The following is a 55,037-nucleotide window of genomic DNA, read 5'->3' on the forward strand; positions in this document are numbered from 1 at the left end:
CCCTGCTAAAGCTTTGATCAGCCAGAACAGAGGAGACCCTCGAGGATAACAGACTGTATGTTCTGTGAAAAGCTGCTTCTTTCTGACATTCTTTGCCATTTTGCATACATCATCTGCTCTTTTTACTGAGTGGGAGAGTAACATTTCAAAGTCTGATATGGGACAAATACAAAGTCTGGATTATCAATTTTAGCTCTCCTAATTTGCTGTCTTGGGTTGGCATATATTATCAGAAATGCCATCTGTTGTTTTATTTAATTGTTTTCGCTGTGTAGCTACTAAACAATCAGTTGTGTTTGCTACTAGCATCACCATTGCTCATAATTGGCATTAAAGGAATAGTTCACCCAAAAAATGAAAATGTGCTGAAAATTTACACACCCTTTGGCCATCCAAGATGTAGATGAGTTTGTTTCTTCATCAGAGCAGATTTGGAGAAATTTAGCACCACATCACTTGCTCACCAAAGGATCCTCTGTAGTGAATGGGTGCCGCCAGAATGAGAGTCCAAACAGCTGATAAAAACATCACAATAATCCACAAGTAATCCACACAACTCCAGTCCATCAATTAACATCTAAGTTGCATGTTTATAAGAAACAAATCCATTATTAATACCTTTTTTTATTATTATTATTTTAAACAGTTGCTTCCAGGTAAAATATGAGTCCATAATCCATGATATTGCCTTTCTTCATTGAAAAAGTAGCCTCGTCTGAATCAGGAGAGAAATGCGCACAGATCAAGAACCATTCACATGAAAACAGTCCAAAACAGTTCTAAACAAATACACTACCAGTCAAAAGTTTGTTTGTTCTTTCATCAAAGAAAATCAAACTCAACTGTTTTCAACATAAAAATAATAAATGTTTTTTTTTTTTTTGCGCAGCAAATCAGAATATCAGAATGATTTCTGAAGGATCATGTGACTGGAGTATGCTAAAAATTTAGCTTTGATCACTATTTACTTTTTTTTTTTCTTTCTTACAAAAATGCAGCTTTTCACTTCACAAAACAACTGATGGACCATGTGGATTACCTGTGGATTATTGAGATGTTTTGCATTTATATTTTCTTAAGATGAAAAAAAAAAAAAGTATTCTACATTCATAGTGAATATTTGCTTCTGTCCATGGGGGTGTGAGAAAACGCCCAATCAGATGACCACAGCATCAGCTGACCGCTGCAGGACAATGACATTATCTTCTAGACAGACATGTGATGGATAGACCACAATTCCTGGCACATTATTTTTTTCTTTTCAGCAATGGAAATAACATTTTTTTACAACTGAAAAACTGAAAACTTCAAACTAAAATAAATAATTATATTTTATTGTTCAAATAAACAGTCATATGATATTTATTATTAAAATAAATGAATTTGATGCTGGCCATACAGTAAATCTTTTCTCTATAGGAATTGTTTAAAACAAATCATCCAGCTCTTGTGCACAAAGGCCATTTCACTGAAGGCTGATGCCTTAGCAACCTGTAGGTCCTCTTTTCATTCATTATGGCCTGGTGGGTCAAAGATATATGGGGCTTACAATGTGCTCAAGTGGGAGGGCCTGGTAAGGGGTGGTGAAGTAGAGAGGTTTTTTTTTATTTTTAGAAAAAATCACTTGTCCCTGAGCAGTTGTATAGTAGCTTCAAAAAAGTTCTCCTTCAAGTGCCAGAACTTGAACACTTCAACTGATTTTCCTGATTAACTTAATGGCTTTGTACTAAATAAATGCCAATGCTGCATTATTCACCAATGTATTTTCACAATCATAGCTGAGGCATATTGGCTGAGGCATAATAGCATATTTCTTTATATTAAATTATTTAATTATTATCATATTTCAATACACACCTTATCTTTTTTTTAGATTTTGTATTATTTTAAAATGTTTTTTAAATCTTTTGATTGGTTGATTCAATTATGGACATGTTAACTTTTTACTTAATCTCTTATTTTCTATTTATTTATAGTTTTTACGGTAACACTTTACAATAAGTTTCATTAGTTAACATTAGTTAACAACATTAGTAAACATGAACTAAGAATGAACAATACTTCTACAACATTTATTAATCTTAGTTAATGTTAATTTAAGCATTTACTGATGCATTATTAAAATCACAAGTTGTGTTTGTTAACATTAGATAATGCACTGAGAAGTAACATGAACTAACAATGAACAACTGTATTTTCATTAACTAACATTAACAAAGATGAATAAATAGTGTAATAAATGCATTGTTTATCGTTTGTTCATGTTAGTTAATACATTAACTAATGTTAACAAATGACACCTTATTGTAAAGTGTTACCGTTCTTTAACGTTTTTTTCATTTTCATTTTATTTTATTTTATTACTCCTCCTAGCACCTCCTTTTAGCCACCTGTGGTTCCCCTAGATCCCACTGTGGGTGTGTTATATCACACAAATATGCTCTAATGTGTATATTGTGTCACATGTGACTGCTCAGATCTGTCATGTAACAGAAATAAGAACAAAAACACATGTCTCACACTCATCCTAGTGCCTTTACTGCAGAGACAAGCACACACATGCACAAATGCACACACACAAAGGGCCCCTGAAAATAATCACTGTGGAGAACCTTATAAAGCGAGCGAAGCACACACACACACACACACACACACATACGAGCTCGCACATAGGGCTGTTGTTCAGGCTGGGGTCCTGAGAGCGGGGTTCAGAGCAGCCAGTGTCCCGTCTGGCAGGAAGCACTCTGCATTCTCAGCGACGTGCCTTGAGTGGACAAATCATGCTGATTGTGTGGGAGAGAAACCCAGTGCTGCTCGCAAGATGAAGGCAGAGAGGGAGGCATCATGCAAAGAGACAGCCATTCCTTCACCGTTTCTTCTCCTGTGGCTTTTTATCTTTTCTTTGGCAGGTAAGACAACATCATGACTTTTGTGTACTGTGCATGTTGAGGGAAAACTTTCTAAAGAAGAGGAAGAAGAAAAAGTGTGTCGTTGTCAGTTTCACTTTTCAGTGTGTGTTTTGTTTGTGGGTGGCTGGATGACACATATCACAAATAGAGCGATCACTCAAGTGAATTAATTAGGGCACTTGATGAAACTGTACTTTTGAAATGCTTTTTATTAGAAATACTGTCTTTTTAATATGAATGCAATAGTAAGGAAGTTAGAAGGCAAATGGAATGATTATGACACAAACTTTAAAAAAAAATATGCACACTGAAAATTGTAATTTAAAAAAAAATTATAATAAATAATCACACCACAGACCAGTTTTTGCATTTTGGCAACAAAAAAAAAATCATGTTGTCTTTAATCTCCATCCATGCATTAGATTTATTTTAAAGGCTGGATTTGTGCAAAAAGTCTGAACAACAAGTTCAGAACAATCGCTACGGCATGAGTGAGTTGGCATGAGCTTGATGACTTCACATTTTCTTAAAACCATGTGTCAAGGAAGGGGACGAATGCAAGAACATGTCCTAACTAAAGCCTAGTCTTCCTTGGAGAGCTTTGATTAGCAGAATCACTGGGCCCCACTGTCTACATCCCCCCATCCACAAAAGAACATGTCTCTTGCACCCTGCCCCTGATTGGAGGAGAGCGAGCCTACAATCTAGACCTTTGTTAGCTCATCCTGGCAAGACCTCAACACTGAGAATTGTTGCCACAGCGATTGAGCCATGCCACACTGACTCGCACTGCCCTGGCAAAGCGGGCAAGGAAGGACATGTTGGCTCACTCAGGAGCAATAAACACAAAGCTGTTTACCAGCAGGTGTCTCACTGGAGAGTTCAAGCAATGTGTATTTGCAGTTTATACTGCAATAACCGGCTGAAAAAATAAAAATAAAAATCAGTTTAGTTAGGATATAAAAAGTGTAGATATATATATTCAACAGTTCTTTCTGGTCCTCGAATCTGATTGGCTGAGAGGAGTGCAATATTTTAGTGATATCTGAACTACAATCGTTTCACGGCAGTGCCTATACAGCCATATCGCATTGCTATTTGCGTGATATTGCTCATATATATATATATATATATATATATATATATATATATATATATAATTTTTGTAATATAGAAATTATTGTATAGAATTACTCATATATACATACATTTAGTAGTTCTATAAAACAATTCCTGTATATATTTATTTATTTATTCAACCGTTCTTTCTGGTCCTCGAATCTGATTGGCTGAGAGGAGTGCAATATTGTAGTGATATCAGAACTCTAACTGTTTCACAGCCGTGCCTATATATGCCCATATACTCATGTGATATTGCGCATATATATGTTACAATGTTTTATAATATAGAAATTATTGTATAGAATTACTCATATATACATATATTGAGTACTTCTATAAAACAATTCCTGTATTATATATAAATTGGACTTAATTTATTTGATCATTTATATTGAATAGTTATATATTGTTGAATAATATAACTGAATATTAATATATTTTTTACATTTAGTCATTTAGCAGACGCTTTTATCCAAAGCAACTTACAAATGAGGACAATCAAAATCAACAAAAGAGCAATGATATGCAAGTGCTATAACAAGTCTCAGTTAGCTTAACGCAGTACACGTAGCAAGGTTTTGTTTTTGTTTTTTTTAATTATATAATAAATAAAAAGAAAACAGAATAGAAAAAGAATAGAGCAAGCTAGTGTTAGAGGCCTTTTTTGCTTTTGTTAATTGTATAATAAATAAAAAGAAAACAAATAGAATACAAAAAGATTAGAAAAGCTAGTGTTATTATTTTTTTAAAGAATAGAATAGAGAGTGTTAGAGTTAGATTTTTTATATTTATATATATTTTTATAGAAATATTAGTGAAAAGCGAAAAGCGTATGATGCTAATTGCAGACTGAATCTTTTCCCCTTTTTTGAACTCTTACACATTCCAAAATAATAGATTTGAAAACAATCTTTCAAATTTAGTTGGAAAATGCATTTTGAATATAGTAATTTTGAGTAGTTTTAAGACAAATCAAATTTATATTTATTCATGTGTTAGAAATGTTTACAGTGCGTAGGATGTAGTGTAAACTGGGGCAAGTTGTCACATGTTTTACTCCAGTCAGCGAATACTGATTTGTACAGTATTGTGAAAAGCTATACAAATAAACCTGTATTGAAAAATGTAACTACATTTTGCTTTGGGGTTTATTATATCTTTTTTTCCTTACTGCTCAGGGTCATTTAACAAATATTGACTTTTTGTGACAACATGCCCCAATTGCTGGAGTGCCACTTTAATGTGTCTGCTTGGGAATGTATTTTCTGTATGTATTTAGGTGTATGTGGGGTGAACATCAGCTGTCCGTCTCCTCTAGTGCGAGGTACACTAGGAGGCTCAGCTCTTCTCTCTGTGACCTACACCAGCACCAGCTCTGACCAGCCCGTTATTAAGTGGCAGCTGAAGAGGGACAAACCTGTCACTGTGGTCCAGTCCATTGGTACGGACATCATCGGGAACCTGAGGCCTGAGTACCGCGGACGAATCCTCCTGTACGAGAACGGCTCGCTGCTCCTGCATCACCTGCAGCTGTCAGACGAGGGCGCCTATGAGGTGGAGATCTCCATCACTGATGATACCTTCACTGGGGAGCGATACATCAGCCTTACTGTGGATGGTAAGACAGACATAGACATTCCTTTTAAGTCAAGAGCAACTTTACTTATACATGTTGTCCTGTTCTCTATCACAGTTCCAGTGTCCAGGCCTTTTGTTCACATGGTGGCCTCGTCCGTCCTAGAGCTGACTGAGTTCTTCATATTGAACTGCACTCACGATAGTGGCACCAAACCCACCTATAGCTGGCAGAAGGGCGGGAAATCTTTGACCAATGACTCACGTCTGCTCCTGTCACATGACCAGAAGATCCTGACCATCTCCCGTGTTGTGATATCAGATGATGACGTCTACAGCTGTAGGGTGGAGAACCCCATCAGCAGTATGAAGAGCCTGCCTGTCAAACTCACTGTCTACAGTAGGTGTTGAGACTCCAGTGTCACCTTCATCCGTGAACTATGACCTGAAATGTTACATCAAATCTTACTATGTTACATAATAGATAGGAATGCAAACAGATAACCAAAAGATGCATGACATTTAAATTCTTGCATCTGGCAAGACATGTTTATCCAAAGTAACAAAACTTCATTCAGTGTACACATTTACATTTGTTTAGTTTTTGCTTTCACTGGGAATCGAACCCATGACCTTGGCATTGCTAGCCTAGCGCCATGTGTTTGAGCTGCATGAAAGCCTTGATACATTTACCCCTATATGGGTGTGTATTAGTACCATAGGTAACCTATAGGTATTAGTATCTAAATGGTACATTTTAGTGCCTTGTAAAAGGGTACTGCCCATTTATAGCTTTTCTACCTTTTTATAGGTGGATTTTCAAAATGACATAAACAAATATATAAAGGCGTTTGCGTGCAGGATGGTATAAAATAATGTGAATATTGTACATTACATTTTGAATACAAATTATACTTCAAAAACATATCAGTGTTTCCCCTACCATTATTTTGTGAGGGTCAAGTTAATTTAATTTTATTTTCTCTATAGCGCCAGACCACAAAAGAAGTCATTCAACATTACCTTCCCTATAGAACAGGTCTATACCTTGTTCTTTTATTAAACAAACTAAATAGCCTTATGTTATTTATCTTATTTACACGACGGCATGTCATTTCTGTCTCTACGGGGCCGGGTCTAAGGAGGGCAGTGCCCCCCAGATTGTCCTTGTGCCCCTCCAGATTCTTCTTGTGCCCCTCGATCATCCACTGGATACTTAAAAAAAAAAAAATCTAAACATTAAATTAGTTACATATTAAAATGACCAGAGATATAGTGTGCGTTCTACAGCTCCCCCACACGGACAGAATTTCATGTGAAATGTTCAAGCCATATTACCGTAATTTTAATTTCTAGCGCCATGAAGATGCTATGTCATCCTAGTAGTTAAATGTTTACAAATCATGTTATAAACATTCATAAGAGCACTAGACAAATCAGCTATAGCAATGGTTATTAATAAAAACTATAACAGCAATACATTGTTGCATGAATAATAAACAACTGATAAAATTATCCACCCCAAACTATAGTACAGTAGGCCTATTAACAAATTTTGATGCAATAGGGTGTGATTTAAAAGCGATCACCCCTCCAAAACAGAGAAAACATCTTCCACAAACATCTACATGTCTGTCTCTTTTAAAGTGTTTATAGTGTATATAATGAGTTTTATTTGTTTGTTATTATAGCACAATTCTTTAAAAAATGATTATTTGGCTAAATTGTTGCATGAACCAGTAGGTTATTGTTGTTGTTGTTGTTAATATTATTATTATTACATGTAAATAAATAACACAAGTTCAGTGCACTGACAATAGGCCTATTTACATTAAACTAGAAGTTGCAAGCATGTTGTTTTAGAATTTATTTATTGGTTGTAATTGTTTCAGTTTACAAAGCAAGCAACGAAAAAACAAAAAAGTCAAGTAAATGTAACTAAACTGTCTCATAAGTTGACTGTGTCGAGGGAACACCTCTAGGCACTACACATAACATGGGATAGTGAATGCAAAATATGTAAAATGATTTAAAGCATGAGTAATTACTTGCCTCTCAGAGTAATGAAGGAGTGAGTGTAATTGCAAACCTTATTCTCATTAATAATAATTGCCGGACTGCAGTCCACATAACCACTCTGTACACGAGATTCTAATATAATTTCATGAGAATCAGAGAAATCAAACTCATCAAACCTTAAAAAATTATTTACCTCATTTACATTCAATCCAGACCAGCAAATACTGATATTTTTAGTTTCATAACCAGCAAGAGATTTCAAACCATTCCAAAGGCCCAATTAGACATTTGTTCTTCAAATATTTCCTTATAAATTTACTCTGTTTAATAACCCTTTTTCCTATTAATAGCTGCTTTAACCTCCCTGGTCATCCACGGTTTATTATTAGGAAAAATTTTAATTTGTTTAAGTGGAATGACTGACTCAACACAGTAATATATAACCAGTGACTTTGTCGGAAATACTATCCAAATCATCATCATCAAAAAACACTGACCACTCTGTACAATCAAATCATCCTTTTAACATTTCACAGGCGTCCTTTGACCACACACAGAGCCAATTGGCTGGTTTCGAATTACAGGAGAGTATCTAGATGAGGGAGACATCACAAACACGCACTGTTGTTGTGCCTCCAGGAACAGGGTTAGGAAACACTGGACTACATGTCTAAGTGATGATCAGAAATCATTTTGTGACAAGACCAAGAAAAAATTTCTTCTATGTTTTTAGAAGAGGTGAAAAATGATACATTCACAGTAGGCCTACATTCAAATGCAGTGTTGTACATTGCCCTGCATATTTATTCTAGGCTATATATTCTTGGTGGGCTGATGGATTATAGAACAGGGATTCCCAACCCTGACTCCTGGAGGCCCCCCAGCACCACACATTTCTTTTGTATGAAACGGCCAGTAAAAGTCTTTAAGTCCCTATTAATGAGCTGATCTGAATCAGATGTTTTTGATTGAGGAGACATGCAGAACATACAGAACAGACAAAGAAACCCATAAAACACAAAATTTTACAGGTAAGTTAAAATCAGTCTATGACCAGTTAATAAATAAATAGCCTAAATAAATTGGCCAGACATATACACGTTAATTCTCCTCTCAGTTTCCGTAGCAATCAGTAAAAAGTGCATAAATCACACCTCATACTGTCACATAACACTCACCATATGTAACCGCGTAATATTAATGAGCCCGGCCGAACGCCATACGCGTGACGCTTGCGGTGATATTAACGTCTGCCGCCTCACTAAATGAGGACATAAATACATGAACAAGGTCTCCAGAACTGCTCTGAGAGTCACTTCATGAGCATTTGACCGATTAATTTGAGTAAAACTATCCTCATATCATATACACACAGAAATGTAAAGGTATTCTAGGCAACCCGTCAAAATAAAAGTTCGGTTTCACTTGAAGGCATTGGGCAGAAATATATTACTATTGTTCAGTAGAACGTACTTAATAGGCTACTACTACTAAAACTATTAAAACCTTATCTTTAAGGAATAATCATACAATGTCTTCAATGTTATTATCAATATTAAATCCCCTTTATTTTCCAAAAAATAAGACTTGTTTAATATTTATTCATTAAAATATAAATGAAAGGAATGGTTTTTATGCCGGAAAAAAACCTGAAACTAAAATAAAGCTGAAATAAATCAAAGAATAAATATTACACGAAAAACCTAACCTTAAAAAACTAAAAAAAAAATTTGAAAACTTAATTAAAAAATAAATTAAAAAAACATTAAAGTAATAAAATTGCTAAAACCAAAAAAACAAAAAGTAAATATACAAATGTTTATAAAATGTATTAAATATTTATCTAAATATTTGAAACAAAAACAAAAAAAGCAAATAACAAAATTGCTAAAACAAACTAAAATTAAAATGGAAACTGAAAAGATAAAAATAAGATAATTAAAAGATATAAATACTATAATAGTGTATAAATAACACAAAAATAACACTGCTCCGAAGTCATATTGAGCACTTTTATAGTGTTTTTGAAGACTGATAGTCATAGTCACTGTGAAAAAGAGCTGCAGATTCTTCAAAAACCGAAGAAAAATAAATAAATAACAGCATACGGCTTTGGAACAACATAAATGTGAGTACAAAATGAAAGAATGTTCATTTGGGTAGTTGGGGTGTTTATGAAAAGGGCTGATGAAGGAGATTGTTTATGAACAAGTGTTTTGCTCCACTGGAGCTCAGCTGATCCTCTCATCCATCTACCTCTTCACTTGCACACATTTCTGTCAGAACACTGAGCCCAGCAGGGTCCTGCATTCCCTCTGCACAGTCTACCCTTTAAAAAAGCCCCAAGTTGCCCCATTCATTCTTGCACTTGGTATTCCTGGCAACCCGTGCAATCAATCTTCCATTTGAGGTCTCCTTGGACCTAATTTGGTCTACAGAGTAGTTTGGTCCTTTAGAGCGCTGTTGGTTTTCTGGAGAGGAATGATGTACTATGTCACCCTGTATTCTCCTTTAAATTTTGCAGGACGGAGTTCTCTCTATATCATCCTCTCCACGGGAGGCATTTTCTTACTCATCACCTTGGTGACTGTGTGCGCCTGTTGGAAACCCTCCAAAAAGTACCAGCTCTATTGTCCTTATCCATTCTCTTTGATAGGTCTAAAGCAAGCCAAATAAATCTCACCAGCTCGCACTGTTGTTGTAAGAAAAGTCTTTGTGCTTGAAATGTTAGGAGGTCAAAGTTCCACAGATGAAAAACAAAGACCAAAGCAACTGATTAAACTGGAAAGAAGTCATCTTTTACACATTTAGGCTTCTGTTTGTACACCAAATGAATATGGTATTGCATTTGATATTTCAATCACAGTTAGGTATGTTGCTAACCAAAATACATCATTGTTCAATCTACAGAAAAAGGCAAGAGCTTGCCAGACAGAGCAGACAAAATGTAGCAGAGCAGAGCAACGGCAATCATGAGGGTAACGACAATTCACTGTTGTAGAATTACTCTCAAAACATTTTAAAAATGCACTCAGTAATTTTTTCCTCATTAAAAATATTACTTATAGAAAAAATATGTTAAAATTGTTTGCAGTAAAAGGGGAATATTATAATATTATATTTTGAATTAGCTTATGCTTATATTTTTAGTTTTCATTTTATTTATTTTACCTTTTAAATGTTGTAATTGTGTTGCTGTTTAAACCTGTTTATTTCAGTTAGTTACCAAGGAAAATTTAATTAATTAATTTTTTAATTTAATTAATTAATTTTAATTTATATATGGGGGTAATTTTTATCTAATGTTTATAATTTATTTTATTTCAGCTTTATTTCAATTGGCATTTTTGTTTGTTTTTGTTTTAGTAATAATAATAACAGTGATGTAAACTCACATAAAAGACTGAGTACACTTTTGCTTTTCTTTTTTTTTTAAATCTTGAACATTCTCTTTACTGTAGTTGATATTGTGCCTGCTAGAAATTACCAGAACCGTCGGCACCCAGGTGGACTATATGTCCTCAAAGAAACAGTAAGAAATGATTATTACTATTATTATTATTATTAATATATTGAATTGTTGTTGTTTTATTATTATTATTGTTATTATTTCTAGGATTTCCCTGATGGAACAGACGAGTCTTCCTGTAATTATATCAATCCCATTGATCCCCTCAGCCCACCTTGTTATCCCAGCATGGCTCCACCTTCTGCACACTCTCCAGATGCTTATATGCATTCAGGAAGAAGATACCCCCGTACCCCCGTCCCCTCTCCTCCATCAACCCCTCATCCGACTCTCACTCCACCACACATGGGCAGCTTAACACGCAAACCCCACCCTCAGAGACTAAGCCCCCCACCTCCACATGCAGAAGAACTTCCGATTGAACCAGAAAACAATATGCACCACCACAGCCTCCCGCGATGAGCAACACGATAGAGAGTTTTGAATGTAAAATGTCAAGCATAATGTCAGATTGTGAGACTATGAGGACATGGTAATTTTATTTAGTCATTTTTTATTAGTTATCTTATGTAAATTTTAGTATTTTATGCTTTTCAAAAGTGGATGAATGGTGTACAGGACCAAAACTTGTAGTTGTAAAGTAAAAAACTAATTTACCAGAGAAGTACACGGATGTACTGGTTGGTTTAATTGTTTTTGTATACTAATAGAAACATTTGAGTTTTATCAGATTCAGCTGTGGTTTATACCTTAAACTAAACCAATATAATATTTTAAAAAGAAAGAAATACTGTTATTCTGTTTAATTTCATCTATATTGAGCATTATTGGGATCTCTTAGGATTTACTGTAAATATTACTTTATGTCAGTATTAAAATGATTTTATTCTTTTTGTTTGTTTATTTGTTTTGACAGAAAACAAAAGTAAATGTCACTTAATATCACTTGCTTTCTGAATATTCAAAAAGACTAAACGACACAAACCTTTAGGTACACAACTGACAATTTACAGGTTTTAACCACCAGAGGCTCCCACATCACTATCAATCAATAAAACATCTGCGTCATTTCCAAAGCCTGGACCATGAATAGCCAGACAGTGTTAGCAACTCTTCAGCTTCTCTCTCCTTCCCTTTTTCTGTAGAACAATAGAAATAGTTTTTAACTGAGTCACGTTAACTTGATTTACGAGTAAATAAATCATAGCATTTCTCCCTCATTATAAAAAGTTTTACCAGTTTTGGTTTTGTTATCCAAATACTTAAAAGAGCATGTTGAAAATGTCTATATTGTGTAAAAATCTTAACATTTAATCTAAATATTTTGATTAAATATGATGCCGTCATCAGATAAATGGCGCTCTACATGAGTAAAGCTTGTTCTAGTCCTGTCAATCACAACACAATTTTTTTTTTTTTAAATCTCTTTTTAAGTAGCTCATGGCGGAATATGGAGTATGACAGTCAAACAGAAAGTGTTGCTCCTTTACTTGTCATGTCCACCTTAGCGGTCCAACAGATGGACAGGAGAACTCGTGAATTGGGATAGGCCTATTTCATGTAAGCTACATGCTAAGATTTAGATAACAATTAGATTTGTAATAGTTTTTTATTTGTACATTTAATATTTTTCTTTATTGTTTTTACACGTTTTATTGGGATGGAAGGCCATGAAACTGTCGCTTATAAACAAAATATTACAGACTATATTTATTGTGCAATAATTCCTAGATTTATTTTTATAATTTTCTGGACTCCTGAACACATGAAGTCACCAGAACAGCAGGAAAGCTTGGAATATGGAAAAGCTTCAACGGATGGAAATATTGTCATTACATTGATTTTGTGAGAAAAGATGATCTGAACACCAGTGTTCACGCCATATCGTAATAACCATAATTACTAGATACCAACTTGTAAAAAGCGTTCACGTCTTCGTAGAACTCATAATTACGATTTGTGAACTGGGAGTTTTCCCGGCTAATAGGCAGCTATTGCAGGATCCTTCAGGTGGCGCATCGTTTATAGCCTTTTCTCACAGCAGCTGGAATAATTAAATGTCAAAAAATCATTTTGATGGCGGATTGTAAACCAGAAAGGATTATATGAAACTGACATTAAATTATATTCAAATTTTAAATGTGCTTCTGATTACATAGCCTGGGATTACACAAGATTTGTATTTTAAAGACAACCAGTTCGAAGGGAGCATAGTTTGCTTTTTGCTTAATATGAAATTCGAATGGTTAGAGTTGACTGTACATAAATTGAAATCTACACGCTAATACACACTATACTCATATTCACGCAATGCTGATGTTGTTAACATTAATAATTTGAGAATAAAGTATAACAATAATAATAATTTGCACGGTTTGATGTGATATGAGCTAACCAATCGTTAGATTAAATCACCATTCGTAGCGCTATTTATTGCTTTTTTCCTCAGTTGGTCAGAACAAACATGGCAGACTTGTTACTTACTTGTTCAGATGACAATATACGGTGAAAATCGTTATTTGGGTCATATATTCCAAGACGTAGGTTAGAATCTGTGATTACTAAATACAGGATTCACACCGGCGCGGTGACTGACAGCCACACATTCACCTCAAAACATTAGATTCATCCATGCTGAAGCCGTGCCACAGCACAACCCATGCAATAAAAATAATTCCGCAAGGAACTGCAATTCCAAGTTTTCAAACAGAGATGACGACAAAGAGGCAAAACTTACGGACTGCAGCTTTAAATATGTGCAGTTTCACATGGTTAGTGCAAATTGTCACATGACCACTGATCAGAGCAGTTTATTTCCTGTTTGCACCTTGAGAATATGATGGCTTCATCAAAGCTCCAAAACGAAAGGCTAGTAAAGTATGTTAACATAAAGATAAGACAAAGATTTCTGGTACACATTATCTTTAAGGGGTCTAGTATTAATATATGAATTCACATATATTCAGTTTTGTTGAGTGTGGTCATAGAATGAGTAAACATCTTGATGGTCACAATAGTGACCGGTGGGATAACAGTGAACTTAATATAAATCCAATTGTAGTTGTTGGTGAAAATTGCAATAAAATGTTGCAATAGCAAAATACTACATTAAATTAAAAATTCAAATGTTACAAAAAATTTACAATTTTGATTTTGTAATACTGGTAGCACTAATATAAAAATTTTATGTTATGTTTTACAAAAAAGTTACAATTTTGAAATGCGTTGATGGTTGAATGTTTTTGTATTTTATCTCAGTGTTCCTATCCATGTTACATAAGGTTTTTTTATGCAAAATAGTAACCCTAGAATGTGATCAGAGAGTTCAAAATAGCTGGGCTATAACAATTTTTATGATTGCAGAAACATGTTAATTCAGTACACACATTATCCCACCGGTCACAATTGTGACCGACCATAAAACACAATTTTTCACACACTTTTCTAAAAAATAAAATAAAATAAATAATAATAATTATTGATTATTTCAAAGGGTTACTAATGACACATCATTTAGCTATTTTCATGTCTGGGAAAAATTTGGGATTAAACGGGTTAATAATAACAAACAAACAAACGGTTTGTAATTAGTTTTTGAACGTCACGTGTTGTCATCTCGGAATTACAGTAATTTCGATGTGGCGTGAACGCACCTTTACTTTACTCTGTCATTACATGGTGTGCCCACCCACATCCCTCTGATCCTGATATAAATTGTATTACTATAATTAAAAAATCTTTTTAGAAAACGAAAAATTTTCTTACGAACTTATGCTATTTATTTTGATAAAATAAATCATGAAATATAATCGTATATTGGTAACAGAGAAATTAAAGCTACAATTAGGTTCAAACTACACATGACAAAATTTCCATGTCCAATTTCCGACTAGGAAGCTGGTATTTACAATAATTCCGATAGCACGTGAATGCAGCATTACACAAGTTAAGTCGTGACGTATTGTCAAGTATGGTGACCCATACTCGAAATTGGTGTTCTGCATTTAACTCATCCAAGTGCACACACGCAGCAGTGAGTAGTGAACAAATGCACACACACACAGTGAACACACACCCGGAGTAGTGGGCAGCCATTGCTACAGTGCCCGGGGAGCAATTAGGGGTTCGGTGCCTTGCTCAAGGGCACCTTAGTCATGGTATTGAAGGCGGAGAGAGTGCTGTTCATTCACAATCCCCACCGGCGCAAGAATCGAACCAGCAACCTTCAGGTTACAAGCCTGACTCCCTAACCATTAGTCCACGACTACCCTCAACACTTAAAAATCACCACTGAGTGTTTGTAATAACTTCTGACTGCGATCCAATGTGGATTTTGGTCAAATGAGCAGAATTATAATGGGCCTCATTCATGAAACTCGAGCAGAATGAATAAAAACGCAGCACTTGCCACTGTCACTTTTTACCCAGCTGTCCAATCAAAGGAGGAGGGCGGGACAAATACTACACAGACCAATCATCCTATTTGTATAACAACTGAACAACAATAGAGAAATTAATATTGCTGGTTACTGCATTTTTATATTCAGTAATATTCTTCAAAATGAGATACTAGTAATACGTTACTGCCGTGGATATTCCTAATCAAAGCAACCAAAGCGTCTCAGCTGGAAAAACACTGTGCCACCAAAGCATAAAGCGCCACCAGCTAGCCGTTTTCAGAAGAGCTTCTGGCATTTTTCAGCTGGCTAAAAATGCTTTGATGGACAAGTTAATTCAATATGTATTGTTAGGCATATGGCCTATTAGTCTTTTTTGCGTTTATGCAATATACTGGAGCAAAACCTGAAAAAGTAGACCGGAATATTCCACTGCGTTCCTGGACACGCAATTTGCACAGCTGTAATTCATAGGCGGGGATTATGCTAATTATGAATGAGCGCGCGAGCGCCCTATTTACTAATGATTGGAATGATTGCCTATGGCGGTGAAGCCCACCAGAGCCCGCCAGAATGGGCAAGGCCATCTGGCTATATAAGCAGACATTTCGCCATAGGATATCAGATCAATTCTCGCCCAATGCAGATACCACTCTGAACGAGATGGATTGTTCAAATTGTGTGAACATGAGTCTCGCCACTCTGCGCGCTCGGATTGATTTCATTTTAGAGAGCGAATCCGCCCCTAGCGTGCTCCCGTTTTCTTCCTCCCAGGGACCTGTGAGGAAAAAACAGCGGGGCAAAGGGACAAAGCACTCGGCCACAAGCAAGCGAGCACCGGCTCAGACCCCGCGCCTCGCCCCCGCCAAGCAGAGAGGATTCTCCCGTTCTCTTTGAGCACGTGGACCAGCGTTCCTCTGCTGATGCGAGCGACATGGTCTCGTTCGGTGCCGTCAAGAATGAGCTATTAGATGACAGCATGTCTCTAATAGTCAAGTCACCTTTATTTATATAGCGCTTTTAACAGTACAGATTGTGTCAAAGCAACTTTCCAATATCAGAATAGGAAAATAGTGTCAATAATGTAAAATGACAAGATTAAACACTCAATTTTCAGTTAAAGGCATTTTATTATTGAATTCAGTGATGTCATTGTCCAGCTCAGTTCAGTTTAAATTGTATCTGTGCAATCAGGTAGACGATATGGCAGGAAAATAAGTGTCCCCAAATAAGCAAGCCAGATGCGATAGCGGCAAGGAACCAAAACTCCATCGGTGACAGAATGGAGGAAAAAACCTTGGGGGAAACCAGGCTCAGTCGGAGGGCCAGTTCTCCTCTGGCCAGACGAAACAGCAGTTCAATTCCAACTGCAGCAAAGATTTTGTAAAGGACTCATTTAGTTCCCGTGGTCTTGTCCCGATGGCTGTCTAGGTGACGAGGTCCTCACTGGGGATCTGTCTCTGGGGTTCATCTAGGTGTCCTGATCTCCGCTGATGTTCAGGGCTGTAGAGGCCATCTCTAGGTGCTGATCCACCATCTGATCTGGATACGGACTGGATCCAGGTGACTGCAGTGACCATCTGATCTGGATACGGACTGAATCGGGTGGCAACGGTGATCTCGGAATAAGAAAGAAACAGACTAATATTAGCGTAGATGCCATTCTTCTTACGATGTGACAAGTGCATCGGGTGTTATGGGAAGTGTTCCTGGTTCTGGTTGACCTAATTAATGCAGCCTAACAATCCTTTAACGGATTTGAATATTAGAAGCGTTTTAATGTGTTATGTGTACGCCAGGTTAAAGAGATGGGTCTTTAATCTAGATTTAAACTGTCAGAGTGTGTCTGTTTCCCAAACAGTGTTAGGTAGAATGTTCCAGAGTTTTGGCGCTAAATAGGAAAAGGTTCTGCCGCCCGCAGTTGATTTTGATATTCTAGGTATTATCAAATGGCCAGAGTTTTGAGAACATAGTGGATGTGGAGGACTGTAATGCGATAAGAGCTCGCTCAAGTATAGATTTTAAAATCTATACGATGTTTAGTAGGGAGCCGGTGCAGTGTTGACAGAACTGGGCTAATGTGGTCATACTTCCTGGTTCTAGTAAGAACTCTAGCTGCTGCATTTTGGACCATCTGTAGTTTGTTTATTAAGCGTGCAGAACAACCACCCAATAAAGCATTACAATAATCTAACCTTGAGGTCACAAATGCATGAATTAACATTTCTGCATTTAACTTTGAGAGCTTAGGTCTCAATTTAGATATATTTTTAAGATGAAAAAAAGCAATTTTACAAATGCTAGAAACGTGGCTGTCAAAGGAAAGATTTCTATCAAATAGCACACAGGTTCCTAACTGATGACGAAGAATTTACAGAGCAGCCATCAAGTGTTAGACAGTGTTCTAAGTTATTACATGTGGGGGTTTTAGGTCCGATAATTAACACCTGTTTTTTCAGAATTTAGCAGTAAGAAATTACTCGTCATCCAGTTTTTTATATTGACTATGCATTCCATTAGTTTCTCGATTTGGTGTGTTTCACTGGGGCGCAAAGAAATATAGAGATGAGTATCATCAGCATAACAGTGAAAACTAACACCATGTTTCCTGATGATATTTCCTAAGGGTAACATGTAAAGCGTGAAAAGTAACGGCTCTAGTACTGAGATTTGAGGTACTCCATACTGCACTTGTGATCGATATGATACCTCTTCATTCACTGCTACAAATTGATGGCGGTCAGATAAGTACGATCTGAACCATGCTAATGCACTTCCACTAATGCCAACAAAGTTTTCTAGTCTATTCAAAAGAATGTTGTGGTCGATAGTGTCGAACGTAGCGCTAAGATCCAGTAGTACTAATAGAGAGATACAACCACGATCAGATGATAGAAGCAGGTCATTTGTAACTCTAATGAGAGCAGTCTCAGTACTATGAAACGGTCTAAATCCTGACTGGAAATCCTCACAGATACCATTTTTCTCTAAGAAGGAATATAATTGTGAGGATATTACCTTTTCTAGTATCTTTGACAGAAAAGGGAGATTCGAGATCGGTCTGTAATTAACTAGATCTTTGGGGTCAAGTTGTGGTTTTTTAATAACAGCCAATTTGAAGGTTTTGGGAACATATCCTAATGACAATGACGAATTAATAATAGCCAAAAGAGGATCTTTGACTTCTGGAAGCACCTCTTTTAGTAGTTTAGATGGCATAGGGTCTAACATACATGTTGTTGGTTTAGATGATTTAACAAGTTTATACAATTCTTCCTCTCCTATAGTAGAGAATGAGTGGAATTGTTCCTCAGCGGATCTATAGTGCACTATCTGATGCAATACTGTAGCTGACGCTGTATAGTTACAATTTTATCTCTGATAGTATCGATCTTGGAAGTAAAATAGTTCATAAAGTCATTACTGCTGTGCTGTTGGGAAATGTCAACACCTGCTGATACTTTATTTTTTGTTAATTTAGCCACTGTATTGAATAAATACCTGGGGTTATGTTTTTTTTCTTCTAAAAGAGACGAAAAGTAATCAGATCTAGCAGTTTTTAATGCTTTTCTGTAGGATAGGGTACTTTTCTGCCAAGCAATACGAAATACCTCTAGTTTACTTTTCCTCCAGCTGCGCTCCATTTTCCGGGCTGCTCTCTTTAGGGCGCGAGTGTGCTCATTATACCAAGGCGTTGGAGTTTTTTCTTTAATCTTCCTTAAGCGTAAAGGAGCAACCGTATCTAAAGTGCTAGAAAAGAGAGAGTCCATAGTTTCTGTTACATCATCATGTTTTTCTGTGCTGTTGGATATGCTGAGGAATTGAGATAAATCAGGAAGATTATTTACAAAGCAGTCTTTTGTGGTAGAAGTGATGGTTCTACCATACTTGTTGCAAGGAGTAGAATTTACAGTTTTAGCTACACTATATTGCCAAAAGTATTGGGTCACCCCCTTCTAATGAACAGGTTTGACTAATTTAGTAATTTCCATGAGCACAAATCTTAATGTTTAAGCATATAATGATATTCTAAGGAATTGTGTGCTTCTAATTTTAAAGCAACAGTTTGGACAGGACCCTTTTCTATTCTAACATGACAGTGCCTCTGTGTATAAGGCAAGGTTCAAAAAGAAATGATTGATTTAGTCAGTGTGGAAGAACTTGACTGGTCTGCAGAAAGCCAAGTCCTAATCCAAGCTGAACACCTCTGGTGTGACTTTAAATGCAGATCTTGAGCCAAAAACTCTTTACCAAACACCAATGACTTGTACATATGGGTACAGTCATTTTAGACACTTCCAAAACTGTTGCAACAGAGATGGAAATACAATTTTTAAATACATGAATTGTGTTTCCATCTTTGTTGCCACAGTTTTGAAAGTGCCTTTTTCTGTTCTAAAGAAGGGGGTGTCCCAATATGTTTGTCCATATAGTGTATGTACAAGTCATTGGTGTTTGGTAAAGAGTTTTTGGCTCAAGATCTGCATTTAAAGTCACACCAGAGGTGTTCTTGGCTTTCTGCAGACCAGTCAAGTTCTTCCACACTGACTAAATCAATCATTTCTTTTTGAACCTTGCCTTATACACAGAGGCATTGTCATGTTAGAAAAGAAAAGAGTCAAACTGTTGCTTTAAAATTAGAAGCACACAATTCCCTAGAATATCATTATATGCTTAAACATTAAGATTTGTACTCATGGAAAAAACTAAAGTAGTCAAACCTGTTCATTAGAAGGGGGTGACCCAATACTTTTGGCAATATAGTGTATATGGAGTTTACACAAGACTAGATAATGATCTGAGATATCATCACTTTGCTGCAGAATTTCAATAGCATCAAACCCAGAGGAGATCGGGCTCTATTGCTAACCCCGCCCCTCCATCGTCTGCTGAGCCCAGCGAGTCTAAGCCGAGGATGGATGCCGAACTTTTCCACATCCTCTCTAAGGCAGTTGAGGACTGAGGTCTACGCGGAGGAGCCCACTCGTAGCCATCTGGGCGAATGGTTCCTGCCAGGGCGCCACCAGGACCCTTGTCAGCGAGCCTCTCCGTTTTTCCCGGAGGTCCACGACGAGCTCACGAAGTCGTGGCATGCTCCATATTCGGCCCGCCAACTCTTCTTCTGCTCTCTCCTCAGTGGATGGAGCTGAAGAAAGGGGTTACGAGAGGATGACCCCTCTCGATGAAGCAGTAGCTGCGCACCTTTGCCCACTTACTGCCATTGGATGGAAAGCAAAGGTCGCTCACCCCTCCAAACCCTGCAGGATGACTTCTGCCCTCGCTGGACGAGCATACTCCTCCGCCGGGCAGGCCGCCTCAGCCTTGCCCTCCATGGCCGTGCTCCAGGTCTTCCAGGCTAAACTCCTCCAAACCATGGATGAGTCAGGACCTGATGACGCAGCCTTCAGGGAGCTGCACAGCGCCACAGACCTGGCCTTAAGGGCTACCAAGGCCACAGCACAGGCCATAGGGAGGTCAGTGGCCAATCTAGTGGTGCTGGAGTGCCACTTCTGGCTAAACCTCATGGAAATTAAGGAGGCTGACAGGTTCCCTTCCTCGACTCCCCGGTCTCCCCTATGGGGCTGTTTGGACCTGCCGTCGAGGGATTTGCAGAGCAATTTACCACGGCTCAGAAGTCGTCCCAGGCAAAGCAACACTTCCTGCCGAAATGTTCCAGCTCTGCAACAGCCACCAGTCGCCCCAAGCCTGCTCCAGCACAGCAGCCAGCGAAAGCTACGCCGTCACTCGCTCAGCCTGCTCAAAAGCCTGAGCCCCTTTCCAAAGCGCCAAGGACCCTGGCCCAAGATGAGCTTGGACCCCGTGCCCCCGGCATCGTCTTGATCTGCTGGAAAGGAAGAGGAGGGGGCAAAGTTTTGCAAATGCCGGACCAGCCCCAAAATGCTCTGTCGTGCCCTCAAGCACTCCGTTCAGTTCTGGATTCCAGCGGCAGTATGTTTGTTCTAAAAAATTTTGTGAATCACGGGCCCGTTCTAAAAACACCCTCATACAGAGGATAACGGGAAAAATAAAAAACAAACATTTTCAAAAAGAGAGCAAATTTCCCCTTCCAGTTATGATGAGTGTCGAGTCCCCGCACGGCGACTCACCATCTGAACTAATCCAACCCCTTGCCACACGGCCAAGGCCTGGAGTGCCATCCCCAGAGTGTCTCAGTGGGTTCTAGGGACTATAGAACGAGGATACTCATTTCAATATGCTCGAAGACCCCCGCGTTTCAGCGGCGTGGTCTCTACCTCAGTGCAAAGCGAGAACGCTCACGTTCTGTGAGCCGAGGTAAAGAATTTGCTGGCGAAAGGGCGTTAGAAATGGTTCCACCAGCTCAGAGCGAATCAGGCTTCTACAGCTGTTACTTCCTCGTCCCCAAAAAGGATGGAGGCTCTGCGGCCCATCCTCGATCTCAGATGCCTGAACCGCGCCCTCATGAGATGGACGTTGAGACTGATTACACCAGACCTGGGTATTGTACGGCCCCCGGGCCACATCCGGCCCTCTGGCTATCCTTGACCGGCCCGCATGAGGTGATTCGTGAATCGTGAATTTAAAGTCAATCGCAAATAGGTCTAGGTGTAATTATGCAATACAACCGCACTGCTTTTATTTTCAAGGCAACAGCTTTGTTTCCTGATAATGAAACAACTTAAAATCAGTTCGAAACTTATTTCTGTAAACTCATAAAAAAAAAAACTTTGCTTTTGGAAAATAATGAAAGCAGGACGCGCTTTCTGCCATCTCTGAAGCTTGAGCACGCGAGAAAAAAGAACTGATCGAAACTCAGCGTACGGCTGCCTCACAGACATGTGAAATAGGCTATATCTATAGAAATACTTTTAAACGAACCAATTCAAAAAAAAATATTTCCTGATTATTGTAATCTGTATGAAGGTTGCATTTCTCTCTAAAGGCATGTCCAGTACTCTGGAGATGAGAGAGAATTAATAAATAATTAAAATATCTCCTTTTTTCCAACACATTCATAATCATTAGGCGACTTTTGCCTGTGCTTGGTGGCAACCTTTATACGTGTGCTTGAGCGCAGAATTGAAGCTCATTGGATTATTCGTTTTAATATAAACATGCGATTAATGACTTAAATGAACGACTAGTTAAGTTGTTGGGGGCAGCCCTATTAAATAGGCAGCTAGACGTCTCTGTTAAAGTTTTTAAAGCATTTTAGCTACGCGTTTCCATTGTCGGATAAATTCCGTTTTCAGAACTGTCACGTCCGTAACGGAGAGATGTCCGTCCGTAATATTGATTTTTCAATTTTTTAAATAAATAAAAAATAGCCTATGTAGGCTATATTTTATGTTGTGAATAGCCAACCCTTTCCATTCGGCAGATATTGTTGCTTCTGGGCTGTGCATTGTAAATCACAGAAAGTCTACAAATGGCCTACGTTGTCTCCCAAAAACTCTGGTCTTTTTTTGTCAAGTATGTGTTGCCTATCCTATTTTCCTCATCGTTTATAGACTGATACTTTACTGATGTCCCATGGACTCTATTTTCAGCGGTTTAGAAAAATATAAAGTTGTGGTCCGATATAGCTATTGGTAATGAATACATCTATGAGAATGTGTGTTTCAGGTTTTGACTACGTACATAATCTTTGAAATACTTGATTTTTTTGTTCAAAATTGTGATGGTAGTTTTTGAAACACTGCAAAAAAATGCATATTTTCAAGTTTTTGTGAATGTTCAGCTACTGGTATAATTGTTTGCTCCACATTTTCATTGTATGATTGTAATGTTCCATTTATAGAGAGATATAAAATACACTGGGCAGAATTGAGTTAAGTGTATTGGTCTGGCCCTCTGCAACCGCCCAAATTTCTCATGTGGCCCCTTGGGAAAATTAATTGCCCACCCCTGGATTACACTGAAGCAGATCCTCTCGCAAATTTGCCCAGGGGACTGGTTATTTTCATTGAATCTGAAAGATGCTTACTTTCACATCCAGATAGCCCCCCATCACAGACGATTCTTGAGATTCGCCTTCGAGGGAGTGGCTTACCAATACCCAGTCCTGCCCTTCGGGCTGTCTCTGGCTCCCCACACTTTTACGACAGATGGGAATCCGTATCCTGAATTATCTCGACAACTGGCTCGTGTTAGCACAGTCGGAGACCGAGCTGATAGCCCACAGATTCCTCCTCCTCAGTCATAGAGCGCTTGGGACTCAGGATCAATTTTGCCAAGTGCTCTCTGTTCCCCAGGCAACTAATTCCGTTCCTGGGGGCAGTTTTTGACTCAGTCCACATGTGGGCGACAGTCGCGCCAGATCGTGCACTGGCTATACAGCAGCTCGCGGCTTCCTTCAGAAATGGAGCCTCCTACCCTCTCAAGAGGTTTCAGAGGATGCTGACCCTCATGGCCTCCGCAGCACCAGTATTTCAGTTGGGCCTACTCAGAATGAGACCCCTTCAGTACTGGCTGAAACCTTGAATTTCTGCCCCATGCGTGGTGTCATGGACGCATCCACATCAGGGTGGACCAGGCCTGCGTGACGGCCCTGGCCCCCTGGAAGGACCTACAGTGGTTCGAGTGAGGCGTGACTATGGGATTGGTTTACAGAAGGAAAGTTGTCTTGACAGATGCACCCAACACAGGTTGGGGTGCTCTGTGCGACGGCAGACTGACCTTCGGCTCCTGGACAAATGCGGAAGGCCAGATACAAATCAACTGCCTCGAACTGACGGCAGTATGTCGAGCTTTTCAGACCTTCTTGCCAGTCCTAATGGGACATCACGTGCTTGTCCGGTCAGACAGCATGATGGTGGTGTCATACATAAATCACCAAGGCGGGCTCACCTCGAAACGCCTTTTCGAGATGGTAAAACGCCTCTTGGAGTGGGCACATCTCAACCTGCGTTCATTGAGGAAAGCACATGTGCCCAGCGTACTGAACTAAGGAGCAGACATGCTATCTCGGAGCAATGTCTCCTCAGAAGAGTGGATGCTCCACCCACAGACGGTTCAGAAAATCTTGGAGATCTTTGGCAAGGCAGACGTTGACCTCTTCGCCTCAAAAGACAACTCTCACTGCCAAACTTAATTTTCAAAGACCGAGGACACGTTGGCCCACGAATGGCCCAACCTCCTCCTGTATGCTTTCCCCCTGATCGTCCCGATCCCCCAGGTAGTCAGAGTGCTTCTGGTGGCCCCGCTCTGCAAGAACCATCTCTGGATCTCAGAGCTGTCTCAGCTCCTGACAGCAGCTCCGTGGCCCATTCCCCTGAGGCGGGACCTCCTCTCTCAGGCGAACAGAACAATTTGGCACCCCCAGCCCGAGCTGTGGGCACTGCACCTATGGGCTCTCAGCGGGAATCAGTAGATCTCCCAGAGAGCATTCTGAACACTATCTCACAGGCTAGAGCCCTGTCTACGAGATGCCTCTACGCCCTAAAGTGGTCGATTTTCGCCGCCTGGTGCAAAACCCGTGGCGAGGACCCAATAACATGTGACATATCAGTGATATTATCCTACTTACAAGAGCTGTTGGACAAGGGCCGTTCCCCTTCCACGCTCAAAGTCTATGTGGCAGCTATAGCAGCTTCTCACGCTCCTATAGCCGGACAGTCAGTGGGCTGGAACAACCTAGTTGTCCGTTTTCTGAAGGGATCCACGAGGCTCCATCTGCCCAGGCCCCTCGTGCTCCCTACATGGGATCTGCCCATGGTCCTGAGAGCCCTCAAACGCTCCCACTTTGAGCCACTTCAGTCTGCGAGCTTAAAGGCTCTGTCGCTGAAAACCGCTCTGCTACTGGCGCTAGCATCAGTTAAGCGAGTAGGTTATTTGCAGGTTGTCTCAATGAGCCCTGTCTGTCTTGAGTTTGGGCCTAACGACTCCAAAGTTGTCCTAAAGCCAAGACATGCGTATGTCCCTAAAGTGCTCTACACTCCGTTTAGAGCCCAGGTTATTACACTCTCTGCGCTTCCTCCTTCTGAGGAGGACCAGGAGTTTAAACTTCTTTGCCTGGGCAGGGCACTGAGAATTTACATCGAGTGTTCAGCTTCTTTCAGGCAGTCGGAACAACTCTTCGTATGCTTTGGCGGTCGCACTAAAGGGTCTCCGGCCACAAAGCGGAGGATCTCTCGATGGCTGGTTGATGCTATCACATTAGCTTACTCCTCCCTGGGCCTTCAGAGTCCCATAGGAGTGAGATCCCATTCTACTCGAGGCGTGGCCTCTTCCTGGGCGTGGTCTAGAGGTGTGTCCATAGCAGACATCTGTGCAGCGGCTCAGATACTTCGAGTGAAGTATCGGCAGGGAATGTACTCGATTACTTTCGTAACCTCGGTTCCCTTTAGATACAGGAACAAGTATTGTGATCTGTGCCGTGCTGTGCCATGACGCTGCACAACTCTGTGTCATCGCTTCAGTCGAATTTGACCTGATATCCTATGGCAAAATGCCTGCTTATATAGCCAGATGGCCCCGCCCATTCTGGCGGGCTTCACCGCCATAGGCTCGTGCAGCACCACTGACAAGCCATTGGTTCATTCTTATATCAGTCTTCAGTCTTCAGAGTTTTTCTCGTTCCCACATCTAAGGGAACCAAGGTTACAAAAGTAACCGACTAAGCAAGAGGTAAAAAGTACTCAAAAATTTTACTCAAGTGAAAGTACAAGTATCTGGCCTTAAAACATACTTGAGTAAAAGTACAACTTTAAATTGTACTCAAATATTAAAAAAGTAGAAGTACTTTCTTTTCTGACAGACATTCAGAAGTTTGGTTAAAGGGAGAAAACGAAACAAATTGCAATGGCACAGGTCAAACGTGTATATATATAGTGCAGCAACAACAATTAAAATGCAGCACAGTGGAACACAGGAAAATAAATACAGGGAAAGGGATTAAAAGGAAACTCCATCCTTTCCACCCTCATACCATCCCGTATGACTTTCATTTATCAGATGAACATTACGTGCATGGGACATCCAAAAATGGCACTGCAAAAACTACACAAAGTGAATATGACAGTAACTCATGCAATCCCTGTTAATGAATCAGTGTCTTCTTAAGTGAAACGATTGCATTACCTTGCATTATCTGGACTAAAAATCTTTGCTTGTATTCATCTGAAGAAAGAAAGTCATAAACATCTGGGACGACATGAGGGTCAGTAAATGATGAGAGAATTTTCATTTTTGGGTGAACTATCCCTTTGAGAGCAAGATGTGATGCAGAGGCTTGAAACATATTCCACACAGAATACAAGAATGTGTTGAATTGATGAGGAGAGTCACAGAATTAAAACATACAACATTAACGTTTTGAAAGGCCACTTTTTTGTGTGTTATCTATTCAACGTCACTGTCTGACAGGATAATTAATCTTTTTATTATTTATTTGGGGCTTTTAGAGTTTTTTTCTCATAAAATATTGACAAATAATTATTTGTGACTAATTAGATTAATTAATGAACAAATCATGTAATTATTTAGATTAAAAAAAAAAAGTAATGTAACCAGTAATGCAACTAATTACCGTTGCCAGAAAATAATAAGTGAAGTAATAATATTACTTTTGAAAGGAGTAGCCTAACTAGTAACGAGTAATAAATCAGTTTTTTTGAGTAAGAAGCCCAACATTGGTCAGCCAATCAGATGTCAGACATTGTATAGTTCAGGAATTTATTTTCACTATAGATCTGTCTTGAAAAAACAAAGAAACAGAAAATATATAACTCTTACTCCATAAATAGCTCATTCACCTTGTTTTTAAATGAAGAAGGATGAGTATGAGGGTGCAGCAGTGAAGTTTTGACATAGCAGGCTGAAGATGCCGTTAATAGTGCTGTAATCTGAATTAGGCATTTAACTGCATTATTTAAATTATTGGCGTTTGTTTTAGCTTCCAGTCAAGGGTTAGCAGTTCTCTCACTCTTCTTTGCCTATGAACGCTAGTACTTGACATGGTAAAAAGCGTTGTGTGTAAGTGGTGATTATGCAGAATGGTTGCAATCAAGGCTCATGGAAACATTTTGGAGTAGATACTCTAATCAGACCAGAAAACCCCAAATCGGAATGTCTGATTCTAAATGCAGTAGTATTAACAAAATCTCTTTAACCTTTTCTATACTGAGTAAAGAATATAGTTGACTGACTTCAACATCATTAGGGAGCCAGTCTTTTGCTGTGTTCAGTTATCAGCCATTTCACATATTTTGTGTGGATTTTGAAGTCAATACAGTGTGGTTGCTTTTCTCATCTTAACGAATCAGAGAAACACAATACGAATCTTTCAAGAAGACTTTCAAGCTTCAGACACAGAGAGTGGGTGAAACATTAAGGATGCTGAAAAGCGAAAGGAGAAGATGAAAGGACCCTAATGGAGGAGTTTTCCATATTCCTGTCTAGATCTGGCCCGGACACACATCCATAAACTGAACAACCATAAAGCCTTTTATTATCAGGATAATGTCTTCTCCTTAGATCCTTTATTATTGAAATATGACCGGACTCTTCTCTTTTGTCCCATGATTAGCAGCAAGCATATGCATTTCTGATTACCCGAGGTGTGATTTTCTTTCTCACCTAGTTACATAAGCTTTTAAATTTATGCTTTTGTGCAGGTCTGTTGTTAAGCTGCCTTTGGTGATGTTGAAAGTTAGACGTGAACTTCATTGGCCAAATGGTTAAAAAAACAGGTTTGATCTCTTATTATCCACACTAGGCCTATCCAGTCTTATGTTCTTATTAAAACCGTGAAAACCCCAGTGTCAGCACTAAAACAGCCCCTCTGGGCAGCCCAGACTGCTAATCTATTTCCACAGAGGAGTGTAGTCAATGGCACATGAGACTCGGAGTATTAAGACATAGGAAGCTTTTCTGGCCCCTCAGGGATGAGATTAGAGAGGTAGGAGGCTCAGAACAGGTTTGCGCTTGTATCTGCTGTTCACACTTCCATCCCCAGTTTGTTCAGGCTGTTAATGATCCAGCCACAATAATAATGTTCGTGAACGTGATCCAACATTTTTGTGAGTGGTTATGTCAGCTGACCAGAACATATGTTGCTCTGAGTGGACACAGAAAACTGGCACATTACATTGACTGAAATGTCATTGAATTCACCCACAATTACTTTCACACAGCCTCAATTTTATAACAGTTGCAACGTTTTTATTTAAATTTGCCTTTAGTTTGACCTCAAGGTTCTTAGTTTTCCATTACCGATACAAATGTGTTATAAGACCCACAAATCTCTTCAGGTTCAAGCGCTGAAGCTGCATATGACACAATGGACCATCATTTTTTCAAACGTAAATATAGACTCCAGGGTGGGCTCCTAAATTAAGCAGGGTGAATGAAAGGACTAAATTAAATGATTACAACAGCAACAACAGACAACAAGGGGGCTGGGCACCTTTTCACCGTAGTAACTGTTCCCCCTGACAACGGTGAAGAGTGACAATTATATTCAGGGTCCTTCAATATACCCAGGTTTCCCTTTCTCACTTGCTCTATTTGGCTCCATAGTGCACCTGGGACGGCTGGGAACGCTGCCTGCATGCGGGGAGAACTGGGAGCTGCTGACGCTGCACAGGCAAGACTGCTATTTTATGGCTCAAACATTTTATCTGCAGTGCTACGAATAGAACATTTCATTACGTCCAGATTAAGTTACATGGTTAGAAATAAACACGGCCTGCTGTATCTTCAAGAAAGTTTCCAAGAAAGTTTCAGGTGACACTATGTCTGATTGTTCAATCAGAGTCAATTGAGGGTTATTAAAGTTGTACTTCTGCACAGATGTGCACTATAAGGTGTGTTCTGTGGATTTGATTTGTCTTGTGAGAACACTTTTAAAGAAATAATTCACCAAAAATTTTCAATTCTTTTCTAATTTACTTCAACCCTCTATGATTTTCTTCCTTCTGCAGAACACAAAAGAAGGTATTTAAAAATGTTTCAACTGTTTTTTTCCCATACATTGAAAGTAAGTTGTGGTTTAAAACAACACTGAACCTCATTGTACGGGGATAGCTTGACCCTTGTTTCTGAAAAGTGTAACACTGCTTTAACCCTACAAGGGTTAAAGCAGCTCTGCACCATAGTATGGTTAGCACAATTCTAAGGGTTAACTGAATCTTCAATTACCTCTTATTTGTTTGATTGACAGCACAAGACTACATGGTTAAAGACTTTTTTTGGTGGGCCTTTTGAGATCTGGTCTTGGTGGATCTGCTCCTGGATAGGGGTACCAGGACAAGTGGCTTGCTAGTTCATCCTGTCAGCATGGGGTCTGGCTCCTCCTCTTATGCTCCCAAAACCATCTATTTGGATGTAGATGGTAAAGTGCAGAAGGTGAGTGTCTCATTTTAGTGTATGTTTATCTGGATTTAAACTCACAAGCTGGTTATCTTGAGATCTTGAAGTGCTATTGGTGGTTGACCAATAACTAGAAAGCAGGGTGGCTGATGGCCAATATAATCCTGACAGTTTTATGAGTTGAATTAAATGCACACACACAATTGCTTAAATTAAATGAATGCATTTTATGGAAAAATTATCCATTGACAAACAAAATGGCTAAATATGGTCCTGGTTGATATAGCGGTTCATTACAAATATTTAAGTCCTGAAATGCTGAATCAAAGCCAGTAAACCAGATATTAAGCAGTTGGTCATGGCACTAGTAAATCTGTCAAGAGGAGTGCTGGGAGATCAGTGTGCACAGGTTAAAAATAAAAATGAAGGTGGCGTGTTCCACAGGTGTGATTGACATTGCATACTTGTAACACTTGACACATTGTTTTCTCCTGTTGTTTCCTAGAGAATGGCTGAAAAACTATTAATAATTGTGTTTAAGTCCAATTTACAGCGTGTTGTTCTACATACGGATCTTACAGATGCTCAATCATGCTCATTTTCTGCATATTATAATCTATGATAGATGAAAAATGTTTTATGTATTTTAGAAATACATGTGTCAGATTCAGCGATTCATCTTGAAGCGTACACAACTTCTTAAGAGCTCAGAGAGGCCAAGTGGACATTGAGAGCATTGAGTGTGGCATATGTTTACTGTAGTACAGGATCTATTGGTGATCTGAACCTGTCTACCACAGCTGCCTCTTTCACCTTTGTTATTCTCTATTTAAATGATTTTATTTAATAAACTAATTTAATTGAACATATGAGTTCTAACATATATATATATATATATATATATATATATATATATATATATATATATTTACAACCTGAATTCGGAAACGTTGGGACGTTTTTTAAATTTGAATAAAATGAAAACTAAAAGACTTTCAAATCACATGAGCCAATATTATATTCACAATAGAACATAGAGAACATAACAAATGTTTAAACTGAGAAATTTTTCACTTTTATCCACTAAATGAGCTCATTTCAAATTTGATGCCTGCTACAAAAAAGTTGGCACAGGGGTAACAAAGGGCTGAAAAAGCAAGAAATTTTGAAAAAAATTAATCTGGGAGAACATCTAGCAACTAATTAAGTTAATTGACATCAGGTCTGTAACATGATTAGCTATAAAAGGGATGTCTTAGAGAGGCAGAGTCTCTCAGAAGTAAAGATGGGCAGAGGTTCTCCAATCTGTGAAAGAGTGCGTAAAAAGATTGTGGAATACTTTAAAAACAACGTTCCTCAAAGTCAAATTGCAAAGGCTTTGCAAATTTCATCATCTACAGTGTATAACATCATCAAAAGATTCAGAGAAACTGGAGAAATCTCTGTGTGTAAGGCGACAAGGTGACAAGGCCGAAGACATTTGGTGGATGCCCGTGGTCTTCGGGCCCTCAGACGACACTGCATAACTCATCGGCATGATTCTATCATTGACATTACTAAATGGGCCCAGGAATACTTCCAGAAACCGCTGTCTGTAAACACAATCTGCCGTGCCATCTGCAGATGCCATCTGAAGCTCTATCATGCAAAAATGAAGCCATATGTGAACATATGGGCCAAGGCTCATTTAAAATGGACTGTTTCCTCTCAAAGTGGAAAAGTGTTCTATGCTCAGACGAGTCCAAATTTGGCATTCTTGTTAGAAATCACGGACGCCGTGTCCTCGGGGCTAAAGAGGAGGGAGATCTTCCAGCGTGTTATCAGCGTTTAGTTCAAAAGACAGCATCTCTGATGGTATGGGGGTGCATAAGTGCATACGGTATGGGCAGCTTGCATGTTTTGGAAGGCACTATGAATGCTGAAAAGTATATAAAGGTTTTAGAGCAACATATGCTCCCCTCCAGACGACGTCTATTTCAGGGAAGGCCTTGTGTATTTCAGCAGGACAATGCAAAACCACATACTGCAGCTATTACAACAGCATGGCTTCATAGTAAAAGAGTCCGGGTGCTGAACTGGTCTGCCTGCAGTCCAGATCTTTCAACTATAGAGGACATTTGGCGCATCATTAAACAAAAAATACGTCAAAGACGACCACAAACTCTTGATACAGCTGGAAACCTATATCAGGCAAGAATGGGACCAAATTCTAACACCAAACCTCCAGAAACTCATAACCTCGATGCCCAGACGTCTTCAAACTGTTTTGAAAAGAAGAGGAGATGCTACACAATGGTGAACATGCCCCCATCCCAACTATTTTGAGACCTGTAGCAGGCATCAAATTTGAAATGAGCTCATTTTGTGCATAAAATTTTAAAATTTCTCAGTTTAAACATTTGTTATGTTATCTATGTTCTATTGTGAATAAAATATTGGCTCATGTGATTTGAAATTCTTTTAGTTTTCATTTTATTCAAATTTAAAAAATGTCCCAACATTTCCGGAATTCGGCTTGTACATTACTCTTCAAAAGTTTGGGGTCTGTAAGATTTTTACATGGTTTTGGAAGAAGTGTCATATGCTCACCAAGGCAGCATTAATTTAATAAAAAATACAGGAAAAACAGTAATGTTGTGAAATATTATTAAAATGTATAATAACTCTTTTCTGTTTTAGTATATTTTAATTATTTATTCCTGATGGCAAAGCTGAATTTTCAGCAGCCGTTACTCCAGTATTCAGTGTCACATGATCATTCAGAAATCATTTTAATATGCTGATTTAGTGCTCAGTTCTGAATTAAGTTTTAGACCATTAACTTTGTCTCATGTTTTGGCTAAAATTAAAAACAGACAAATGAGATGATACTATGAATATGTAGATCTGAGTAAAGTGTGAAACTTAAGCCAAAGTCTCTATTTAATCTAATTTCTGCTTAGGAGAAACATAGAGATAATAAAGGGATTTTTCTGGTGGAATCAAAATCATTCATTTATCACTGCACCCCATAAACACAAATTAGGCCTTCGAAAAAGCTGATCAACCACTTCTTTAAAATCCCCCAATATTTTCAATGACATTTCAAGATACTTATCTCAAGTTATGTGTTTGAATTGCATTGCAGTATTATAGCGCAGTAGCATGAGCCTATTGTTTTCTCATTGTGGTACAAGTATGACGACAAATATACCCATAATACAACTAACACACCCTTATTTGTCCTGCTCAGGTGCTTTTCAGTCGTCACTGCAGCCCATGTGATATCAAAGAACTGCTGTGTTCCTCCTCCAACATCCCTAGGTCTGTATATCACTGATATCCGCACTAATCAACACCTCAATCCATTTTGCAAACCTAGTGTACAACATGTTCGGTGCCAGACATAATAAACTCGTCAACTTTTCATTTCTTCTGTCTATAGGAACACTGCTATAATGATGGTGGACCCTGAAGGTGCACTTGTGTCCACTGATCCCACGATGCCCACCAACACCCCCAAGTAAAACGCAGTCTGGCCCTTGTTGTTTGTATAAGCAATTATGTTCATTTTCAGTTTAAGCTGTCAGTTAATGATCCCATTTTGTCCCATTTTGTAGCTCCCTGTACAAAGTCATTCCTTTGTCTACCGGCCAGCTGGGAGGTAACATGCATCTTTTTTTTTTTACAGCGTTTGACTCACTTATGACCTTCAGTACCCTATATTTACATTAGCTCATTATAATGTTTCAAGCTAAGAGGTGTTCTGTCCTGATTTATACCCTGTGTATTTAACTCCACAGAAAAGGAAGATATGTTTCAGAATGTGCTCTCACAGGTAGCAGAGCAGTTCAGCAGGTAATGGACATGTTTGTTTTCTCATGGACTGAAGATGAATCTTTATCACCATAATGGTTTTGTACTAAAACCAGGAAAACATTTTTCCTTCACTCCACAGAGCATTCAGGATCAATGAACTAAAAACGGAAGTGACCAACAGATTGGCTATGCTGGAGAAGAGAGTAGAACGTATGTAATGACAGAGTTGCTGTTTGACTACTTTCTTCTTGTTATCTGGTTTGATTGTAGCTCAGGCTTAAAGCTGAAGTACACTACAAGACTCACATGAATCTAAACAGATTTTCAGTTCAAGCAGCACGTGAACTGATCAAATCTTACTCTTTACTAGTTATTGCATGAAATAAACATGAACGAACATCAGAAGGTTTCTTGTTTCAATCGCAGAAAGACATCAATACACACCATTTTTCAAGTACAGGTCCACCGACGTTAATCTACTCTCCTGTCTGGTTTGTTTGTCGGAAAAAAGGCAGAATCGGCATTATGATTGGTCAGATCGCCTGTCAATCAAACTCCTGGCAAAGTGTCAATTATGGCTTGTTGATGAGAGGTGTGATATTGCTTTTGTAAGCCTTCAAGCTTCTGTTGAAGATCCTGAGGACAACCCTGCACCATATCTAGGGACCAAAATATCATAAAGACTAGGATATTTTGGCTCAGGCCACCCTAGCAACAGCACAGACAAGTGATAACCACTCTTCTTACTATGATGATTTTCTATGCAGTGGAGGGGTTAAAGGTCGTGGAGATCGAAAAGTGCAAAAACGATTTGAAGAAGCTAAGAGATGAGATGACATCCAGAGCAGGAGGAAGGTAAGTGAAAGAAAATATCTCCTAGTGAAGTCAACGCAAGCATGACGATCTATCTGTTTATCCATCTAGAGTAGCTCTTTTTCAAAAAAGAAACACAAATGTATCTAAATGACCAATCAACCACTCTCCTTTTAGAGTGAATTGTCCATGCAAATACAATTTCTCCGACGATGGAAAGAAATTAACTCCTAGACGTGACGTCCCCAGCTATCCAAAGGTGCTTTAAAGTTTTATGACATGCTTTGATTGAATTATGTGCCCTGCGGGAGAACATCTTGTCTCTATGTGGTATTAATCTCTGTTAATCTTGATTTTCTCAGTACACACTTTCTCAGGAGACCATTGAAGCGCTGAAGAAACCAACCTTTGATGTTTGGCACTGGGAGCACAATGAAGTGAGTCTGACTCAGTGCAATATTCAATACATTTAGAGATGAATTCATGCACACATGCTCATTTTATGGTTTCCTGTTTATCAGATGCTGAGCTGTTTGGAGTACATGTACCATGACTTAGGCCTCGTGAAGGAGTTTAACATGAACCCGATTACTCTCAAACGCTGGCTGGTAAGAAAATTAGTATAATTGTAAAAATGAAAGGGTGCAAGAAAGGTGATTTCCACTGAGTTTTCCAGTCAGGTTAACAGCTCTTTTTATATGTTCTCAGCTGGGCATTCAGGAAAATTACCGCGGCAACCCGTTCCATAATTTCCGCCATTGTTTCTGCGTGAGTCAGATGATGTATGGCATGATCCACCTCTGCAACCTTCAGGTGAGAACTTTTACGTACGTAGCAATTAGTACAGCAATTACTGTAGAACAGTAAAAGTGGAAACCCGTGTGTGTGTGGCCTACAGGAAAAGCTCACGCTGACAGATCTGGGCATTTTAATGACTGCTGCCGTGTGTCACGACTTAGACCACCCTGGATACAACAACACGTAAGATCTTCACCTCTGTGTAATTATGCTCTTGAGTCAGTTCCCATAAAAACATACAGGTGTACCCAGGTATTTGCACGTTCGTGATGACAATTTTACAGCCTTATATCTGTGCGGTTTATCTTAGGAATCATTCCCATGACATATGACGAGATAATGTAGCGCTGTATATATGCAGGTACCAGATCAATGCTCGTACTGAGTTGGCAGTGCGCTACAATGACATCTCGCCCCTGGAGAATCACCACTGCGCTGTGGCCTTCCAGATACTCTCACTGCCGGAGTGTAATGTATTTGCAAATGTGGACCCAGAGGCCTTTAAACAGATCCGACAGGTATAGCACAAAATATCAACTCTCATTTATGAAATTTAGGGGCCGTTCACACAGAATGTGTTTTTGTGTTTAAAAAGTTGAGACGCAGGGTAGTGGAAGGAAAAAAACGTGAGGTCTCATACCTTTTTTTCGGAGAGTATATGATTATCGTAGCCAACAGAATTCACAATTGAAATATTATTGTTATATCAATAGAATTTGTTTTAAAAATAAATAGTGCTATCAATCAAATTCATCTTTAACTTTGTTTATTTTGTGTTCTCTATTATTTGGCATAAGCATACAAAAAACAACTTCCTGTTGATCTGTGCTTCCTGCAGACTGTGATGTTTAACACCCCATTTTTTTTACAGAATCCAAAGAATTCTCATATTGGTGGATACATTTTTTTTTTTAGGTGTGAATAGAGTGCCTTGATTTCATATTTCAAATCCAACATGAGCAGTAGTAGCTTTGTACTGTCCTTGTCTTTTTTTTCCTTTAATTTTATGACAGGTAGTGTTAAGGTGGGTTATTTATGCTATTATCGCATGTGTGGTACTAACATGATATCAATATTTATTTTTTTAAATGTAATGTTTATTGTCAAAATCAGTATATTGCAACACCCTTACACTAGAGACGCTGAAAAAGATGTAAGCACAACCATCAAAGACGTCCGTTTAGCACATATGTGACCCTGGACCACAAAACCAGTTTTAAGTTGCTGAGGTATATTTGTAGCAATAGCCAAAAATACATTGTATGGGTCAAAATTATTGATTTTTCTTTTATGCCAAAAATCATTATGATATTAAGTAAAGATCATGTTCCATGAAGATATTTTGTAAATTTCTTACCATAAATGTATCAAAACTTAATTTTTGATTAGTAATATGCATTGCTAAGAACTTCATTTGGACAACTTTAAAGGCGATTTTCTCTTTGTTTCCCTCAGATTCCAGATTGTCAAATAGTTGTATCTCGGCCAAATTTCGTCTGATCATAACAAACCATACATCAATGGAAAGCTTATTTATTTATTAGCTTATTAGATGATGTATAAATCTCAATTTTGAAAAAAAGCAAAATCATTCTGTGTGAATGGCCACAAAGTTATTTTTTGCAGGAAATGTTCTTACAATTTGTAGATATGTTTTTATTATATGACAATGTATTGGCAGGCTATCATCACACTCATTTTGGCCACGGACATGGCCCGACATGGCGAGATTCTGGACTCGTTCAAGCATAAAGTGGACAATTTTGACTTCACCAATGAGGAGCATGTGACTTGCGTATGTATCATACACCCTTTCTGTCAAAACCATATCTTAAACTAGCTATAACCAGCAAAAAGATTGTTTTTCAGCAGTATATGACATGAATTTGACAGGTTCAGATTTGTTGACAGTTCGACAAGTAAGGATTTGTCGTCTTCTCATGTGTTCAGCTGAAGATGGTTCTTATCAAATGCTGTGACATTTCCAATGAAGTCCGGCCTACAGAGGTGGCAGAGCCGTGGGTGGACTGTCTGCTGGAGGAATATTTCATACAGGTTTGCTGACTCTACATCTTGTGTTATAATTGCTCTACAGTGACAGGTGGGTTTGTTTACGCTGTCTTGTCTTTGTTCAGAGTGATAGAGAGAAATCTGAGGGGCTTCCTGTGGCACCCTTCATGGACAGAGACAAAGTCACCAAGCCCACAGCCCAGATTGGCTTCATTAAATTTGTTCTCATCCCCATGTTTGAAACTGTCATGAAGGTAGGTGAAATAGTCAAACAGTATAGTAATAGTTCGCCCAAAATGCAAATTCTGTCATCATTTGCTCATTTCATGATGTTTCAAATCCTGTCATGGTTTTCCTCTCAGCTCTTTCCTCAGATTGAAGAGATTATGGTGCAGCCTCTCAGAGACTCACGGGACCATTATGAGGAGCTGAAGCAAATTGATGATGCCATGACCGAGGTAAACACTCCTCAGCTCATATAGTAGTTATAGCTTACTGAAAGAAATATAATAATACATAAAAAAGATGTGTGTATATAATATATGTATGTATGTATGTATATGTATAAGTGTGTGTGTGTATATATCTATATATATATATATATATATATATATACACAGTATAGATAGATAGATATTGTATATCATAGACATGGACATACATATCATAGAGCCTCATTATAGTGCCCCATCTTGCTAACATAAAGGTATGTTTTTTTTTTTTTGTTCAATGAGGCACAGAAGAAAAAAACAGAAAATATGTCATTAGGAGGGAAGAAGAAATAAGCACCGCTGTGAGCATAATGATACTGTGTAAGTATATTTGATACATTATACAGTGAGTACAGTGTTTTGTCCTTTTAATATTCCAGAAAGCCATTCTTTTCACTTTTATATGCTTTGTTTTCTTTTTCCTTCACTTTCATCTTATAGTTATTTTCCAGTAATCTGTGCTTTTTATAGTGGAGCATTATTGGAAGAGTGATCATATGACTGATGAGTTTTATTGTGTAATTTTAGGAGTCTGATTTTTGACCCGTCTGCACTGTGTGGACAGAGTTCCGGCACGAGGATCTGTGAGACACTGGGCTGCTGTTGAAGACGGCTGGTTTGAATCCACTGAATCTAAACGGTCACCTGATCGACTCATGAAATCACGAGTGGCTTCCTTCTGAGTGGCCGGTCTGATTATTTCTGTTTGTCATCGATCAGTTATAAAGCCTTTTTGGCTGACATGGGCATATATATTTATCACTGCAGTTTTAATCCTGTTTGATTGGTTTTTGTTCTATTTTACAGTGTTCAGTGGAAAAACTGCATTTCTGTTGCATGCACATTCATAGTATAGTCATCTGAAAGGTTTGCGATCCCAAAGCAATTAGGATACCGGATTACAGCATTGACGTATAACCGTGACTAGTGCCTTTTGCAAATTTGAGGTTCCTCCAGAATACAGCAGTTCACATTTTAGGTGGTTTTGTGGTGAGCACAATACCACTGTAAATCTAAATATCAGCTTTTAAGGAACATGAGAACTCCCTTAGCAGTGTTTTGATTCGGTTTCCCATTATTTATTTGGTTTTTGAGGTTTTAAATCAATGGATTTGCACTAGAACATCCAGATAGATGATACAACTGAAAGGAAAATTTGATTATAATTTACACACCCTCATGACTTTTTTCCTAAAGAACATAAAAGAAGATACTTTGAAAAATGTCTCAGTTCTGACTTTCATTGTGTGGACAGTTGAAACATTCTTAAAAATATTTTTTGTGTGTGTGTTCTTCTGAAGAAATAATGTCATACAGGTTTGGAACAACTTGAAAGAGAGTAAATACAGCAGAATTTAGATTTTTGGCTCACCATCCTTTTAAATGAATTAATTTCTTCTTTTGCTATCTGAAAGGTCATACCTGCTAACCACATTCAATATTTCTACCCTTAGGCTCAATGTTCTCATATTTTTTTGTTCTCTGTATCCTATTTGCTCTGGTTTGCTTCTAATACTTCCTCAAAATAAGACGATAAAGTCTGTGGGAGTTCTGCCTCCTGGCTGTTCTTGAGCAAGGCTGTTCTTTTCTCCTTTTATCAATGTGGTAATAAAAGCTCTCACCAGGAGGTCACATGTGTTTGCTATTATGACAAGGTTAGGCCTGTACGCATCATTTCATTCATATGTTTCACTGTCAGCATTTGGCGTCTTTGCCTTTAGAGCAGCACATTTTGATGGATGGAGATCACGGCACATATTTCCTTCGCTTAGGGCTGCGTAACTTGTTGAAACAGGACTGGGGTGCAAAGTTTGTCATTCCAAGCTATGAATTAAAGCAGATTTTAAAAGATGAGTGGAAAGTGATGTATAAATAGATGTATTTTTAAGTCATGTGACCCAAAATGCCGGTCTAAAGCACAAATTATATAGCGCTGTTTGTCTGTCATTGTTCCTGGTGCACATGTACGCCACAACCTGTATTTTAGAGTCACGCTTTTTCCATCCCAACTGGATCTGTTTGTGCCTTTGGCTTGTTTTCATGATAAATGGCATCATTTTATATAAATTTCTTCATCTTGTTGCCTCTATTAGATGGCAAGCCTTAATTTAAGCTTTCAATTACCCATCTGCTGGAGTGTCTTGCTTTGTCTCCACTCGACTGTGACACATTGAGTTCACAGATTATCAAAGCCTGTTTCATCACCCACTTCAGAGAAACGAAAACATTCATTTGAATGAAGCCAACAGAATCGTTCTGATTCCAGTGCATCCAGGCCCGCCTTTGCTTTTAGCTACATGCGCAATATATTCACACTTTGATTGCATTTTTTTTTTAAATAGAATAGTCGTCATTTATGTCTCAGACGTGTTCCAAAAAGTCCCAACATCACTTTTATCCTTCCCATACTAATTAAGAATCAACAGATAGTTGTTTTGTACCCAGAAGGCACAGACTGACCCATTAAGTTGTGTTTTGTGTGTGCTGGCACCTTTAGGTTTTGTTGCTTGTGCTCCACTGACTGTTCACAGGGTGGCAATATTTCTCTAAAGAGCTCTTTTGTGCTCTCCACTCAGACCACTGAAAGAAGAGCAATTAGACGACAAAAGAAAAATTCTCAAGAGTGGAAACTGAAAACAGTAAAGAAAGTCACACCCAGACATATAAAAGCCTGGTTTTTGGTCATATAATAAACTTACTGTGTGATATTGTATAACTTGGCGCCATTTTCTGCATATATTTCTAACAAATAACTTTTTACTTTTTCTTTTATATTTTCAACATTGTTGAATATTATTTCTTGTTAAATGTAACATTGGTAGTTGTTCTGGAAATAAAATATAAAAGTATAAAATATTCAAAAAATTTCTAGGTCACTAATCAAATATGCAGTTTTGTAGATTTTGTCAATTCCTCAATCAGTTTTTAATTCTAATAATATAATTTGTAAAAACAAATATTAAGTTAGAAAAAAATCTAAATATAAAAGCAAAATAACATTTGCACTAGTGATCTCAGGCATTTTTATGAATATGAACGTAAATGTAGAATAGAGTGCAATTTACTTGTATTTATGTATACTGTTCAAAAGTTTGGGTTCAGTATAAACACTTTTTACTGTTAAATTGATCAAAAAGACATTTATAGCAAAGATGTGCATAATGCTATTTTAAAAAATAATTCAAAATAATTGCTGTTCTTTTCAACTTTTTATTCATCAAAGAATACTGAAGAAAGAAATGTATCACTGTTTCCACAATAATATTAAGCAGCACAACTGCTTTCAACACTGATGATAATAATAAAATGATTCTTGAGCAGCAAATCGGCATAGACATAAATCGGTTAGACTGGACAGAGGTCTAACACCCCATCAGGAATAAATTACATTTTAAAATATATTCAAATAGAAAGCAGTTGATTTCAATTGTAATAATATTTAACAATTTTCCTGTTTTTCGGTCAAATACATGCAGCCTTGATGAGCATGAGAGACTTCTGTCAAAACAGTAAACTTTTAAATGGACAATATTTAAACTGTTCTGGTAGTTTTTAAACATTGAGGGGAGTAAGTTTGGTGTCTGGTGCTCATTAGTTTTGGTTTTCACAAGCACAAGTGTCCAGAGTGAGTCTCGGGCCTCTGGTAATTTGACTCTGCTAAAATTCTCTCTCTGCCACTTATCACCATTTATCTGTCCAGTGTCTCACTTGAAGCCGTGCTTGTCAGTGAAAGTGTGTTGGAGATAAGTTCCCTGGAACATTTTTCCAAAACAGATTAAATCTGCTTTGTGTCACTGCGGTCGATGTGGTGTAAACAGTAAAGTCAAATTAAAAGTGATTTGGATTCTCTTTAAAGGACTGTGTTGTTTTGCTATCCTTTATTGCCATTAGTTTCCAAATCCCTCTTGCTAATTAGGGGCTTTTCCACCAATGAATCCTGTTTGAAGTTTTATGATTTTCAGGGTATTGTGACAATAGCTATGTGTCGTATTTCAAATTGCTGGACTGGATGTTTACAGTGAAGAGACTGTCAAAGTTTATTTGTCAAATGTGCAACAACACAGAAGTACTTGTTGATAATGAAAATGTGTGAAAAAAATATAGTAGTCAACAAATATAGTAGTGGCTCAAAAACGTTCATCAAGACGAGAACGCATTTTGGTTTTAGGACAACTTTGATGAAAGGTTTTGATCCGCTTCAAATGTTGACTAGTGTATATAAAAACAAATGATATAAAGCAAGAGCAAAACTTAAAAGACGTTAAAAGTGAGACGTGAATCATGAGTAATGGACAGCAGTGGAGCTTTAATAACATTCCTCATCCAGACTCTGTTAAACATCAAAGCTGCAGAACTCTCCCCTCGTACTGTATTTCCTCTCTAGATACTGTCTTTGTCTTAACACATAGGTCTCCTCCGGTCTGTGTCTCCTTTCTGTGTTTTCTTAAAGGGGGCCAGAGTTAAGGGTCAGTGTTCGGGCTGTCAGGGGCCTCTCCTTTAGGGGGGACGTCTAGATTTCAGTTCACCACAGACCCATGAATCATCTTCCTTTAGGAGAAGAAACAGTACTGAGCAGAATGTTTCATTTCCTTTCTTTCCCAAAGCGTGGGTTCTCAAGCTCTTTCACCATTTTGAGACCCACCAAAGGCTTTGTAATGAACTATAAGGAGAAAAAATGACATGGGACTTGCGGTTCAGAAAGTGAGTCATAAGGATGATTCATTAGTTGTACTGATTCGGTGAGTTCATTCAATGAAAAGTTTGTCTGAAGGCTTCAGCAGTCTTAAACTGCTAAACTGTTAGTTTGCGAGTCTTTCTGAAGCATTCCTTAAAAGAACTGCTTTATAAAAGTCCTTAGGTGGGACTCCATTATTTCCATGAGTATCAGTAAATACCTGATAATGATTCATTAAAATAACCGACTCATTCGAGTTCATGAATTGAGTGAGACCCACTTATTTCCATAAGACCCACTCAAAACGAAATATGGTAAAAAATACATTTAGTGTTTACATTAAAGGGATAGTTCACCCAAAAATGAAAATGTGATGTTTATCTGCTTACCCCCAGGGCAACCAAATATGTAGGTGACTTTGTTTCTTCAGTAGAACACAAACAAAGATTTTTAACTCAAACCGTTCCAGTCTGTCAGTCATATAATGTCAGTCAATGGGACCCACGGCTTTGAGAGTAAAAAAAAAAAGTTTGTGTTCTACTGAAGAAACAAAGTCACCTACATCTTGGATGCCCTTGGGGTAAGCAGATAAACATCAAATTTTCATTTTTGGGTGAACTATTCCTTTTAACACTTTTTATACGAAGCAATGAAGCAATAACAGGTACTTGCAGAGTTCGTTCAGAGAAGGATTCATGATGAAGAATTGATTCTTGAGTTTATGAGGTTTTTTGAATCATTTAAAAACCTGCAAATTTTTCCACAAATCTGTTGGGACTAACTTGCTCCCATGTAACAGTTAACAAAAATGAAATATGGGGGGAAATGCATTTATTCTTTCATTAACACTTTTTTTATTCTCCTTTAAGTAATGATGCAATGATGTGGAACTTGTAGCTCAGTAAGTGAGTCACATGTTGATTCACTAGCTGCTCTGGTGGATCCTGTGAATTTAGGATTCATGAAACTGGTAACTCTTGTGTTTGTGAGTCTTTTGAATCATTTAAAAACCTGCTAATTTGTTCATGAATCAGGTGGGACCAACTTGCTCCTACACTATCAGAAATAAAGGTACAAAAGCTGTCACTGGGGCGGTACATTTTCAAAAGGTACATGTTTGTACCTAAAGGATCCATTTTGGTACCTTAAAGGTACATATTAGTACTTAAAGTGCACATATTTGAACCTAATAGGTACAAAAGTGTACCTTTTGAAAAGGTACCGCCCCAGTGACAGCTTTTGTACCTTTATTTCTGAGAGTGTATGAGACAGACTACAAAATTAATGAAATACGGGTAGAAACTTTTTTATTCTCAAAGTGAGTCATACGTAGATTCGATGAGTCTGTGAAGAACTCATGGCAGGATTAAGCAGACTGATTCCCGAGTTTGTGAATCTTTTGTATGCATAAATTTAAACATGCTAATTTAATCTGTTGCAAAATTTGTTTATGAAACTTATTCACACACTTCGAAAGCACTGCTCTCTAAACTGTTAATAATCATGTGGACTTTTTTTTTTTTTAATTATAAACTTAATAAAAATCTAATAGAATCTTATTAAAAGACACAGTTGTCCAGTTCCTCTCAGACAATCCAAAGGCAAACTGAGAATGTGCTTCCTGTGAGGTTTGCGTGGCTTCAGGGGCATTCCTTAGATAAAGTCAAACCGCAATCTCCTCGACAGACAGCTTTTACAGGACACCTCGCACTTTCCAGACAGCGGACACCTGTAGTGCTCATCAGGTCATTTGCAGTCTAAACAGTTAGAGCGTTACGATACTATAAAAACTCTGTTTGTGAGCCAGACTGTGGATATCTGGGACATCTCGCAAGATTTATCAACAACCCGACGGTTAAGTCCAGACAATGTGGTGATAAATATTTTGTTTAAAAGAGAGAAAAAACAACATGCCTCAGAGGAGATGGAACAGACAAGCTAGTTTCCTTTAAACGTCTGGAAGCCTCCTCTCAGGATGGACCCACAAAACCTCACTCTGCATGAGATCACACTGCTCATATCATCACAAAATACACTGTGTCCATAATTTATGCCTGGAGGATCCTGCACAGCGGCCAAACATGCCTCAACCACGATTTAGGAGAGCAAAGTTTATGTTTTGGCAATAATGTCCTTGGAGAATTGCCTTATCACAGTCATTTAACTGCTACATTTTTTTCACCCCTATCAAGCTCTGCTGTGCTGTATTTTGAAGATGTTACCGTTTGAAGTGACTTCAGTAGACAGTTCATCAGTATTCAAAACAACTGGGTTGAACTGATTTGAGATGTATTTGAAATCTCAGTATCATCTTAAAAACAATTGCATATGATTGGTGCGTTTCTCAAGACAGCATTGCTTTTGCTCCGACTTCTCTTTATTCTTTTCCCCTACATTTTTATTTCTTCATACTGTGATGAAACCAGAACATTTATTTCGCTTGCCTGTGTCCCACAAGAGTTCATAACTTTTTATTTACAAGGTTCTAAAGGTTTTATACGTCTGCAGCCGTAGACACTTTAATTGGTGGTTCTTTAAATAAAACAATAAATATAGGCCTCATTGGCATTTAATTTTGAACCAGAAAAACATTACATTAACCATATACTTCTGTTGAAATGCTCTTTCTTGTTTTAATACAAAACTAAGAATAGGATTTACAAAAACTTTTTTCTCTTTAAATTGTTTTAATATGTTCCTCTGACATACCGAATCAAAATCCAGTAGATAGTTTTATTTAACCTTTAACCCTCTGTAAAATTTATTATTTTAAATTTATTAAAATAATAAATGATATTTATTTTAATCAGTATCTGTACATTTTTCAGTTTGGGGTCAGTAAGATTTTTTAATGTTTTTGAAGTCTTTTGTACTCAACAAGCCTACAATTATTTGATTAAAAATACAGTAAAACGGTAATACTGTGAAATATTGTTATTGCAATTATTTTTGAAAAAAATTGACACATAAATAATAATAAAAATAATATTTATTTGAATAATTATGTATAAAATTAATAAAGTATTTATATCATATATATAATAGAGAGAGATTATTAAAATTTCAAATAATTTCTTTCTATTTTAATATATTTTAAATTGTAATTTCTGTGATGACAAAGCAAAATTTTCAGCATCATTACTCACATGATCACATTAGTCACATGATCCTTCAGAAATCATTCTAATATGCTGATTTGCTGCTCAAGAAACATTATATTTATATAATTATAATATATTATATATTGTAATTAAATGATTTAAAAATGGTACATCATTCCAAAACATTTCATGAAGGATGTTTACTATATTCACTTCTATTAAAAATAGGAAAGGCGAGATGATACCTGAATGTAAAGTATGCTGTATTCAAATGTTAAAGTGCCTTGGGACCCCAAACAGAATTTAAAAACGGTAAAAGAAAAAAAATCAAGTTATCTGCGAGCGATCGGGCCAGATGTGTTTACATCTCCCAGTTCAGCATTTATCTCCAGCAGGCATCTTGATTGCAGTTTGGCAGCAGATCAACAGCTGTATGTCAGCTGTGCCTTAAGACAGAACATAGGATTGTGATTATCCACGCCTCCTCCGAACATTAGCGCTGATATTAGCCCTAACACACTTTACAGATGTGCTAAAGAAGACCTCTGCATCCGAGCACACATGTAAAGGTTTTTATTCGACCTATCATTATCACCTAGGCTTCAGTTTGTTCTTTATTGTCTGGTTATAAAAAATAAGTGCGGAAACACAGTGTGTTGCAGGGTATAATCACATATGGAAAGAATGATTCGTGTTTGTGAAAATTGGTTTTCCAATGATTTTCCAAAGGGAGGTTTGCCAGGATTGTTGCAACATAAAGTGGAAATGCAATACTTTTTCCATGCAATTAATACAATGAATCTTTTCTTGCAACAAAAGCATGGGGTTCACGTGTCTCCAGAAGATTCGACAGCACCTGATCAAGGCCCATAAGCCTGCAGCACCCAAACCGCACCACTGGAAGAATTTTCCATGGAATACATGGCAAATTGATGGGTGCAGCGATGACTTCACATGCCGCAGATGACTGTTCCCTCAAACTCAGCAGGGAACTCTTATTTATAACCAGAGTGTCAGTAGATATAATCATTTACAGACCGACGTGATCGAGCGCTAGCCAGATGTGTGCGCACAGGCCTGCGACAGCCAGTTCTGTAATTACGAAAAGTCCAAGTCTCACTCATGGTATTGTAAAGACAGGCTTGGAGTGGAGCTCCAGCCGTTCCATCCGATTTTCTTTCATCTTTCATTTGAGTCGGAGCTACTTCTGAGGTTCCTAATGCTTTCCTAGGATGAGCCCAAACATGTTTGTTTGTTTTGTCATCTTAAAGACCCTCTTCTCGCTTCTCACACTTTGGGAATTTCCACAAAGAAGTGTGTGTGGAAAGAAAGTTTCCACCAGGCAGGAGAGGAGTTAAATAATCACAATAGCCGCTCCAATGCTCTCACTTCAAACACGCTTTGGAACGTAACACGGGTTTTGCTGGAACCGTCCCATCTGGAAGCCACTTGTTCGGGTCAAAAGACAAATGAGAGCTGGGGGAGGGGTCTGTCACGTAGGTGAACCTTTGGGATGTCCAAACACACTAATAAATTCACCACTATTTGTTTTCTGCAAGCAAGTGAATTTATGGGTGTCTTTTGAGTTTCTTGTATAATAGGAATGTGTTGAATTTAATTAAATGTGTTTTATTTGCCAGATGTTATTGCATCACATAATTAAAAATAAAAAAGTATAAGAAATCATATTTATTTTACTATTTATATAGATTATATATTTTTACTATTTTAGTATTTATATCATCTGTCTGTCTGTCTATCGATATAGATATAGATATAAATTCACATAATTAATAATAAAAATGTATAATAAGAAATCATTTATTTGAATTATATATAAAAAATTTATGTAGTATTTATCATATACAAATGTTAAAATAATACAGATCATTTCAATATTTATGCAATATATATGCACAACATACACTACCATTCAAAAGTTTGGGGTCAATATGATTTTTCAATGTTTTTTTAACAGAACTGTGAAAACTTTTTTTTTTTTTTTTCAGGACTATTTGATGAATAGAAAGTTTAAAAGAACAACTATTATGTAAAAATATTATGTAGCATTATAAATGTATTTACTGTCACTTTTGGTGACAATAACTTTTGGTGATTAATACAAGAAAAAAATATACATACATACATTTTTATTTTTGTATGTATATATATATATATATATATATATATATATAAAATCTTTTGAAAACTGTGAGACTTAAGCCTTTGCTATTACTAAGCCTCAGTGCTCCTGAGCCTTTAAATCCAGAAAAAAGGCCATCGGATACAGTTTCATCTGTGTTTTGCAGGCTTAACACAGTTGTCACGGTTTGCTGAAATAGGGAATGTGATGTGCATGTGCTCTGCAGATGTTGGGCGGTTGGTGGAGATGAAAGTGGGGTGGCATTGGACATTGTGTGCCCACTCAGACCTCCCTGAGCTGTTTACTCACACACCCACATGAGAGATTCAATCCTCGTTATAGTATGACACAATGAGAGTGGGTCTGCAAACATTGCTTATAGTCTGGATTGAGTCCTGTTCTCCGTTTGTGCTTTTACTCCAGGGGGTGAAGTGCTCTCACAGAAGCACACATGTAAGGGGATACCATTGCATCCACCATCCACAGACCAAAGCTGTGCAGACAGATATTTCCACCATGTGGAAGTGACTCAAACTTAAAGCCAGCAGGGCTTTTTATATAAATCCCTCTTTATGTTGCTCTGGAATAATGATCAGGCTCCAGAATTCAGATCTCATCCATTGCATGCAGCTTTTGGAATGAGCCGACATGCAGACATTCCTTTTCTATTTTTCTACCGAGTTCAGTGTATGGGGTTCTTGAATCATATTGATTCAATGATTTCACTTGTAATCCAATGAAAAGTTATTCAAAGAACACGATTTACCAACAGGGGACATCTTTTTATCTGAAAAAGATTTACTGATGTTTGAAACAGGAGTCTGATGTGTTTTTTAAGAGCTGAAGAGTTGTTCCATGTGCGGCTCTTATCTATTTCAATGTCAGTACTTTCATTATAAATCTTACCCCCACCAGGGAGAGGATTTTGAGGCCTAACTGTAGAATTAATAAAGTTTAAAACAATTTAATATCCTGTTGGCCTGAGCCAGAGCTTTATCTTACATTTTTTGATAATCTATGTATTTTATGCTTGCAAACGTAAAAAACTTATAAGCTATAGGTAAAATTATTTAAATGGCTAACACTGATGAGGTTTTGTCAAAATTGCAAGAATGACTTGTGTAAAATGACTAGCATATGTAAGAATGGGTGGAAAATTACAAGCATCCAGTATAATTTTTCAATGTTTGCATTTCTAATGAGTCCATGGTTCTATATTTGATATTATAATATTTAACTATTATAATATTTGATCATAGAAAAACATGCTAAAAACATAAATTTCACACATATGTAAAAACACACATACATAAAGAATATTAAAAATGTATATATATATATATATATATATATATATCATATCATGTGAATATAAAAGTATTTAAATTAATAAAAAGTACATTTTTATGAATTGGATCTAGCAAAAACATTGGCAGGCAAGTAGAAAACCTACTAGCTACTTGCATGACTGTGCCATCAGAAAAAAATGGTTACTGTTGAGCCTTATAAAGTCATTTGATTAAAGATTATGACACTGTTTGCTCTCAGTTTGGCATTTGTTAAACTCAAACCGTCCTGAACTGGTGCAAAATCTTAGTGGTGTAAATCCGCTGTGTGAAATACATTCTTTCAACAGAGGAATTGTGCATTAGAAATTTTTAGACTCAAGCACAAGTTAAACCCAAATACCACACAAACATTCTTGTGATATGACCTAATCATCACGTAAGAAAACATTTTCTTAAGACAAACATTTCTTTGTTGTTGCATTGAAAGAAGAGGAAATAAGTAGCAGAATGCCTTATTTTTATATGGTTTGCCAAGTTGTTAAGTCATTGCAACACCTCAAGGGGAATGTTTAGAGGAATTCCATTTAAATGAATGCACCTGCAGACGCTTCAGTCTTTACAGGCTCATTAGACAGAGCGTATCCACTCAGAGACAGTTTGCGTGAAAACATAAAGTTGTCTTTATGTGAAAGTTACCTGTTTGTCACCTCATTATAGGAGTTGCGTCTATACAGGCCTTATTACATACACATGCATATGTGAGCTCTAAATCTTTGAATAGGGTCGAAAGTACAAAGTAGGAAATGATGATCCTAAGATGGCATAGATGACGATTACAATGGAACAAAAACAGTGGCTAGACTCGTCGGTGCTTGTCCTACTCATCGTATTTCTGTCATTGCTCTGCGTATTGAGACAACAAACCACACACTCATGATCAAACGCACCAAACGCCTGGCACGCAACGGCATTGGTAGATGGTTTTTTTGGGGGACTACTTTGAAACTGCAGTTTTTGAAGTTATAAGCTACTTATAATTAAAAAAGTAGAATGAAGTTAACCTTATTTTAGATCTCTCTATCAAAGCATTATATATCTGGTACATAAGCATGAGATTCTCAATAAAGGTGATACTATTAAACTTGCATTGAAAAATGTACACTAAATACAACTAATACAACTACAAATAGAGTGATAAACATCAGAATTTAACCAAATACTGTACATCTTTACCCCAGGGACTCTGTGAATGGTTTTTAAATGAACCAATTCTTTAAAATGAATCAATAAATCAGTTATGAACCAAAGTAACATGGCTGTAAAATGTGTCAAAATTGTGAAAATAATTACAATAGGAATCGAATTAGGGGTGTGTGAGGCAAAACATTTCCACCACATGGATTCCATGATTCAATTTTGTTTATCTTTCAACATGCAAAAACACAGCGTTTATAAAGATGCTTATATAGGAAGTGACCTCTAAGTAGTGCTTCATGTATTGCTACATTATTGACATTACATATACTTTGCCTGCAAAATTTCACCTAAAGATGAATTCAGTGAATTTCAACTTGAATCCACACAACTATGAAATTCATGTGAGTGCAAAAAATTTCCCAACACAGATTTTACAACAAGTTGGTCACACGGATTCACTATATTAACCAAAAGAAAGCTGTTTGGTTTGAAAGTGACCTCTGTGTGAGTGGTACTTCAGATATCCCTACACTTTTGCCTGCAAAAATCCACTTACGTGTCCACAAGTTTTGCACCTATAGTTCACCCAAAAATGGAAATTCAGTCATCATTTACTCACCCTCAAGTCAAACCTGAGAGTTTGTTCCTTCTGTTGAACACAAAAGATATTTTGAAGAACCCAAAAGTTGCTAGTAGCCATTGACTTCCATAGTATTTTATTCCATACTATGGAAGTCAATGGCTACCAGCAACTGTTCGGTTACCAACATTCTTCAGAATATCTTCTTTTGTGTTCTCATACAGGAACTCAAAACTCATACAGGTTCGAAACAACTTGAGAGTGAATTTTCATTTCTGGGTATTCTATTCCTTTAATAGTGTTGCTCGTTTTACTCCTTGCAGCGCCGGATGGGAAAATACAAAATACCATGTTTAACTCAAAGAACAATTTCAACAAGAATTTAAATATTAAATATTTAAAATCTACTTAAAATAAAAGATACATTTTTGCTACCCTGACCATATAACTAATCTATAATTGTGACCCTGGACCACAAAACCAGTCTTACAGTGGGGCAAAAAAGTATTTAGTCAGCCACCAATTGTGCAAGTTCTCCCACTTAAAAAGATGAGAGAGGCCTGTAATTTTCATCATAGGTATACCTCAACTATGAGAGACAAAATGAGAAAAAAAAATCCAGAAAATCACATTGTAGGATTTTTAAAGAATTAATTGGTAAATTCCTCGGTAAAATAAGTATTTGGTCACCTACAAACAAGCAAGATTTCTGGCTCTCACAGACCTGTAACTTCTTCTTTAAGAGGCTCCTCTGTCCTCCACTCGTTACCTGTATTAATGGCATCTGTTTGAACTCGTTATCAGTATAAAAGACACCTGTCCACAACCTCAAACAGTCCAACTCCAAACTCCACCATGGCTAAGACCAAAGAGCTGTCAAAGGACACCAGAAACAAAATTGTAGACCTGCACCAGGCTGGGAAGACTGAATCTGCAATAGGTAAGCAGCTTGGTGTGAAGAAATCAACTGTGGGAGCAATTATTAGAAAGACATACAAGACCACTGATAATCTCCTCGATCTGGGGCTCCACGAAGATCTCACCCGTGAGGTCAAAATGATCACAAGAACTGTGAGCAAAAATCCCAGAACCACACGGGGACCTAGTGAATGACCTGCAGAGAGCTGGGACCAAAGTAACAAAGGCTACCATCAGTAACACACTGCACCGCCAGGGACTCAAATCCTGCAGTGCCAGACGTGTCCCCTGCTTAAGCCAGTACATGTCCGCCCGTCTGAAGTTTGCTAGAGAGCATTTGGATGATCATATGGTCAGATGAAACCAAAATAGAACTTTTGGTAAAACTCAACTTGTCGTGTTTGGAGGAGAAAGAATGCTGAGTTGCATCCAAAGAACACCATACCTACTGTGAAGCATGGGGTGGAAACATCATGCTTTGGGGCTGTTTTTCTGCAAAGGGACCAGGACGACTGATCCGTGTAAACGAAGGAATGAATGGGGCCATGTATCGTGAGATTTTGAGTGAAAACCTCCTTCCATCAGCAAGGGCATTGAAGATGAAACGTGGCTGGGTCTTTCAGCATGACAATGATCCCAAACACACTGCCCGGGCAACGAAGGAGTGGCTTCGTAAGAAGCATTTCAAGGTCCTGGAGTGGCCTCGCCAGTCTCCAGATCTCAACCCCATCGAAAATCTTTGGAGTCCGTGTTGCCCAGCGACAGCCCCAAAACATTACTGCTCTAGAGGAGATCTGCATGGAGGAATGGGCCAAAATACCAGCAACAGTGTGTGAAAACCTTGTGAAGACTTACAGAAAACGTTTGACCTCTGTCATTGCCAACAAAGGGTATATAACAAAGTATTGAGATGAAATTTTGTTATTGACCAAATACTTATTTTCCACCATAATTTGCAAATAAATTCTTTAAAAATCCTACAATGTGATTTGACTAAATACTTTTTGCCCCACTGTAAGTCACTGGGGTATATTTGTAGCAATAGCCAAAAATACAATGTATGGGTCAAAATTATAGATTTTTCTTTTAGGCCAAAAATCATTAGTATTTTATGTAAAGATCATATTCCATGAAGATATTTTGTAAATTTCCCACTGTAAATATATCAAAATGTCGTTTTTGATTAGTAATATGCATTGCTAAGAGTTCATCTGGACAATTTTAAAGGCTATTTTCTCAGTATTTAGATTTTTTTGCACCTTCAGATTCCAGATTGTCAATTAGTTGTATCTCGGCCAAATATTGTCCGATCCTAACAAACCATACATCAATGGAAAGCTTATTTATTCAGTCTCATTTATTTATTTATAAATCTCAATTTCAAAAAATTGACACTTAAGACTGGTTTTGTGCTCCAGGGTCACAATTTATAAGTTGCATACATTGGCAATGTTTCCTCTAGACCATGTCAACATTTCAGATAAGATTTTACAACACATGAAGGATATGAATCAGCCTTCATATTATTATTTGTTGATAGCCACATCACACCATAAGTGGAAGCACATTACGTAAGTCACTTTTAATGTGATGAATCATATTAAAGAAACTTCCACCAATTATATTGGTAAACAATGACAAAAGTTGAACAAGACACATTTAGTGTTGTTTTCATGTGTTATTATTCCATGCTTAGTGGTGCCAATGTAAGAAAAGGAAGCGTCAAATGTCCACTCTTTGTCCAACCCTAGACAAATAACTCAGCACTTTTGTAGCTCTACACACATTTTAGTAGTTTAAACAGTCAGAAAAGACTTGAAACAATTGCCTGTTCCAGTGTAGCAGTGCGGTGTGTGTGTGTGTGTGTGTATGTGTAAGCATCTGATAGCTAAATTAGTGAATGCCTTGTTAATGATTTACAGAAGTTATACATTATAACCTTACCAGGATGCCAAATGTCACTGTGTACTACAAAACTTGGAAAGACGCATGATTTCCAGAAAAGCAATTAGGTAAAGCAAGAAAATATTGTCTGTCTAACTCTGATGTCAGACGACAAAGATGTCATGATAAATACATTTTACATTACAATTAAAATAGACAATGTGGATCATACAGTATGTAACTGCAAAATGATGCAAACATTCAAAACAAAAATCAGGAGTAACAGCTGGTCAAACGTCATTGACTAAAATCCACCCTCGCTGTCTCTTTTACCTCCTCCAAAGCTGTAAATGCTTTAGCTTAGCCAGTCACAAAAGGCCATGTTTACCTGAACTTCCCTCCAATCTATCACCTGTATTGACCAGTGTCCTGACCCAGCTGACAGTGTTTACTCAAGCCCACAGTCTGTCTGTTTGCTTTCTCCTCCAGTGAAGCTCTCCAGCACATGTGCCCAGTGGTGATGTGCTCCCTGAGGAGGTCACATACTTGGGCCACCCAGCAAGAAACACATCACCTGGTAATAAGAGCTCTGATGAGCCACAGCTGGAGGATCTTCTCCGCAAGAGGCAATTGCTGTGTAATATGCCACTTTTATCGTAAACATTTCCAGGTCTGGTGTATGGAAATCATTATCCTAGTAGCTATTGTAGAGATCCAATTCAGATAATGAAAGTTATTAAAGTTAGCATGAAATAAAGATATACCAGACTTGTGACGTATATTTAGGACTTCTCCAATCATTTAGACCACTTACATTACAAGATGAATGTTTACTGGACTGAAGCAACTTCATTAGGGCTACTTGATTTTCCATAAATTTCATATCAAAACATTGTGTTTGCCCTGTAATGAAAACTGCAGAGCTTGGATCATAAAACTAAGCATTTAAATATCATCAAAAAGACATATTATTGGAAGAACTGATATTTATGTTATTTTTTTTTTTTTTTTTTTATCTAAGTAGTCTGCTATACAATTATAAATATCTAATTGTTTTCCATTACAAGCAGAATTTCATCTTACTTTTTGGCCAAATGACAACAACTGCACCAAGCTGCATATTTTTGCTTTGAATAAATTTTGCCATTTTACCTCTTCAAGTGTGGGCTCCATATTATCACTGTATGGGCCATAAAAGCCTGATGTATGAAACATAATACAATATATAAAACACAAATTTTTTTTTTTTAGATATAAATATTTAACTGTTCCATTTAAAATTGATTTTTCCAACAGTTATTTCATATATGTCAGGCTTTACAGTGTTAAAGTACTACCATTTATCATAAATAAACACAAACAAACAAAAATAAATAATTAAATATGTTGGTCTTGCTGGACATTGAAATGTATGTTTTTTCAATCCCATGGTATGATTTCCGTAGTTTAAAAGTAGCTACTTAAATTTTTTGATGGCTGATTTTCATATTTTAAGATTGAAAGTCTGGGGAAAGGTGAAAACATAAGTCAGTTTCAATCTGACCACAAAAACACAAA

General features: G+C 37.6%; 2 protein-coding genes and 1 long non-coding RNA gene across 6 annotated transcripts; 2 read left to right on the plus strand and 1 right to left on the minus strand.

The window, feature by feature from the left end:
* Window positions 1–2,591: 2,591 nt before the first annotated feature.
* On the plus strand, window positions 2,592–11,987 carry hepacama (hepatic and glial cell adhesion molecule a). Its single transcript, XM_058799576.1, has 7 exons — window positions 2,592–2,909; window positions 5,311–5,649; window positions 5,725–6,006; window positions 10,150–10,243; window positions 10,536–10,603; window positions 11,087–11,157; window positions 11,242–11,987. The coding sequence occupies exons 1-7, from the start codon at window positions 2,822–2,824 to the stop codon at window positions 11,554–11,556; spliced, it is 1,257 nt and encodes a 418-aa protein (XP_058655559.1). The 5' UTR covers window positions 2,592–2,821; the 3' UTR covers window positions 11,557–11,987.
* LOC131554317 (uncharacterized) lies at window positions 2,830–13,729 on the minus strand. Of its 4 annotated transcripts, none has more exons than XR_009274373.1 (4): window positions 8,804–10,126; window positions 5,828–6,051; window positions 5,449–5,640; window positions 2,830–2,960 (listed from the first exon to the last, which is right to left on the minus strand). It is a non-coding gene; the product is annotated as an uncharacterized LOC131554317 (long non-coding RNA). The 4 variants fall into 4 exon arrangements; XR_009274374.1 differs by lacking the exons at window positions 2,830–2,960; window positions 8,804–10,126 and adding exons at window positions 3,004–3,831; window positions 13,579–13,729; XR_009274375.1 differs by lacking the exon at window positions 2,830–2,960 and adding an exon at window positions 3,004–3,831 and having other exon boundaries at window positions 5,872–6,051.
* A 15,912-nt stretch (window positions 13,730–29,641) lies between these two features.
* On the plus strand, window positions 29,642–39,132 carry pde9ac (phosphodiesterase 9ac). Its single transcript, XM_058799575.1, has 19 exons — window positions 29,642–29,819; window positions 33,016–33,086; window positions 33,208–33,285; window positions 33,383–33,426; window positions 33,566–33,620; window positions 33,721–33,791; window positions 34,349–34,436; window positions 34,572–34,653; window positions 34,757–34,831; window positions 34,916–35,002; window positions 35,103–35,207; window positions 35,293–35,375; window positions 35,554–35,710; window positions 36,874–36,987; window positions 37,143–37,247; window positions 37,328–37,456; window positions 37,565–37,660; window positions 37,937–38,014; window positions 38,222–39,132. Exons 1-18 carry the CDS (start codon window positions 29,751–29,753, stop codon window positions 37,985–37,987), a joined length of 1,560 nt encoding a protein of 519 aa, XP_058655558.1. The 5' UTR covers window positions 29,642–29,750; the 3' UTR covers window positions 37,988–38,014; window positions 38,222–39,132.
* The last annotated feature ends 15,905 nt before the right edge of the window (window positions 39,133–55,037 follow it).

Source organism: Onychostoma macrolepis, chromosome 15, assembly GCF_012432095.1.
Source record: "Onychostoma macrolepis isolate SWU-2019 chromosome 15, ASM1243209v1, whole genome shotgun sequence".
NCBI classification, from domain to species: domain Eukaryota; kingdom Metazoa; phylum Chordata; class Actinopteri; order Cypriniformes; family Cyprinidae; genus Onychostoma; species Onychostoma macrolepis.

Excerpts from the sequence above, each read along its gene's own strand:
- hepacama (XM_058799576.1), top strand. The coding sequence starts at position 2,822 with ATGAAGGCAGAGAGGGAGGCATCATGCAAAGAGACAGCCATTCCTTCA. Across the intron at positions 6,007-10,149 it reads TGTCAAACTCACTGTCTACA|GACGGAGTTCTCTCTATATC; the intron begins GTAGGTGTTGAG and ends TAAATTTTGCAG. Across the intron at positions 10,604-11,086 it reads GAGCAACGGCAATCATGAGG|TTGATATTGTGCCTGCTAGA; the intron begins GTAACGACAATT and ends TCTTTACTGTAG.
- pde9ac (XM_058799575.1), top strand. The coding sequence starts at position 29,751 with ATGGGGTCTGGCTCCTCCTCTTATGCTCCCAAAACCATCTATTTGGAT. Across the intron at positions 29,820-33,015 it reads TAGATGGTAAAGTGCAGAAG|GTGCTTTTCAGTCGTCACTG; the intron begins GTGAGTGTCTCA and ends TGTCCTGCTCAG. Across the intron at positions 33,621-33,720 it reads GTAGCAGAGCAGTTCAGCAG|AGCATTCAGGATCAATGAAC; the intron begins GTAATGGACATG and ends TTCACTCCACAG.